Source organism: Topomyia yanbarensis, chromosome 3, assembly GCF_030247195.1.
Source record: "Topomyia yanbarensis strain Yona2022 chromosome 3, ASM3024719v1, whole genome shotgun sequence".
Taxonomy (NCBI): domain Eukaryota; kingdom Metazoa; phylum Arthropoda; class Insecta; order Diptera; family Culicidae; genus Topomyia; species Topomyia yanbarensis.
In genome coordinates this window covers 17850786-17912243 of record NC_080672.1, presented here as the reverse complement: position 1 = coordinate 17912243, position 61458 = coordinate 17850786, and the positions used below count along the sequence as shown (strand labels likewise).

The window sequence follows — 61458 nt, the reverse complement described above, 5'->3', positions numbered from 1 at the left end:
CGCTTGACTGTTTTTTTTAAATAAAACAAGTTGTGTTTCTCTTCTTTCAGCTATAGCGTCAATCCGGCGCTAACATTATCCGGCTCTAAGTTAGCGTAGGATTCTGATGAGACGAAGTCGAAAAGCAATTCCATAACTAATTTGACAATTATTAGATAACGTGTTTGGAATCTTCTGGTTACTATACAATATGTTTTGATGATGAAATGTGCATAGCGTAGTTGGCAATCGTGCCTTGTATGCAGCTCACCTGGGCTCTGTTCCTTACCCCACACATAGAGAGATTTTTTAAGAAGAGCTTTTTCCAACCCGAAAAAAGGCGAATGAACCTAAGGTTGAAACCTCTGTAGTCAAAATAAAAAAAGTGTACTACTCAGATCGACCATAGTTGTAGTTAGGATACAGTAATATTCAGTATAAACGAAAAGCGACTATGTTGGAAAGTTATTAAGTCTCCGGCGACATAACACATCCGCGTGGAATGCCTTGTGCTTTTATTCTTGTGTGTAGTGTTATCGACGCGTGTCTTATATTCGGTCTAACAACTTACGATATTTGTGCTATCACAGTCAATATGGCTGAACGTAGACATACAGTACGTCTATTCTTCGCCAATGTTCTATCATACTGTGGTAAAAACCTATTTCCACTCGTATTCGGCAGTTCTACAAATACTCATCAGATTATTCGAGACAGCTCAGATATCAATATGCAGGGCTCTGAATCGGTGGAATACTAAAGTTGCACGAATCTGCATATACATTTGCGTGATCAGGAAAAGAAGTTCTGTTTGATATAACACTCTGCTCTGATAGTATCACGCATGACACCGGCTCGTACCGGTCGAGGTCGATCTGTCAGTATATGATTATACATATCTTCTTTTGATCATTTAAACGCCTCGACGGAGCCGTAGCGTGGTCTTCTGACGCCCTTCACGGAGTCTCAGTTTGGCGCCCCTTTGGTGTTTAGTTTGGCTTTCTTTTTCAGTTCGACCTTCAAACAATAATTTGTGTACATCAAAATGCCACACCTATTCCCAACTTAATTCATTTTGACTGTCGTTCATTGCATGTAAATTTCAGCTACAAATCTTTTACTGTAGGGGAAAGTGTTCGGTTGCCGGCACTGCTCGGTTCTCGGTATCCCTATGTAACTTTTGACAGAAAGTAGACATGGTCAAAATGACAATTATTATTTGTGTGTTACATCAGCACGATATTTTTATACCAATTGCCGAAGCAGTTTTCAAAAAGGCTACTAAATTCGGTTGTCGGCACCCAAACGTGGTCAGTTGTCGGCACTGCTTTTTGTGGCAGATCCTGAATTCTCTATAACCTTATCAATATGGGTATTTTTGGAACGGGCTTGACGAGTGGATGCCAGAAATTGATTTTTGACACCATTTTGAAATCCAAGATGGCGACTTCCGGTTTAGCGGAATTCTCTATATCCCAATCAATATGAGTAGTTCCGACACGGTTTCTATGAGCCGATTCCAAAAATCGATGTGTGATGCCATTTTGAAATCCAAGAAGGCGACATCTCTATTCTAAAAGTACCCACATGGGAGGTTTTCAGATTTGTCTATAGTAAAAAACCATCATTATAAACATAGCTTCAAGATGTTGGATTTTTGTATGGTGGTGAATATCAGTTTTGGATATGTAGACAACCTACTATTACAACCTTTGCAAACCAAAAATATCCACATTGTGCGAAAAGATGGTCCTAAAACTTTGCAAAAACAGATTTTTTTTTCCTGGAAACCAGATCTAGACCCCATCGAATCATTCCTTCGTCGATTCCTATCCCCACCAGGATGTCTGCTCCAAATTTGAGCTACATCGGTCATGTCTAACTACCAGTCTGTTCACCGCTGGGTGGCACTGGATACACCAGATTGCCAGAATTTCAGTTTTTTTTTATTTGTGCCCATTTCATTTTTTTAGAAAATTGGTGGGGGGGGGTTACCCTCTAGTCTCTACCTCCACCCACTCTGACTACGTGCCTGCATGGACTTTTGTCCTATTTGTCTGAAGCTTTTGTCAAGAAAATGACCGCCTGAAACTCACTCAATTGTAATGAATAGGATCCGCCAGTGCGTTAGTGGTGCGTAATATGCGCACCAGCGTTTCACATACACACATTGTGCTTCTGATGAGGAAGAATGTTCAAAGTGCCTTTGCTAGTTGTTGAAATATCTAAATTTCATTTTCCTTTTGAATGTTGATGATTTTCATTCATATTTTGCTAGTTTTGCCAAATTTTCTTAGGGTGCCGACAACCGACCACTTTTTTCTAAATGGCAAAAAATAATCATTTTACTAAATTGTTAGTAGAATTTTTTTATAAAATAAGTTGACGGCGACGGAGGGAGCATCTTTTCAGTAGACTGTTTATTAGGATGCCAATGGCATGCAGGGGAAACATGTGACGATCAAATTTAATAACCGGACGCACCTCGAAAAAAGGCTCTTTGCAAAAGTTTAGCTCAATCGGACAAGATTGTTGCATGAAACGACCAAAGTGCAATAATTTTCAAGCGTAAGAAAACATAAAAGAAGAAGAAGATTCAAAGATTGAATTCGAATTTTCGATGCTAAATGGCTTACGATGTAATGAAACGTCGAGATCTACTGCTACTCTTATTTTTTTAAGATAGCGTTTATGGAACTTGGATAATTCTGCATTTGAGTTGATACTGGGTTGCTCTTAATTTATTTTCTATGTCAAATATTTTAGAAATGCATAAAACAACGGATCTTGTATCTTCGCGTAAAAAATTGTTTTGCAAAAGTTGCGTCCCTGGTATTTATAATTATTGAACTGAGATTTTCAAAAAAAAGTCAAACACATTTTATGGATTTCTAAAACAATTGGCATTTGGTTATTCCTTATCCTGCAGCAAGAAACGTGAGACTTGAAAATGAACCATCCTGATTCTAAATCATATGAAAGCCTTCAGTTCACGAAGTGGATTGTTTATTGAAAGACAAAACAGGTCTCTTCTGAAGCCAAATTATATCCAGTTTCATCACATCATGAACGTTCGATATGTTAAGAATAATTCTTTTGTAAGCCCTGTAGTTTAAAAAGCCCAATAAATTTTTTTTTATTGAGCCCAATGAGGAATTCCACAAAGATCCGTCCGAAAATAATTAAAATCCTAATCGACCATCTTGGATTCCTATGAAACTTTACACATTTCATCGGCATGGAAGACTAAACATTTTTTACAATCAATAAGATTATTTTGACTCAAGAGCAATTTTTTAAAAGGGCGTAAACATTTTTACGTGCATTCAGTTCAATTTTTTTTGTTCGATTACTGTATTTTATACAGCAAAACTTTCTGAGGACGAGTTTGAGAGAATGATTATTTATGTGCGAAAAAATATACACTGAAAAAAAATTTGTGTCATTTTTCACAAAAACAAAAATTTGTGTTAAAAATTTAAATTGTAAAAAAAAAACATTTTTCTATCTTTTTATATTTTGTCAATGAAAACTTCAAGAGAAAAGAAACATTTTGAATGTGATTGTTTGATGGAGAACTTATCGATAAAAAAGTTTTTCTAACAATAACTTTATACATGTTTTTAAATTTCATACTAATTCACATACAAAACTGTAATTTTATTACAGAATATAATTCTAACTATTATTTTAAATCAAAATATATTTAACAAAAATCTTCCAAAATGCGATAATTTTCGACATATTTGGAATTTTGTTCCAACAAAAACAGTTAATTCGTGTGATTATGCTCTTTTTAAAAGTTATTCGCGTTACCCAATTACTAAATATCAAAAATATAATCTTTATCGTTTTAAAAACATAAAAGAAATTTTTTCAGTATATTTGGATCATGGAAAAGCTTTCAATAAAAAAAATTTCCTAACAACTTTTGGCATATTTTTATAATTTTACTATTTGCAGTTAAAAATACAATTTTCTTTTTGAACGTGATTCTAAACGCTATTTTAAATCAAAATGCTTATAACAAATATTGTTTTAACAACATAATTCTTTTGTTTTACTACGACCTTTTCAGAACAAATCTATCTCTGGCAGTAAATATCAGGCACTCTCGAAACCGTGGCATTCACTGCCCAAGTCGTTTGCGATCGGATCATGTGGAATTAAAGCGATGTGCGAGCTGAATTTTCTAAAGTTTGCTAGGTTAAATTTGCTGGTCGTTAACTTATAGAAACCCTAAAAATCTGAAGATATGAACCAACAAAAATCAAAATAGATAAATATGAAAAGCTGTTGTATTTTGTCCGTATTTTATGTTTCAAAAAGTCTTATACTTCAGCGGTAGATTTCTAAATCAGTTCACGAAATTAAAAGCTTTTTTTCGCATCATTAAGCACAAAAAATTCTGTTGAACTATAGGGGCCCCTTCGTTCAATAGTGCTCAGGGGCCCCGAGTGGTGTAAAGATGGTCCTGGCCGGCACTGCATTTCGGTTATATTCTAGACTGCACCCACTCATCTTTATGCACAAGCAAATGAAACAAAAATGCTTTTATGATATATTGCTGATTATGTTTCATATTCTTCGTTCTAGTTTATAATAAAATAGGTTGCGATCAGCCATATATCATGTGAAGATAGATTACCACGTTAATCCTTTACCATCAAATTCAGATTGTTCTACAAATTATAGTTTGTAGAACAATCTATAATTTGTCCCGTGGTTTCTGTCTCTTCCTTCCTATTCTTCAGTTTTCACTTAGCATCTGGTTCAAGGTCCGTGCATAAATATACTCTTCTGAATTGGCCCAAAATGATTCTAAAATGGATGACGAACCAGATTCGCCACCAGAGACTCCGAGCTTCCATGTAAAATCAAACACATTGAACTGGGTTCGACCATATCCGATCTTCATTCGGAGCAAATATAATTCACGAAGTATTCCAATCATAATCATATTAAAATCATAAATACTGAAGTTTAGCAAAGTGTATTAAAAAGTCAGCTGCCTTACGTTACATGGTTGAATAAACGAATAAATATATAAATAAATAAATAATATTCCGTGAGACGCAGAAATATCACAGAAAACAGACATATAAGCTAGAACAAACTTTCCCGAAAAACCTGTGTAAACATTTAAATGAAAATACGTTGAAAATCACCATCGCATACAGGTTCGCATGCGTGAATCACCATTGTATCCAAGTTTGCACACAAGTCCCGTATCGCGATTGCTGGCCGATCGAAGCGCCGACCAGTGGCAAGTTGCTACTTGCTATTGTCATTTTAAAGCGACAGTTTTATTTCTTACACAAGTTGAAAACTTTACTTGTATGTCAGTTCTCAGTGGAAATATTTAGCTGTGCCAGATATCTCGAAAGTTCGACTAGATAAGCTCAGAATTGTGATATTTTGTACAAAGCTAACAATTGAAGTAATCGGCGACAAGACAGTCATGAAGAACTAACGCGTTTACATGTTCGCTCACAAAGTGGAGATCGATAGTGTAGTTATCGATTTGAACTTGGCATGCGTGAATCTACTGAAGGACCGGATTGGCTGTTTCAATAACCCCTTGCTCCAGTGAGCGAAGATTTTGAGTGACAATCGCACCAGGCGAGACTGCTTTGCATCTTCTTCGATAAGGATCGTCTGCATGATCGGATGTTTGTCCCACGCGTCATGCTTGCAGTATTGCATTAATTACAAGTATCAATATTTTTTCTCTTTTGAAAGGCCTCCAAATATACCAGCAATAGAACGCTCTGCCACAAATCCGAAGCAAACAGTACCTGGTCTTAGACAATTGAGAAGAAATAAAGAGTTTCCAATGCTTCCAGGAACAGCAAAAATCTCATATGACATGTCAACCACAGCTCCAACACATTCAACTTAGTGTAGGATTTGTTGGACTTAGGTTGGGAATCGACAACTTTGTAATATTGCGGAACTCCCGGCATCGAGGAGACTTCAATTCTCATGGTACGGCATTGGATTATCGTATCGATGATTATTGATCTAGCTTCCTCTACTATCTTTCCTACAGCTTTAAAAAGGTGGCCATGACCACATTTCCGTTCCCCTGGTTCCTACACTGAAAAAAATCCAAACGTTAATTCTATTTGCTTCAAACCGCTTAAAATACATATGAAGAAGAAATGCTATTGTTATCACGCGCACACATAGCTTCAATGTGTCAACTGTATAAACTATGTATGCACACACATAAGTTATATGTGCATATTGTTATAGAGTGGGGTTTTATGTGTCTAATAGTTATGAAATGTGAATGTAAGATTAATATTTCTTGTAAATACACACATTTGGTTTATGTGCCAGCAAATAGCGTCTATATGCCTCCGTTAATTGCAAAAATCTATGTGTTAAATCAATAGGCATAACGTTTACTTTTTTTTGAGTGTATGAAACTGAGAAAACGAGCGGAAAAAGTTTGCAATAATTTTCTCTATTTTTGTTGAAATTTGAACGCTTTGTTTTGTTTATTGTTTATTCTGGACCAACAGAATCATAGCGTAGTCTTCTGGTGCCTTTGATAGAGTCTCAGTTATGCGCCTTTTTGCTGTCTGCTTTGGCTTTCTTTTTCAGTACCGCTTTCAAACAGTACTTTTGTGTGAACCTGGGAATAATAGTCCTATCCTGACTTACTTTACGACTTAACCTCACATATTTTATAAAGCAGACCAAGATTTTAGCGCACCACCTAAGGTTGACGCCCTTGGCGGGGGCCAACTTGGCCTACCGCACGCTACGGCTCTGGACGTAAGTGCCTTTGCAAAATTGTTTACTGTTTTACACTTTCGACTAGACGATAGTATGGTTTTTATTGAGTTTTTTTTAATTCGTTCATTTGACACGGCTCAATGCGTTAGCTTAGAGGAGCCATCGGACTTTTATATATTCACAAATTGTAAAAAATAAAAATTGCAATAAATTTTCTCTCGCCAGCTTCAGGGTTATCCATGTCTCTCTCGTTACCCTTCACGTCCGTATTATCATCTTGATTACTGCCTTGATACTCACGATCAGATGTTCTTCCTGGCTTCTTACTCTTGCGGGTCACGAATGTGAACTCTCCATCCTTGGTTATAGCTTCTTCACTGATGGTATTAGTTGTTAAGTTTGAAGTATTCGACGTAGCTTTTACAGTTGTCATTATTGTCTTCACTGCAGCCACAAATTTGGCAACCGTTTGTGGTTCAGGTATAGATATTGGAGCATGAGAGTTGGAATTTTTTTGCAGCTGTGCTTTCCTCAGCAGTTTCTGGGCAGGGTTGTCCGTAGTGTGCCGTTTGTTCACAGAATTGGCACGTATTAATTTGTCCTTGATATGTATAGAGTTCGCGGTGTAATGGTATCACCTCTTTCTGGTTGTACTGCAGGGTAAGGTTGGAGGAAATGGGTTGGTCTACCCGCATTCTCACCACAAAGACACCATTTGAAATACATGGGAAGTAGTTTCCCCATATGTCCTCCGTAATAGATTCCACTGCTCCGAAATACGACATGAATCTTTTAATTGCCACTTAAAAGTGGAGATAAATCATGTAATTTAACTTCAATATTTCCATTATCCATGTATATAGAGATCTTGATTTCAGCGTTGTTACAAGCAATGCAAACAAGCACGTGTTTTAAGTTGTTCTGTGAAATTAATCTTTTCGCCTAGACGAATTTGTTGAAGATGCCTGGCGTGCATTTTCACCTTCAGCAGATGTTCCACATCACGAATTATAATCTCATTAGAATTATTGAACGCGTGACTAAACGCACCATACGTAACAGCGACGTGCTAGAATGATTATTAACCCATTATTGCCCAACTTATTTTTCACGCGCATCGCAAATTGTGTTTTCCGATCGAAGAAAAATGATGTGGTCATTCCAGTAAAATTATTTTTGTACTCAAAGTAGCTGATATTATAAGGAACAACCAGTGATAATTTAAGATTGATCGGTTAATCGGTTGCTGAGATATCGTGATCGCCGCGGATGAACTTTTCAACAAAACACAACTCCGAGATAATCGAGTTTTACTGTTGGTGCAGCGAGTCAACGGTCTAGCGTATCAAACACTACGTACCGCCTACAAGTGGTGAATGGGTAGCGGTCTATGAATAGCTGTAACTTAAGTTGTAGTATTCCGATCTTAATGAAACTTTGAGAAAATTTTCCTCAGCGTATGTAGTTTCAGAATATCTAATTTACAAAAATTCGATTTTTTTCAACCTAACAAAAATGTGTAACCCCTTAAGTAAAAATTGATTAAAAACAAAACATAAACACCGGTTTAACCACTCTAACTTCTCTAAACATATTCTGCAAGAGTATATGAACAATATTAACTCGTTGATAATGCCTGTTCTGCGTTATTAATTGTGTAATAGGAGTCATTCTTAGCACCTACTATATATAGTAGGTTGGGCAATAATGGGTTAAGTAATAAAATCTCGTTATAGGCTTGCACGCAATATCTTCTGGCACACAAGTCTCCCATGGAATTCGATGTTTTCTGTCAGACTGCATCAGCTGTTATCACAATCATCGCAGTTCCACCCAACCACCCAACAACACATGCCGCCTCCTTGTGAGCGTCAGCCCTTTTTATCAACTCACTCAGTAACATAATGCTGTCGTCTGGTCTGTCAAAGCAGTCGAGCTTTTTGCAACTTCGTTTTAGTTCAGTGATTAGTATAAAGAAACACCAAATAACAGGAAATATTCACAAACCATTTCGATCTGGCGGCCATAGACTCTTCTGTCGACAGTTCACAATGTCCGAAAACAAATCCCCGCTACTGGAGCGAGCTCGGAATGTAGTGCCTCGTCTGGAAACGGGACGACACAAAGGACAAGCAGGCCGAATCGGTATTGTCGGCGGATCGGTGGAATATACCGGGGCACCGTACTTTGCCGCTATCAGTGCTTTAAAGGTAGGAGCTGATCTGGTTCACGTTTTTTGTCCCCAGGCCGCCGCCCAGGTCATCAAATCATACAGTCCCGAGTTAATTGTGCATCCCTTGTTGGATAGTAGCAATGCCATTATGCAGATCGAACCGTGGCTGGAACGGTTGCATGTACTAGTGATTGGACCGGGACTGGGACGGGATCGCTTAGTTTTGCAGACTGTGTCGGAATTGATAAAAATATGTCGGCAGTTGCAGAAACCGTTGATCATTGATGCGGATGGATTGTACCTGATCACTCATGACATCAGTCTGGTGAAAGATTATTACGGAGTCATTCTAACTCCGAACGCTATCGAGTTTTGTCGTTTGTTTGGAGATGATCGTGGCAAAATTATGCAGATGATGGAGAAACTGGGACGAGGCGTGACTGTGATTGAAAAAGGCCTAAATGATCGAATTTATGATTCGCTAACATCGGAAAAGCACGAGTGCCCTCAGGGAGGTTCGGGAAGGCGATGTGGTGGTCAGGGTGATCTGCTTTCGGGTGCTCTCGCTGCCTTTTACTACTGGGCGTTGGAATCAAGGCAGGAGATCAGTCCAGCTGTGGTAGCCTGCTTCGCTGCAAGCTTTCTTACGAAGAACTGCAACAGCTACGCATTCAAGATCAAAGGTCGAAGCATGACCTGCAGCGATATGATTGAGCAGATCCATAGTGTGTTCGAGGATAATTTTGAGCTTAGGAAGGAATAGGTTTAGCTGAGGATTTTGGGGCTTTTTTAGGTATGGTAATTTTCAATAAGTTTATCTTCACTGTGTTGTCTTTTAGGTTGGCATATTGACGGCTTTCTTGAGCTAGTTCGATCGAATGTGTGCGACAAAACAGCCACTGTTGTTCTGGGTACTGGAACGATCTAGCTAGGGTTTGTTTTAGGTTTGCGACAAAGAAATGTGCAGAGTAAATTCAGATATGTGAGTGTTAAGAATCGATTGTGAGATATTTTAAAATAAATGAAAAAACAGCTAATTTTGATTTTTCAGTTAAATGTATCACACCGATGCTATTTCAGGTGGATGAAACTACGTGTTGCATAGCGTTGTCCTTCTACATGGTACAACACTGTGGTTTAAAAAGAGGTAAAAAGATTCGCCCAATAGCGTTTAGGTTTTTACCATGTGCTACACCAGTGTAGTAAAGTGTAAAAAAGAGATAGACTGATTACATTGGCTGTATGAGTGTAACAACGGCCAAACCGTAGTGTTTAGAAAAATATTTGGATAAAATATGCCATCTTCTGCAAAGTTACTAATCTAAGTTAATCTAAGAATGTCAAAAATGGTTATTATACTTTACTAATAATCATATATCAAGGATTTCGGGACAAAGAAGTTATCCCAAAATTTAATAGCTCGCTGCTAATTTAAACTGTCTGGTAATACATCTCCAGTGGAACGGGTGACTGACCGTCAGGTCAAAACCCCAAATAAACAATTACAATCTCCAGCGGATACGAATTCAAACAAAATCAATAGCTTCTATTGTGCGTATTTCATTTATAACTTAATACCTTAATGAAAGGTAATTATTCCCAGCCGGAAAATGAGCTAATGTGTCACTTGAGCCGAAATTCCATCGGCATAGCATCCGATATTTTAGCGGATGATATTTATAGCTACTTTCGCACAAAAAAAACTCGCTTAGGTTTCCGATAAAAATAACAAAGGGGTACTAATTCGAAGAATAAAAATTGTAAATGAATGTGGAAAAATAACATAATCCTTACATTGACCTTGATTCAAATAAAAGTTTTCATTTTATTTCATGCGTGAATTCGTATCGCCTAGATGAAAAAAAGCAAACACTGCGTAAATCAATGAATATCAATTTCCACCTCGTTGTTTTAATATTCAATGGCGTGCTTGCATTATTATTATTATTTTAAATATGAATTGCTCTATGATAATCCCCATTCAGCAGAAAAACGACAAAAAGCGAATGGATCCCACTCATCGACAGAACCGCTCGATATGATTACTGTATGTAAATGAATGCAAATAAAACTGCAATAGGGGTCTTTAAATTGAAAAATTCTTTAACTTTTTCATTTACACAGAAAAATCGTCGTTAAACCATACTAGTTTTAAATTTGTTATGGAATTTGCATTTCGACTTCGTCTCATCAGAATCCGACACTAACTTAGTAACAGAACTAAGCTAGCTCCAGAAAACGAAAACACTATTTGTGTTTCTGAGCAAACCTGCTTGTTTATCACTAGGACTAGGGCTTTGCTTAGAAACACAAAAAGTGTTTTCGCTTGTTGGAGCTAGCGTTAATCAGGCGCTAGCTTAGTCCTGTCACTAAGTTAGTGTCTGCATCTGAAGATACGAAGTCGAAACGCAAATAACTAATTTAGATGCAATCTTGCTAAGCAATATAGAAAATGGGTTCCTCAACTGCGACCTACTAAAACCTATTCTCAAAAGGAGCCAATCTGCACAAATCTAAACAAGACCTGAAATGCCCCACCTATACTACAGAGAACAGACATATAAGCACAGAGAACAGACATATAGGCTAAAACAAATTTTCCCGAAAAACCTGTGTAAACATTTAAATGAAAATACGTTGAAAATCACCATCGTATACAGCTTCGCATGCGTGAATCTCCATTGTATCCAAGTTTGCATACAAGTCCCGTATCGTGATTGCTGGTCGATCGAAGCGCCGACCAGAGGCAAGTTGCTACTTGCTGTTGTAATTTCAAAGCGACAGTTTTTTTTCTTACGCAAGTTGAAAACTTGACTTGTGTGTCAGTTCTCAGTGATATAAGCTAGAAGAAAATTTACTGAAAAACCTGTGTAAACATTTAAATGAAAATACGTTGAAGATCACCATCGCATACAGGTTCGCATGCATGAATCACTATTGTATCCAAGTTTACACGCATTCTCGTATAGCGTTTGCTGGCCGATAGTAGCGCCGACTAGTGGCAAGTTGCTACTTGCTGGTGGCATTTCAAAACGACAGTTTTATTTCTTACTTTACATTGAAAACTTTGCTTGTATGTCAGTTCTCAGAATCCTATACTTTAGCATGTTCCGGTGAGCAGAATTTCTACCAGACCTCGAATAGGAGAGTGGAGAGATTTCGTACGGATTATTATGAGCATGTGGATACACACACATTAGGTATATTAAGAAAACTAAAGGTGAATATGTGAATAATGAACGCTGGAGTTAAAACCTAAATAAATAACACGTAGAAGACCTGAGTCGTAGTTCCAGGGCCGTAGAGAGAAACGTACGGTCCCTCAAAATTGTATATTGCCCAAGTACCAAAAAGTTAAAGTTTGAAATCTATTGGAGTTCACTGATATTATGTATTACATACAGAAATTTTATAATTATGCACCAGTATTTTGCTCGAGTTGTTTGTAGTATTAATGACTTAATAAACGTAGGGCTGTTAATACATTGGAGTATTCTAAAAATTTCTTCGAAATATATGGTAACTTTGAAAGGAGTAATTCTTGTCAATGAATATCCAGGTTGGGCTTTTGCATGAGTTTATTCGGGACCTAATGCCATTGTTTTCTTCTTTTGGCCTGATCGGTCAAAGTGCTACATTACTCTAATCTATTGTCATTCTGTGAAATTAATACGTCTCATTTGTAACTTAGTCTAGCTGACTTTTTACTTATATAAAAATTGTAAAAGGTGTACAGAATGAAAATGAAATGGATTTAAAAATATAGAGAATATACATACAAAAGATGGTTTAAACAGAAATAGAGAAAAAAAAATAAACATTACAATGATAATCTGAAATAAACAAAATAAAAAAATAAAGAACCGAAATACGGAAATATGTTAGTAAAACTGGAGAAATAGAATGATAAAAATTGCAGTAATTTTAAAAATTAAAAATATCTAAACAAAGATCAAAGAAAAAATAACACGATGGGAAAACTGAATATTGAATGAATGTACAAAGAAACAATAATATCAAAATCAACCTAATAAACAAATCAAAGCCAATTGTCAAAAATATATAATCGAGAAAAACCAAAATAGAATCATCAAAAACAAATTAATAAAAGAAAACAGGAAACTAGACAAACTAATTGCAAAGATTGAAGAAGTCGAAAATTATTGAAAGAAATAATAAAAATTGGGTAAAAATAATAAAAATGAGAAAACTACTAAAAAGAATACAAAAATTGATGCAAAAATTACAAAAAACTAAAGAACTTGATGAATCGAATAATAAAATATATTTAACAATAAAATAAAGAAATATTTAAAGCAATAAAAACTAATAAAACGTTAAGAATGCACAAAATTAGAGAAATTGATATAAAAATTGAAAATAAAAGTAATATGGGAAATTTAAAAATTGCGCAAAGCGGAAAATTTTGAAAAATTTGATAAAAATGGCAAATTGGAATAATGAAAGGACGAAAAAAATAAAGAAATTTGGAAGGCATGGGTCGAACAAAAAAGGGAGCAAAAGGATAGAATGAAAAATAAAAAAAAATGTAGAAATATCAAAATGGAGAAAATAAAAGGAGGAAATTGGAAGAAATACAAAATGTATTAAATTATTTACATAATGGGGAAAAAGATAAATCAAATGTTTGTAGGAAAATTTTTAAAAAAGCAAAAAAAAGTAAACATATAGGAAAATGGTCAATAGAACAAGTACTTTCAAAATAGGTTAAACGAAAAAAAATGAAGAAATAACAATAATGAACAAAATAAAAGCTTAAGACAAATGTTTAAGAAGATAATAAAATGATATTAATTACCAAGAGAAAAAAAATAAAACTACTGAAAAATGTAATGCTTGAAAATGAACTTAAAAAGTAAATTTTTTTTTGTGGAAATGCAAAACAATGAAATATGGAGAAAAGAAGAAAATAGAAAAATGATAAGAATAAATGGAGCAAACAGACAAATTTTAAAAATTAGGAGAAATTACAAGAGGAATCAGATCAAAAAGGAAGGTGTTAAAATATCAAACAACAGAAAATATAAAGAATTTCTTCGAAAAATTACAAAAAAAAAATATAAAAAGAAATGACTGTAAATTAAAGTGAGTCGTTGTAATAATAATGAAAAATTGGCCTTTACAAGGAAGTTTAGGAGAAAAGCAGACGTGCTGTACTGTGGTACTCGAGAAATTCAGCGGGAAATCAGAACAGTTGCTGATGAGCGGGAACAGTTCTGGGTCTACCTCAGCCGCCTTGATCCGAGCTATACAGTGGATGGTATCGTCGCCATGACCCAAGAATGCCTGGGAATAAGCAATACACCCAAAGCAATTTGTTGGTTAAGAAGGATGCTGATCTGACAAAGCTCAATTTTGTTTCCTTCCGAGTGAACTGAAGGACGTGGCACTCAGAGCGTCTACTTGGCCAACTGGAGTGCTGGTTCGCGAATTTAACTTCGACCAGCAGAGACAGGATAGATTTTGTCAGTAGGTTACATCGGACTACGGGATGCACCGCCGCTTGTACTATGGAAGCCCTCGATCCCCCCGCCACAGTCCAGCCACTGCAGCCAGCGTTCACCAGTTGTCCCAGTCCTGTGTGCGGGAGTGGGAAAAGGGTCTTCCAAGCTTCATACTGCGGCAAGTATTCATCTATTCCGAAACCTTCTAGCACCGTAATGTTCTGGAATCGAAGTTCACCGTCAATTGCGCAAAGTTCCTATCGGTATCAGACGCCACTTTTCATGCCACCGACCCGCAGCCGTTCAGGAGTGGTATCTAGCCCAACTGCATCGAGTACAACCCTCGGTTTTCCGTTTTCCCGGTCACCGGGACGCACACTTGCCATCAGTCCTGAGGAAGCCCTTAGTCCCCCCATCACAGTCGAGCCCCTCCAGCCAGTGACCAGCAGCCGTCTCGGTCCTGTAGTGTAGTTGGGATGAGGGGTCTTCCGCAAACCTACAGCAGGCAAGTATGAAGCATCTGTGAGCTCTTTTTTGCCTCAAAACTTTTCGATTTTCAGCCTTGAACAACGACGAGACAAGCTGTTACTATACTACGATTCAACCGTTAAGGAATATCGTTTTGCAGTCTCCGATGACAGTTTTGATAGTATCGACTTCGTCGAAACGTGGTTAAACAATGACACGCTTTCCAGTCAGGTGTTCGGTACTGGATATGAGGTCTTTCGTTGCGGAACCATAGAAATAGCCGTAAATCTACTGAAGGTGGTGTACTAATAGCAGTTAATAGCAGCTTGAAGGCACGTCAGACTTGCTGGGACTGCCTCGAACAGGTCTGGACGATAATCGAGCTTGGCGACCGTAAGTTGTATTTGTGTGCGTTGTACGTCCCACCCGACCGAGTCCGTGACATCGAATATGTTGACGCACACTGCAGCTCAGTTTTTACCATCCTCGAAGACGCTAAATCGGTTGATGAGATTATCTTACTAGGAGATTTCTATCTCCCCAGCATTTCGTGGAGATCTTCTCGCATTGGATTTCTTTACCCGGATTTCAATCACTCAGTTCTTCACTCAGGGGGTTACTACAAATTAATTCTATTGCCAACGAGAATAACCGCCACCTCGATCTTTGTTTTATCAGCGATCAGTTTTCTGCTACATCAGTAGTGATGGCTCCCTCTTATCTAGTGAAACCAGTAGCACATCACCCACCATTGATCGATCGCACCATGGCGCACGATTACAATGTACCTCTGGTCCTCGTCTCATACGACTTCCACAAAGCTGATCATCGCAGTATCGTAGACCTCTTCTCCACTCTCGATTTGCTAAATATTCTGGACCCCGAAGATGTTGATACAACGTTTTGGGTTATGTTATTGACAGGCACATCCCGAAGATAGTTCATCATCAACAAATAGGCCCTCCTTGGTAAACGAGCACGATGCGACGGCTGAAGTCCATTAAGAGAGCTGCTCTGCGGTTTACCAAGTATCGCACAATTCCACTTCGAAACTATTACGTCAGTCTCAACCATGCATATAAACGAGCTAGCCAGGAATGTTTCTTTCGATATCAACAAAACATTCAGCGTAATCGCAAGTCGCACCCAAAACGTTTCTGGAAATATCTGAATGAGCAGCGCAAGGAATCCGGACTGCCGTCGTCTATGACTGTCAACGGCCGCACAGCTACCACATCCCATGATATGTGCAGACTTTTTTCGGAGAAATTCGGGAATGTGTTCAGTTCACAGATGAGGCCTTAACAGTAGATCAAATTGATGTCGCTGTTAGTCAAGTTCCGGTTGTGAGCCAATCTCTAAGCGCTATCGATGTCAATGAAACGATGATTACCAGAGCTTGTTCTCGGTTAAAATCGTCTTTCAATCCAGGACCCGATGGCTTCCCTTCAGTACTTTGAAAAAGGCACATCGACTCCATTTCTTCGCATCTATTGCCAGTGGCATCTTTCCAAACCGATGTTATCTATACAGACCTATCTGCCGCTTTTGACAAAGTGAACCATGACATAACATTCCCAAAAAATTGAGGGATTTGTTTGTTTCAATCCTACCTTTCAGGTCGAAAAATAATAGTTGTCATTGGAAATTGTCAGGCACCCACATTTACTTCTACGTCAGGAGTACCCCAGGGAAGTCACTTGGGACCGCTGATGTTTCTGCTTTACTTCAACGATGTTCATCTAGTTCTGAAGATTCCACGCCTGTCCTCCGCAGACGGTCTCAAGATGTTTCTTCTCATCCGCTCTACTGAAGATTGTAGATTACTCCAACGACAGTTTGACACCTTCGCTGACTGGTGTAACACAAACCGTATGTGTGTAAATCCAAAGAAGCGCTCGGTGATATCGTTCTCACTAAAAAAGACCCGGTTTGTTTTAACTACTGTCTACTGGATACTGAAATTGAATGCGTTAGTCAGGTGAAGGATCTAGGAGTGATACTAGACTCGCAACTTACGTTTAAACAGCACGTCTCCTATACAGTTAGCAAACCATCTCGAATGCTGGGATGCATCTTCAGGATAGCGAAAAATTTTACGGACATTTATTGTCTCAAAGCGCTGTACTGCTCTTTGTCAATTCTGGAGTACTGCTGCGAAGTTTGGAGTCCAAACTATAAAAACGGTGTTGAGAGAATTGAGTCCGCGCAACGACGTTTTTTTTTACGTTTTGCGCTTCGTAGGTTGCCGTGGAGAGGTCTCGTCCGTCTGCCAAGTTATGAAAGCCGGTGCCAGCTGATTAGTTTGGAACCTCTGCTTGTTCGAAGGAATTCGGCGAGGGTTTTGTTCGTTGCTGATACTTTGGGAGGTCATCTGGATCGTCCAGTCATGTTGGAGTAAATTAACATAAATGTCGCACCTCGAACAACGCGTAACAACCTCATGCTCCGATTGCCATTTCGACGCACTTATTATAGCATGCACGGGGCCATTACTGGCCTACAAAGGATCTTCAACCGAGTCACATCGGCTTTCGACATTAATTTGTCTCGCCCAACTCTTTCTACGATTTTACAGAACCTTCAACGGATCCGTTAATTTCGGCAGATTCCTTCATTGTTGTTTTATTCACTGCATATTTATTATTTCTATCAATTTTTTTTAACGATTTGACTGTTAGCAATAAGTTTAGCATTAAGACATCATTGGCGCTTTGAATTGCCTGTTGGTGTATATATGACAAATACTAATATCTGTGCTCGTGAAGTAGATCACAAAATCATGAAATATGGGTTCATGATTCCTAGTACATGATTGACGATATATTTTGCGTGCGTGTAATATTTAGAAGATATCTCTAATCATTTTCAATTTCATGCAACATAGTAATGAAACGTGAACTATTTCATAAAGTTTAGAGTATTAATCATGGAATCCATTCTTTTTCCATCCATTTTTTCCATGTATTTTTTCATGAAATGTCTAGCTGCTAGCGATCAGCAATAGGTACGAGCAGTAGATATAAGAGAACTATTAGGACCTCGAACATCGTTATTCATATGATAAAGGAATCAGTTACACTTTTGTGGTCCAGTTCATATTGTCATGTTATTCCGAGTAAAAAAATCGATGGCTATCAAAAATAACAAATCACCGGCAAAGAGAAATTACGAATACCATGATAAAACTGTCAATATCATGAACATGAGTCACATTATTCCACGTTTCAATCGAAGGAAAACTCTAAAACATCACGATAAAGTGTACATAAATTGTAAAACTCGTGACTAAAATCCTAAAATCATGAACACGAATCACACAACTTGTGACAAAAATATCAAAAATCGTTATTAGGAGCCTGAAATCATGAACATAAATAAACATAAATCTCTATTCGTGACTAAATTATCACGACAACGTGAATAGAAATTAGGAAAATCATGACAAAGTTCCTGAAATAATGAACATAAATCACATTATTCGTGATTAAAAATCGTGACTAAGATCTTGAAATAATGAACATTAATTGCCCTACTCATGACTAAAATATCACGATAACGTGAATGGAAATTCCAAAAATCGCGACTAAGGTCCTGAAATCACGTGACGGTAACGTGATGAGAAATCACGCAAATCTCGAATAAGTTCCAGAAATCATGAATGTCGTTTGGCTGTCGGCTGTGTATTCTCAAATCATGAACAAGAATCACAACCAAAACTAAACATGCCCAGGGATCAATAACCAAACATTCGAATGAAACGCTATGCATATTTTCGGAGCGGACTAGTTTTTTATAATCACAATTAGTTTCTTGAATAATAGGTTTATCATTTATAATTTCAGGAACATGGTCACGGTTTCGTAAATCGTTCAGTTCACCAAATCGTGATCTTTTTTTATGAATGCATTAACGGATTTTTTTTCCGTGTAGCTGTCGGCAAATACGTTATCTGCCAAATGGTCATGCGTCCGGTCAAAAAAAAATGCGGACGAACATGGTCAGGCGATTTAAACAGTTTGACGTTTGACTCAACTCGCCTGTGCTAATTGCCCCTAGGAACAAATGCAATTTGCGATTTAAAGGCAATTTCAACATTTAGACAAATTTTCTGGCGGCTGAAATGGACTTGGTTATTTTTTGCGTTTTTTAAACATGGCGGTTGATGTTTGGCTTAAGCTTAAAATTGTTTTTTTAAGCAATTGGCGTGTTCTCGCTTGTATTTTGTTTGTCTAGTGCACTTCATTTTGCCAACGAATGTGGGAAATTGTGAAATCGTGTGGAAGTATAGTGGAACAAGATCTGTGACCTAAAGTCTTAATATAAGTCAGATAGTGGTAAGTTCTGGTGTGCAATTTCACCATTGATTCTTCCTATAGTTTGGTGGTGATTACCTAGTATACTGATAAATTTATGTGAGTAGATAATGAATCCGAAAATAAGTATTATTTGTAATTTTCATATTGGGCACTTAAAGGCGATTAAATGGCGTGTTCACTGGACGATTTAAGGGCGGGTAGGGCGACGGCGGCAAACCGCCCAAATGTTGCATTTGAAATAGCCCCCTAATTGCCAGCAAATTGCTGGCAAATTGAAGAGCATTTAGCGCATCCGAGTTGGCAAATAGCCCCCCGTTAGCCAGCAACTTGCCCTTTTTGACTGGGCAGCTGTTAGCAATTTGACAAGTGATTTTATTCTTAAGCTACTAATTTCATGGGTCAACTACAAGGGTTTTCTTAAATATTCAAATGATTTTTCTTAATCAATTTCGTTTTTTTAAAATTGAGAATTCGAACTCGCAGTATCAATTCGCACCAGAAAATACATATCCCTAAAGAACCCTATTGAACGGGACACGACAAAGAATCATACACCCTCTGTGACTGTGTATGATTGATTACATTTCATACATGGGAATCGCCGATATCTTTTGAAGTAGCGGCATCCAATTCAGTTTAAATTTACCGGATTTTTATTTAATTAATTAATCAATTGAATGTTTCCACATTACGAATATTTTCTACCCGCAAATCACTTTGACTGGTTGGTTTACCACTTTATATGGTTTCAATGTACTTTTCGGGATTTTGGAGTTCAGTTGTTATTGAAAAAATTGATAACATATTTTTGAATGAAAATGCCAAAATTAAGTTGTACCATTCCTTTGGGTCGATGACAAATTACAGAACCTTGCTTCTGTGAGACTGACACTTGTTTCAACTCGCAGATAAAAATAAACTAAATGAAATAATTTCGCCGATCAGGAGTAATTCTGCAGTCAAATCCTCGCCACGGAATCAAGATTTCTAGAACCACAAATGCACTCAATGAAAAACTTGTGCTATTCTGCTCGTAGTCAGGACAGCTTCTCTACAATCATCGCAATTTTGTTAACGAAACCAGAACATGAAATCGAACACTAATTCACTGTGATTGTGAAGGATGGCGATCGCTTTATGACCGAGACTATTACCATCCAGCCATAATGAAAGAAGTTCTGCTTTATTGATAGACGTACCTTCGTTGGACCTAAAAACAAAAAAAAGTACACCCATTGACATTGCGCGACCGTACTATGGAGCGATTATAGACTGTCTTCAGCTAGAAAACATTGAAATATCTTTTGTTATGTTCAGAAAGTGATGTTACTGAAGCTAGTTGGCAAACCTGTTCTTATTCTTATTTAAAAAAAATTCTTCTTCCGGTCTATACACAATTCTACGGTGTATCACTAAACTGCCAACACGATATCAGTGCAAGAATACAGATATATCAGCCAACCAGAGCACCAGTCGTCAACTCTGTACGTAAGTTATAGCGCAGTTAGACGGATGGAATAAAAAAGCGCGCAATGGAGGAATTTGTCAATTTTTTGGTCAAAATAGCGTGGAATTAAGAACCTGATCATGTATGCACGAGTGGCAAAAAGTGATTAAATTTAACTTTTGAATAGTTCGTCAGCTTTGAAGATCATTTTAACAGTTTCAACGACTATAACCTTGTTTTGTTTATATATCTTAGTAAAATATCAATAACTTTTAAGTTGTAAAATATGCTTAAAATATCACATTTTCACATATCCATATGGCAACGCATGTTTGGTGAAGTCATATTCAAAGCATGCTTTCAAGATAATTTAAAACTAAAACGTGTTTTTATTTTGGCCACGATTTTCCTGTATTTCCTTTGTTCAGCGCCAGGACTGCTCGCTCGTATCGGAATCATTGGACTTTGAATGATGGTACAAGCTCGTCGCTCGCCTAACGAAGGTAATCCATCCGGCCAAGTGTCATTCTTTTTGCGTATATTTCTTTTTATAGTCTACTTTCACATCACATACATGCGCTAGAGGAGGCGAACTGCATGTTATTTCACGTACCAATAGAAAGTACGTAAAGCGCGTCAATAAGCGTCATAACTGATTAAATCTGTCGTTTGTATCCGACGACCTGAAACGAATGGACTGTTTGTGCCCGTTTCGAGGATTGTGCTTTCAATGATGGCATGGCATGTACAAAGGATAAAATACGCTTTGTGTGCAGAAATGAACATCCTTTAGCCGGATAATGGAAGCAATCAAGTCGGATGCCCATTTCTGGTTAGATAAATCAGTAAACAAACACGTGGGATTCATTCCAGGCGATGAAATCGAATACCTCATTACGGGTGGCTCTATTTTCTGCAGACAACAAGTCAGCATATTTTTTTTGTTGAAAAGGACGTTCAGAGAAAGCGAACAATGAATTTTCTGGTTTCGGTTTTACATATTGAAAAACAACTTTTTTTACGTGGATTTCATTAATCAGTGAACTAAACTCACTAGCGTTATCGTTCACGTCCATGTTTTGATCGGTACAGCTTGCATGATTTTCAAAGTCGGAAGTTCTTATTTGCTTCCTGTTTTATGAGTTGCTTTGGTACATAAGTCTTTATCGACATTTATTGTGCTGGTTGTTGGTTTGGAGATACTATATCAATCGTTGTTATTTCGTTGTTGGCACAAAAAATATTTTCGATATAGGTACTAATTGCATCAGTTATTGGTTGTTGTTTCCCGTAAAGCAAATTTAACCAGGGTAGGCGCACAGTGTTATTTGCCAAACGCATTTTAACAACACGGATGCCGTTGTGAATGCCATTGATTTTTTTCCCTCAAGTATCGTTTGTAACGGATTCCGCTTCTCCGTATTTTGACATAAATTTTTTAATGTGTTCTGGTCTACCCTAATAACAATTGAGGTTATATGATAATTTTAAAGCCACTCATAAAGCTTAAGATTGCACTTGTAGCGTTCTATAAAACTTCAATTGTTACTTGGGTAATGCCTGACCCTAGGTCATGTAGACGCATTTCAATTTTATTGTTAGCCATATTCAGGAACTTTGGGAATCAGGAATCAGAATATATTTGCTCAAAGGCCTTCCCCCGTAAGTAGTCGAGTATTTGTGGCTTGTGTTTTCTCATCATTTCCTGAGACGGTGGAAAGGAGAAGGAGAAGAGAGGATACAACTTATTGGAAGAGTGGGAAAAACGACAGCACAAAAACAAACACCCGGTAAGTTAAACTCACAAGTAGTTTATCTCGTTTGCGAATAAGCTAAAAGCTCTTTACCACATTGGGTGTCTCTGAGTTTCAGTCGGCCAAACACGGTGTCGTCTATGTAAGGAAGGCCGAACACTCGAAATCGTAATTGCGCTACTGCTAGGCAGTTGCATTTCAGTTGATATGAGGTTAGGTAGACGGATTCACATTGATCACACGTGAATGACTCAGCGCGCTGAATAGTTGCCATGTGATAATTGAGTTTGAAGTGGCCGGTTAAGGCCTTGGTTAGCATGCCACAATGGAGTTTCGAAGCATATAGAAGATGTTTCGAAATCACTGGCAATGGTTGTTCTAGAAACGCATTTGTTTGGCGACACGTTTTTGATTCCTCCAATAATTATGGTGCTCGAACGGAGCCCATGACCGTATTTTTTCTCTTATCAAACTAGTCGAAATTGGCAGGGCGGGCTCAGGACCAACGAAGTCAGTCGTTGCACCTGTCCTGACAAATTCGTCAGCCCATTCATGTCCAGTAATACCGGAATGTCCGGGCACCCAGACAAGCTAGATAGTGTTGACAATGCTTAACTCTTCGATTTGGGTTCGGCAGGCGATCAATAGTTTGGACCGTGATTTGTCTGAGCTAAGGGCCTTGATTGCAGGTTGACTACGACTCTGACGGAGCAAAAGTTTATAACTTTGTTGGACAAACTTTGTTGAAGCACCGATTATACCCCGAACATAATCGCGAATATTTCTGCTAGGAATACAGTACCGTATCTACGTAGCGAGTGAAATTGTTTCAATCTTATTTCACGTCAGAAGACACCAGCACCAGCACGTCCATCCATCAGAGAACCGTCAGTGTGATATAACCATTTGTGACTACAGTCGTGTACGGTTACTGTTCCAAAACCCAGTAACTTGGAGTCTGTATGCGTATGATAGTGGTTCTTGTTTGAGGTATATGTGTAATGGTTTGATATTTAGAAGGGCCTCAAGGGCAGCAGTCGGAGTTGTGGCGAAAGCACTAGTCAAGGCTAAGAGCGCCATTTTTTGCAGATGGTTTTGCTGAACTCAATTTGAGCAGACCAATTCAGTTTGAAATCCAACATAACTCTAACGTATTTGACATGATCTCCACGCAGCGGCTCAGAATCAAAAAACTGCAAGGGATGAACCCCGGTTGTTATTCGCTTCTTCGTGAAAAGAACCATTGAAGTTTTTTTTGATTAACTGGTAATTTAACTTGTCGACACCACTATACGACAGCTCTTAATGCTTGTTGGATTAATTTAAAGATTCTTCCGATGCGAAGGCCACTCATTAGTATTTGGTAATCGTCAGCAAACCCGTAGGTTGGAAATCCAAGCTTATTGAGTTTCTTCAACAAGCCATCGGGAACCAGGTTCCATAACAAAGGTGGCAGAACGTCACCCGGAGGTCAACTCAATTTCCTTATCTCTGCATGTCTCAGTGACAAGCAAAGAATTCGGTTGCTAAGCATTGCGTTTATTCCACCCGAGACATATGAAGACCTCATGACCGCGCGTTGCTTCCAGAATCGACTGGAAGGAGACATTGTCAAAAGCGTTTTTAATATCTAGGAACTCCCTCCCCCTAAGTTAGATTGCTTGAGCAAGAAGGCCTTCTCAATGTTGTAAACTACATCGTGAAGTAGAGTGATCGCCATGGAATGTGATCGTGGATTTCCCACACTGATATGCATTTTGTGCAGTGGATATTCAACTGAACTAACGTTCCTAATATGATGACCGATAATTCGTTCCAATGCTTTTAGAAGAAAAAAATTGCTGATGGGCCTAAAAATCTTGACTTATTCATAGCTTGAGCGCCCCCCCCCCCCCCCTGTGGGAATAAATCTTACAGTTATTTTTCGCCATGCTTTCGGGGTATACCCGGTAGCAAGACTGGAAAGCATGTCCCTTTTGAAGTAGCACGGGAAAAATTCCATCTTTTCCGAGCGATATTTGTGGAGCAAAACTGTCAACTACCCATTTGACCGATTCAGTGGTAACCAATGTGTGTGCTAACGCCCACGAGTCTTAATCACTAGAATGAGATCTATGACCATTGTTCAGCTCCGGGTCGCTACAACACCGTCTATCACATAAACACCATCTATGATTTCAAGGAATTCATCTGAAAATTATATGATTTTGAGATAATTTTATTTAACCTGCTAGCCTCGTTCAGACTAGAGACATTAGTGCAGTCTGTTCGCTATGCAGGTCTAAGACATTTCTCACATGCACTCCGAGCTGACCTGAAAGCCCTGGAGTCATCACGCTGACGCCGGTTCCAAGCTCTTCTCGTATCCTTTTTCATTCTTTCAAGCTCAACCCTTCACCAGTCCATTTAACAGTACGAAGTGGACAAGCTTCTTCGTAGTATGCTACTATGAATGAGTTTGTCGTATTCACGACGTCGCCAAGTTTCAGTTTGTAGATTTAGGATTACGATATGTTACCACATTGAAGGTGACATCTAAATTATCGAAAAGTATATATTTATGAACGGATAGAGACGGTTCGGTTTCACTTGGAACCTGCCAATTTCGCAGTTCATGCGTAATTCTTTCAGAGCAAATCGTTATGTCTAACACCTCCTCTCCGAGACCTCGCAAAAGTTGGTCGGTTTCCCACATTCAGAATATGGAGATTTGTACTACTTATATACTCCATCAGTTCAGAGCCTCTCAGATTGATTTCTGAGCTACCCCAAATGATGCTACAATATGATGCAACGCTTTTGAAATGATCAGAAGGAGATGATTCGTTATGCGGTAGAAATGCTGAACAACATATATACTTTTTTGTCTACGTTACCGACAGTCAGTGTAACTGTGATTACACAGATATTGCAAGTTGTGAGCACCGATATGAGACATGCGACAAGAATGCAAGCACGAGGCATTTCACGTAGGTTAGTCATACCTGTCTTGTTGTAAGCAATTAAGGTAGTGTTAAGACCCTTTCAAAAATAGAAGTTTCCCTCATGAAAATACGGTTCTTGAACCAATGCTATGGAAGCTCTACCTTCCTGCATGAGGTGAGATAAATTCATAGTTGCTGTACGTTTTTGCTGGAGATTGATTTGTGCTATTCTAACCATCGTTGATTAGAGAACTGTACATTTCATTTCCAACATAAATTGCACAACAACTAGACACCAAGCAAGTTGGGATATTAAGGCATATAGCGAGCCATATCTTGTTTAAATGGGACACGATCATTTGATTCCACGATTTGCGAAGATAATAATGGTCCACAGTGGCAGAGATTCGCATAACATAGTAAGGGCAAAACCCAAATTTGCTCCATGCGCGCCTGGCATATTTTGAACCCTCCAGGCATCAAGTCTTCGGCAAGGAACTACACCTTGACGTAGGAACTCCTGTTTTCAGTCGCCTCCTACGACATGGGAGCAGGAACCCAGTTGTTCAATTCTTGGTCTGGCACCATACGGCCTCTGGGCAGGTTCATCTGTTCATAACGAAATTTGATAATCGAAACCCAGCAGAACTTCATCGAACTACCATCAGCCGAGAGTAGTTCTAACCAACAAAAATTCGGCAAAATTATGCGGATCATCGGCGAAAAAAACCTCGGTGCGTAAAGCGAACTTTCCGCTGCGTGATGCAGCATACTGGGGAGTTCGCCCAGCTCTTCCCAGCCATTGAGAATATTTTAATCCTCCCTCAACAATTTTGCCCATAGTACAGGTCGCATGACACTATGAAATTGGGGTTCCCTGTTTGGTGGATTTTTACCACCGGAACAGGTAGTCTGTAGTGTAATTCTTAGCCAGTTGAAACAACCACCACCGATTCTACACGGCATATCTAGGCTGTTTGGCGAAAGAAGCTGACGTTGAAGGACAGCTTCTGTAGATGACCGAGCAGCCGAATGCAAAGGATTTATTTGTTTTTATTTACAAACCGTTATATTTATTACTCATTGAATGCTAATTTCATCCACAAATGCAAATCGGTAACACTCCGTCATATATCAACTAAACCTTTACTCGATATATGACTGGATTTGGAGCACATTTTTGCTTTATTATCTTCTGACTTGTCTTGCAATTTAATATATTTCCAGAAATTTCCATCTCCCTTTTTTCGTAGTGTTTAAGTTTTTATTTTAGGCCAGGCTCCAGGCACGTGCGTAAATAAACGCTCCTGAAAAGACCCCGCTGGTGGTAAATTGGATGTCAAACAAGATTCGTTATCAAAGACTGCAAGGACTACAATTGATCCTCCTTCGGTTTAATGATAATCCGCTCAGTATTCTAAATATTTTGAAAGAACTGATGCAGAAATCCTCCGCTGTAACTCAGATAAGCTCAGAATTGAGATATTCTGTCTAAGACAAACAAACGACGTTACTGGAAATACGTCTTTTTATGAAAGACTATCGCGTCCACATGCCCGCTCAAAAAGTTGAGATCGACGGTGTGATCACGGACTCGAGTTCGGCGTGCGTGGAATTGGCTGTTTCAAGAACCTCTTGCTCCAGTGAACAAAGAATGACAATCGCCCTGGACCGGACAAAATTGTGTATCCTTTCAAACTTGCATCGTGCTTTGCCTTTTTCGTACAACTGACTCCTTAGAAATTACCCTGGGTTGCTGCGGACCCCCACGGATAAACATCGAGTTTGTATGCTATCAATATGTTATTTTCAGTTTTTTAAGAAACAAGACTTGAAATTTCAATATGCACTTGGAAAATATATTTTTCTTCGCGAACCCTCAGCAACGACTTCATGCCCCAAGCTGAGAATCACTGCATTGCAGCATTGCTCTAAATACTAATGTAAATGGGCCAACGTAGCAATAAGGTTCAGTGTAACAATAGGGAGTTTTATGGGTATGCGAGTTATGGCATTTTCTGAAGCAGATTAATTTAATATCTCAATCCTTTTTTATTTCTAAGCCCGAAACTATTAAAAAAAACATTTTTTACTTTGTTTCCTTTTAGGACAATAACATATCCAAACCCATGAGACTAGTACAATTTTATAGGTTGCCTCATCAGATCTACTATAGTTGGCAGATGAAACGTGGGACTGCAAGCTGCTAGCGGATTACAAAATGACCAGATCATGCTGTATGGGGTTTATTGCGCTTCAGGATCACCAAAAATCTCAAGTTGCACAATGTTTCAACTAGTGATTCAATTCAGTACAGGACTATTTGGGTACTGGTAACTATGTGATATTGCGGAACTCCACCCGGCACCGATGACTCTAATTCTCACGGTACGGCACAAAGTTATCCTCTCTACGATAATCTAGTTTACTCCATGATATTTGTTACATATAAAGAAGATGGCCTGGTCTACTGGTGGACATAGGCAGCTCCAGCCTAATGATAAAGGATGGGCGCTCAGCGGAAGGCAAAGCGACTAAGGAGGCTGTAAAAAACTTGATGGTAGGAGTTAACCACAGGCCTGGCAACTCACATTCACTAAAATCCAAGCTTGAGTGAAATTTTTTTCGTTATTCAGTATGAATTAAACTTGCAACAGAGACCTGATTTGATTTTTTTTAATAACAAGTTTGACTGATTTACACACATTCTGCGTTGACCACTTTTTGTCGCAACACACTTTTATTGTTTTATGTTTCATTTTTTTCCCTTTAGAGTAGAGATTATCAACCTGGGATCTTCGGACCCCATGGGGGTCTGCGAAGAAAAATATATTTTCAGAGCGCATATTGAAATTTCAAGTCTTGTTTCCTAAAAAACTACAAATAACATATTGATAGCATACAAAATCGATGTTAATCCATGGGGGGCCGCAGCAACCTAGGGTAATTTCTAAGGGGTACGTTGTACGAAAAAGGTTGAGAACCGCTGTTTTAAAGCATTACTGTATTGACCAAAGTAGAAATAATCATAAAATCTAAATCTGAACTAAATTTGTTCGCAAAGTCACCCTTTGTAAAAGGCCAAAGTAGTTTCAATCCCCTAATATTACAAAAATGTTTTTCTTGCGATATCCAAGTCATTTGTATTTTTTTCATAATTTTGCTCACCAGCCTATTATTGAACTTGCCAGTATATGTCATTAGACAACATAAGCTAATCGTGTTTTGTTGGTATATCAAACAGAAACATTGATCAAATAAATCCTCTCGACCGGTACGCTAGTTAGATTTGTTTGAAGAACAAACAGACGGCCGGTGATTTAATAGGCCATGCAGATTTGTAACACAAACAATAATAATCGGTGTTCGGATCACAGATCGGCGGGAGTGGGTACTGGGCTTCCCGCCTTATTGCTCATATAATACTTTAATCTCAGCCACGAGAGGAATTTGTATCATATTTTGCGATCATGGCTTTGTTATGGCATGGCATAATTGTTGTGGATTATATGTTGTCCCAGTCATGTACAGATTAATTTCAACTATCGCAATTATGTTTAATTATTCATTTGTCACATTTGTTGGTTGAACTGGAACTTTAAATGTCGAAATTGAGTGTAAAGCTAGGACCAATTTAGGTCAAACATTCTTTATAACTATTAACAAAAATCATTAACATGAACATCCCGAAATGTACCAACATAAAGCACTATCAATATAGTGAAATTTAACTCATACCCAGTTTATTATTCATGATTTCGGTTTATTACCAACAATGACCCGTTCTATCTACATCCATCCACCCGGCAGCGTAGTACTAAATTGTACCTAAAGGGATAGCTTATGTCAGCTCCGGAACGACTGTACATTTGTGACTTGAAAGTCAGTTATCCTCGGGTAGGAGGAGAGCAAATAGGACTGCGGAGAGGAGTGAATATTTTTCGTTTATGTAGAATCCAAATATTTGCCGAAGCAGTGCTCAGAAGTGTATACCATACTGCGTGCGTTTCTGGCTCTTCTGTAAAGAGGGAAGCATATTTGCTCTGGTGAGTCGTTAGACATGACCATGATTTGAAATGGAATTGAAGAACACTTGTGCAATAGTAGCTGGATGTGTCACTTGAGTTTTCACGACCTACGATCTGGCTACATACACAGCTACAGTTGGCTGTAATAAAATTGTATGTTTATTACAGCGATCCTGTTTCAAAATTTCGGAAGAAATGTAGCGTTTGAGTTTGGACTCTAATAACTCCAGATGTACTGGAAGGAAATACTTATTCCTTATCCCTTTTTTGTTTAGACTAATATGTAGTCACATTTGCTTTTTTACTTTTTAACGACATTCAATTAGCTAGAGATTACTGAGTAGGGAAAGCTATGAAAATTTACAGCCATAGTACTCAAGTGAGACCAAGGATGTGAAATATACAGATCGGAAAACTAGAAGTAACAGGGTCATTAGAAACAGGCTCAAAATCTTACGAGCTAATCAGCTAGACTTCTGCTGGCATGAGTCGAGCTTAGGCAGCATAACTACGAATAACTCAAGTCGACAAACATATCTCCTGGCAAAAACAAATTAACCCGGATTTTTTTGTTTTAGCCTAATCTGATGTGTACTGTTGAAACATATCGGTGTGCTGTTGAACTATAGGCAAGAATGTGGTGCATCACTGCTTACACGAGTATATAATTATTTGCAATTAACGAGTTTTAAATTTTAAATACTAGCGAGTGTAAGCATTTATTTTTGTAAAATTATATAACAATTTCGAATATTCTAAAAAAAAATATACAATATGCAAAAGTCGTCGAAATTATTTTTCACTAACGAAAAACGGTTTTTGTCAATTAAAATCGGTATATTAGGCATTGTATGTTTGAACACTGTTTTACACACTCAAAATCGCACGATATGATTGATTAAATCAGCAATGAAATCGTCAAGAAATACAGATTCATCGTGGTTTTCTTCAAATCAAAAAGTCACATTTTCGTTTCTTTTTTATGAATCGTTAATAACCACTTGGACGTCTTTTCCATTCCAAAAACCCAAATATACTGCTTTTAGTACCTAACAACATGCCGCCAAGGAAAAAAATGGTCCGCTATTTGTAAATAAGTTATTCTACAACGAATGTCGCCGCGTATATATTTCGAACAACGGATTGGACGGACAGGCGTAAACAGCTTGCGTTGCTGCGAACCCGCAGAGACCAACATTGCTGTTGCAGCTTTTGTCGCATTGTGAGTGAGGGTGGTTTCAGAGGTGTGGGTCATGATGGGGAGGGGGGTGCTGGTGTAAGGGTAATAGAAGGGGGGGGGGCGATGCAACACCCAACTGGATCTTTCGTTTGATACTTCGTTTATGAAAAAAATTTGAAATCAAGTAAACTAAAAACTTTAAATGGTAATGTTTTTGTCAAATTTTTCATTCGCGTAATCCATCTGGATTTGATTCGCAGATGGCAAATACTACTTACAAATGAATCTCCTGTTGAAATTGTTGTTTTACTAATTTTGTGTGACCCGTTTGTTAACAGTGGTGTCCCATTTGAAGAACCTGAATCTTGGGAAACTATGAATATATTTCGATCGCAAATAATTTTTTTTTTCTGGCGGGGACGATTCTTGCAAAAAGGCTACTTTTTCTTCTGAAAAAATAAATATTTAAAAATTTGTAACATTTATATGAAAATATAGTGAATGTTCTTGAAAGTGTTTGCAAAAAGAATGTGTTAGAAAATTGTTGACTTTACTGATTTAAATCATGCATGCAGGGAAAAGGCTCAAATTGGGAATGAAAAACTAGTGTGCACGCTTACCTCATATGCGACGACTCCATTCACTCGTCGTCGTCATCAGCTAACCAAATCGCCCGACCTGTCGGTATCGCTTAAGTCGGTCGAATAGGGCAAACAGTCATCAGTCACGGACAAGACAATGCGTATTTTTACGCACATTAAATGCCTAGTGGATTAGTTTCCTAGTTGGTCAAATACACATTAAACAATCAAAGGCATTAATTTGCTCAGTACAAAGAAATGTTAGCTCAATTGGCAATCGGCGGATACATATTCCCTTACAATGCCATCAAATCAACGGACGTTTAAAATTATTTGCGACAAAATATGTGTAACTCTGAATGTAATAAAATGCAGACTGCTTAGTTACTTGCAATAAAATACGATCGGAATGAAATGAAAAAACCAAGGTGGTTCATTTTCAAAGATAGCAATACAAATAGGTGATAAGAGACGCGGACGAAAATAGCTGACCACCGTTGTCAGCACGCCATATATTTAAATTCTGACAAATACGTAATCGTCAGACGAGAGCGTACCTGGGTAATGAAGATCGTGTGAAAGGATTTCGTTGCCTAATTCGGTCCGAGCATAATGGTTGTTTTTGAGTATCAATAATTACATACCGCACCCAATGTGCGTGCAGTTTTCGCATGTAACGGAAAATGTCGAATATAGGTTCTGATGAAACCTATCAGCTATACCACGGAAGAAAAATTTTCGTCCTCTGGTCAGGAGAAAATCGATTGTATCAAATATTTCGGGATTCGTTATGATCAAATTCGAATTCTACCATTTCTCTTTTAATATATTCGATGTGGCAGAATAACTGAAAATTATCAAGCTGCTCCTCATTATTGTAGAATTTCCTCTTACATAATAATGGTTTATGTGGGCCTAGCATTCATTGGGGTCCATGATTTTAAAGTACACTGAGTATTAGAGTGACAGTTATTTTTGCGACGCTGGAATTTTGTTCATCGCCGGTCAAAAATTGAATCAAGGCATTCAAAAAAATTGTTTTTGGTAAAATTTTAGCGAGATTGGACCATTTCAATTCGTGTCCCAAAGTGATTGAATGTTTATATGGAGAATACATATTTTTTCATACGCTTTATATGAACATTCATAACTTTTTTCAAAGTAATTGAATTTTTTTGAAAATGGGTAGAGTTTGAGCACACTATGAAAGGTTTTAAATGGAAAGTTTTCGGATCCCCTAAAATTTTTTAAAAAGTATTGTTATACAAATTGTTATACAAATATGCTTAGATTTCGGGTTTCCTTGAAAAACAATTTCGATTATTCAGAAAAAAGTTATCAACTTTCCTATGCAACGTATGAAAAATACATGTATTTTCCATATTAAACTAAAATCGCTTTGGGGCAAATGTTAAAATAGTCCAATCTCGCCCAAACACTTTTTAGACATCTTGATTTATTGTTTGAAACGCAATGGACAAGATTCCAATATCGCACGGAGGAGTATCTAGAACAAATTCCTGGCCAATAACCAATGTTTTTTTCGATTTTTTTGTTTTGCTATTTTTTTACATACCTAAAAGCCGATTGAATAACATGGTTAAAATAGAAGTATGTCGAAAATTGTTAGTGAATTTTTGCATGGATGCAAAATGGTGATATTTTAATTTTTTTCATTTTCATTATATATTGTGAATTGACTGTATTAAATAAGACAATATTATTACAAACGCAGTTGAACACAACCATTTGTATAATTTAAGCCTAAAACTAACTGAAAATAGTAGTGTTGCCGTGCATTGTACCAACTTTAAAAAATACGATTTTTAAACATTTTATTCTAAACTTGAATGATAAAAAAGATATATTAAACGGTGAGATCTGGCAAAGTTGCTGAAGCAGTATTTCCAAACAAGATTCCCGCTATCCAAAAAACATTCGAACTCTTCCGATCTTGTCCGATCCACAAATTCCAAGCAGTTTGAAAATATTGAATTTTTTACTAATTTGAGGTACACCGAACTGCTGTAGGGCCAAATACTATGTTTGGAAAAATGTATCTCTATGAATACATGCACAGTAGACTGGTTCAATTTTTGACTTTTAACTCCACCAGGCTCTACTGATTCCTTTTATGATCCTTAGTAATTGTGCAAATTTTGGTATCGATCGGTTGCGTCTACGGAAATTTCAAAGTTTATATGGAAATTAGTATGTAAGATCGGTTAAAATTGAAAATAAACTCTTAAAAAATCACCCCATCAATCAATTCATGAGAACACTATATATTTCTAAAGGTATGCTTCTACTGAACACATTCGTGGAACATTGTAAGTTTGTGAAAATTCGCTGAGAAAAGTTATTAACTAAAAATGTAGCATGACTTCAAAACAAGTGGATTTTATTATTAATCATAGCAACCCTGTTTGAATAGCTCCATCGTTATACGAGTGTAAACTAGACTTGCCACCCACCGCTCGCGTATGGCTGATGAAGGTTTTCAAACATGATAGCTATGATTAAAAAGTAAAATTGAACCGGATGAACAGATCAGGTTATTCGTAATCTGGATTTTCCGGAGTAATGTTTCAGTCCTAGGGCATGATTTGTAAATTTTAATTATGTCCTAGCAATATGAGTATCAACATCTTAAAATTGTCTCGGAAGTCTGTTATTCGTTGATACGGGTCCATATGGAACCTGCTCCGGAATGTCCGTTCCGGGGTCAAATCAACAAATGGTTTCGAAACCACGATATATAGCCTACTGAAGCAATTCCAAGAATTGTGATACGCATACTGCCGTTATACGCGGAGATCGAAGTAAGCTACGGTAGTAGGCGCAAGGAAAAATATTCGATGCGTAATTTTTGTGTCAATCTTCCTTCTTCCTTGTGTTAGAATTTGCTCGCAATATTATTCGAAAGTGTCCGAACTTACAGTGTTGTGTGCTGTCCTGATAAATACTGTTTACTTTGAACAATTTACGGCAAGTGTTTCCGGTGAAGTTTTCCTGTCTCAACTGGAGTTACTGGAAGAGATTTTTCTCCCTGAAGCATCAAACTGTGTTACGTGGGAGTGGCCGAGCAACTATTGCACACAGCTCCAAGGAGTCGAAGGCGGAACTGGATGATGAGGGAGTATTCCAATTTTTTTTCTTATCGAGCATTGTTATCAGTCGTAGGGTAATTTTGGGAGAGATGCCGAGTAGGGGTGAGATGCCGCACACTCTTTATCTCGTATGTGGAGTCAGTTTTTTGAGGTAATGGAATATTGTGAGTTTGTCTTTCGAGGTGTTACATCACTGGATATGTAAAGTAATCCTTATTATTGGCTCATGAAAGTTGTATTAATGATTATGTGCGACCACTTGCTGATGTTCTAGAGCGAATCAGTCATGACCATGGAATTGGACTTAGCAATAAGCTGGCAGGAGTCTAAGGTTACATCCGAGAATTTCATTTTCAGCTCATAACTTCTATAACGTATAATCATCTTTTTGTTTCACTTGTTTCCTTTCTGTCAGTCATCCACTGAACGAAAATATTCATTCTGCCATGCTCCAATCTATTTATAGTTAAATACTAAAACTAGGAAATAATCACATTTTTTTCTCGAAATTGTCTCCTTAGAACAATGAAAGTTTAAAGCACAGGTGCATGCTAATGCTGATTTTATTGTGGATCGTAGTCTCTCTAGGTTCTCTTTGAACTGAGATTTTAATATGGCTTTTGTTAATATTAGAGTGAGCTTAGAGCGACTCGGATCTAGAACCGAAGTTAGCATTAGTTTGGAGGAGAGCGAGTAAAGGCGCTTTAACCTAGGCTTAATGAGCCTGGGCAAGGTGTAAATACCTCTATCCCATCCCAAAGGACCAAAGGAGTGACATTAACCTTCTTAGCAAAGTCACTCCCAACGTTTTATCATAACCCCCTATAAACTGAAACGGTCGGTACGGTTGTCCTCGTTTCTTCCTCATTCAAAACGATTCGTTGGTTGAATTGTTCATTAAATGAATAATTCAATTGCCGTATAATATTGAAACATCTTCAAACCCAACTCTGCACAGTAGGCCTGGCCGTATTAATATTTGCGACATATTTTAATTTGCTTCAAATATTAATGTTGACAAGAAAAACACTTAAAAATACCTGCAGTGTTTTCCAGGATGCTTTTCAATACTGGCTGTGTAAGGGTTAGAATAGAATAGAATACCCATACTGCCGTTATACGCATAATTGTCTCATGTATATAGGAAATCCCATAGAACATGGGACAAATATGCTTATAACGGCAGCATATTGCCAGTATTCCATTGAAATTCACAAATAGTATCCCTGCACTGGAACATGTTTCACGAAAACCGGATTCCCGGGAATCGAATGAAGTAACCCGATTCATTTTAATCAAGTCTAAAAGTGGATGAGTAATTGAATCCAAAACACACAAAAGTGTCGAAATCGGTTGGAAACTACCTTAGTTATTGGCATTTCAGTTTAGTGGGTACCCTCGTCGGCCTGTTAGGGAAGCCCGGGGCTAGTTGGCGGTTGGGGTAAGTCGGCGGAATCCCCTTTTCTCCATTTCTATTAGACATAAAGCGTTGTCTCTCGTTGTGAATTTAAAGTAATGTGAAACGCATTATCCAATGTAGTTTTGTTGCGAAACATTTTGTTTTGTAGAAGCGATATTGTGTTTTTGAGCGTATCAAATTTTCCTAATTTTAAAAATTTTGTGTTATTTAAGGTGGTTTTCAATCTATTTCCCGAATGATTATATTTTTCGATAGTGCGTGAAAAGAGCTTTCACTATCCGTATGGATATTACATCTATCCATATACAAAAGTAATTTTTCAAATCACTTTTTATAAAATATGCGGTTGGGGTAAGTTGGCGGTACTATTTACAGTTCAAAAATAGTCATCAAATATTTTCATTTCTGAAATTCACTCCAAAGTAAGAGAAACTTTTTCTTGTGTCTTTCGTCAATGCAGGGGACCATTATTTCGGCCAATCGCATGAAGAATTTTGAAAATTTTCTTTTGAATATGGAGTGCGCGTCGAAGCCAAAAAGCCGGGGTATTGAGACTGAAATATAATAAAAAATGTCGAATAATATACAGTTTTATTGAAAAGACAATCGACACATTCCATAAGGACCACTGATGTAATCGAATTTCCATTTGATTGCTTATTTTCTGGCATTCAGCCAACTTACCTCATACATACCGCCAACTAACCCCGGGCTGAGGTAAGTTGGCGGCTTTTCTGCGTCACTTATTTTTGTCTCTAGAAATGAAGACAACATATTAAACATTTTCATTAAATTCAGAGATGTTGCCAACAGTCTGCCCTTTCATGCAACGTGTTATTATTTGCGAGATCTACCAAAATCAAAGCGGTAAAAAATGAAATCTGAAAACACCGCCAACTAGCCCCGGTCTCCCCTACGTAGTAAAAAAAAACCAGGAACACCTTCTCACTCCTCCCTTGGCTCTATCAATGACAATGTATTAACCCAAAAGCTTGAATTAGTGAAGCTCTAAGATATCACAAAGTTTCAATTTCCAGCTATGGATAAAACATTGGAATTTCAATAATTGAAACCTGAAAAGCTACCCGGGTACCGCGTCGGACACATAACGGTTAAGAACGTTATCTTAAATTTTTATAGAGATCGGAGCAGTAGGCGCATAGTTATTGCGTTTTTCATCTTGCTTCCTTACGGAGGCGTGGCTTATACTTGAAACTTTAAACGCGATTATCATGAAATCACATTCTTCCAAAAACGACCATGATTGCCGAAAAAGTTTTCAAACCGATTTCAAAAGTTTTTTTAGCTTGTTCGAAATTTTACTGCCGTGTCCTTGAACGATTCCATTTTTCCGTCAAAATTTTCATATGAATGTTATTGACGGCGCCGGTGGTTGAGTGGTAAGCGTGACTACCACTCATTCCGGTTGTCCTGGGTTCAATTCCAGCCGAGGTCGTTGAGATTTTTCTGAGGTGAAAAAATCTGTGGTCACGTCTTCCTTCGGAAGGGAAGTAAAGCCGTTGGTCCCCGGTCCATGAGCTCATGGATCGATATCCAATCCAGATAGTGAAGTCACCTCTCTGGCGTCGGTAAAGAAGAGCTAGAATTCAACTTCTATACTTACTAACAAAATATCTTCTTCCCTTGATACTTGTGGAGAGCGCAGTAGTATATACGGCCTCCAGCAAAAGCAAGTATCGGACTAACCATTCCTTCCCTTTCCTTCCGCGATCTACGTTCGGGTCTGGCCAGCGCCGGTATTGATCAATAAACACTTTAGGATTACCAGGAGTTGCACATTGAAAGATGTTTTCGCTACTCCCAAGCACAATTATCTACTGATTCCCTGTGCAACTTCAGCTAGTCCAGATCGATAACGGAGTAGCAGCCAGGGGTGGTCGCACATGCTCAAGCTCAGGCTCAAGCTCAAGCTCAAAATTTTCATATTAATGTTATGAATTATTTAAAAAAAATTTCAGGTGAAAATAGTGTTTTTTGGGAAAATCGTCCCCGTTTCCATAAGGAAGAAATTTTTTTTAATCAATGCTCAAGGACACCACAGGAACATGTACCAATGATTTTTATTAGTTTTATGCTTTCAGTTGCGCTGTTGGACTGGAATCGTAGTCACGGCAAAACTCTTTGAAAAAACGCTTTTAATCCACCTAACAGTGTGATGAGACATTTCTTATAACTCTTATCACTCTCTTCGGATATTATATCGTTTGAGAACACTTAGAACATGATGCTTCGCGATGTTTTTGATAACACATACTACATGGGATAGTGGCAGGACTCAGAGAATCACTCAAATCAGCATAGGACAACATCAGTGCTAGAAATCTCAAACCAAATCAATGGGAAGGCGAAAAAATGGCCCATAAAATAGACATACAAACGAATTATTGCTAATGCTCTGTTAATAAAATATCTAAATTCCTCAATCAATGCATTGTGGTGGGAAAACTGATTTTTCTAAAGGGGTTATGTATATTGTACTGAGCCAAAAAAAATCGATTTTTTTTTAATCGATTTGAAGTTTATACTTTACTCAAATTTCCAACGCGACTGAGAATTAAGAAATCAACGCTTTTTCTTTAAAAAACCCACCATTCCACTATGGGTCACAAGGGCGGTTTTTCGGTACAAAAATCAATAACTTCCAAACCGTTCATTTTAGAGAAATTATGTCTGAGAGAATATTTTTGGAAATTAAATTTTCTTACTTTTAAAGCAAAATGTAGCTAGGGTGGTCCTCACAAACATTATTTTCGAAAAATTATGTTTAGAACTAAAGGTGTAGCAAGGTACTTACTTCAGCAAAGTTGTAGAAAAATGTTTTTCAAGTAACATTTTCAAATGCATCAAAGTTATAGCATTATAGCATTATCGGTTTTCATGTTATAATTATTTTTCTTCTTTATCTTAGGGTGTCATTTTAGTGTTTCTGAAAAAGTCAGTTTTTTAACTATAACTTTTTAAATAGTTAGTCTATCTTCATACTCTCTATGAAGCAATTTTAGTACTTTTCATTGCGCATATTTCAGCTGAAGAATGTGAATCGATATCATTTTTCGTTATCGAATTACGATCATTTTTTTAAATAAAAATGATAGTTTTCAATGACCTCTAACTCAGAAGGTTGCAAAAACTAGCAGCTAAATTTGTACTCTTTCGAAAGTGCATCAAAAATACTGTAAAATATCTCAAAATCAACTTTTGCTTTTTTGTCATTCAGCGAAAAATGTTGACATCAACATTATGATTAAATGACATCAGCATACGGCTGTTTTTAAGGGTCTGGTCATTGCCATTTAGAACCTGCTTTACTAGATCAAAAAGTCGAGTTGTTAAATGATTTTTTGAGCTTGTCAAATATATGTACACAAATATTGAAAACGTTAGGCTCAGACAGATATTTATTTTACTATTCTACGTAACTACTTTATTATCATCGTCATCCTCATAATTATTATAATCACAATCATCAACATCATCAGCATCGTCGTCGTTATAGTTATCTGAATCGTGTCTCTTTTCTCAAAGTGCTAACTCATTTAATATTGAACTTATTTCAGTGCGTTTACTGTATCGGGATCTTCTAACTGCAAGAACCGGATTAGACGAGTCCATTGCTCTAAAGAAAACATCTTCCATGTTCGCGACTCTTGAACAATTTCTACCGTGACTCAGTCGATCGTTCCGAGCCTCAGCTCCTTGTTCGCTCATGAAACTTGTTGGTAATGGAAGTGTTGACATAATATAAAATGTAGCGCATTTTGCCTTAAAAAGCAAATGAATTAAGAATTACCCTTCATTCTGTTCTAAGTAAGCGACGAATTTCTGTGAATGCTGGTTTGGGAGGAAGTGCAGTTTGAATCTTTTGTAGGAACTGTTAACGGCTTCTCAAAATATTTCGAATTTTTATCGAGCACTTTCGTCTCAATTCGATTACTGTCTTTCCAAAATTGATCAAACCTTTTACATGTTTTAATTGTTACAGCTTTTGCATTCTGAGTGAACTTATTTTTTTCATTTTGTCCCACATCAAATTATCTCATTATTTCCTCAAACACAACTTTTATTTTATTTTTATTTTCACCTTTGGCCACTTTCCAGAGATCGAACAACTTTATTTTATCCATTTTAACAGCACTAATAATACAAAGCACTACACGCGTTGATCAAAGCAGTCGTCGGCTACTGCGATTCGATTCATGAATGAGATTGATACCAATTAAACTGTCACGACTCGTGGTGTTGTTGTTTATATTTGACATCGAAGGGCAAAAATGCTGACTTTGATTTTGAAATATTTTATAGTATTTTTGATGCACTTTCAAAAGAGTACAAATTTAGCTGCTAGTTTTTGCAACCTTCTGAGTTAGAGGACATTGAAAACTATCATTTTTATTTAAAAAAAAATTATCGTAACTCGATAACGAAAAATGATATCGATTCACATTCTTCAGCAGAAATATGCGCAATGAAAAGTACTAAAATTGCTTCATAGAGAGTATGAAGATAGACTAACTATTTAAAAAGTTATAGTTAAAAAACTGACTTTTTCAGAAACACCCTAAGTTAAAGAATAAAAATAATTATAACATAAAAACCGATAGCGCTATAACTTTATTTCATTTGAAAATGTTAACTGAAAAACATTTTTCTACAACTTTGCTGAAGTAAGTACCTTGCTATACCATTTTTTTTTTCGAAAAATAATTTTTCGAAAAGAATGTTTGAGAGGACCACCCTAGCTACATTTTACTTTAAAAGAAAGCGAATTTAATCCCCAAAAATATTCTCTCAGACATAATTTCTCTAAAATGAACGGTTTGGGAGTTATTGATTTTTGTACCGAAAAATCGCCCTTGTGACTCATAGTGCATTCAAAGAAAATCAACAGTGCATATTTCCAGACTTGGTTTTATTTCCAATTTAGAACTATTGTGTTTTTTACATCCTAGATTGCATGATTCAGTGATCGAAACCCAAAACTTCATGAAGTATTTGAAATTATTAAATTAAAATTTGTGTTTGCTGTTGAAATTGACAAAATGATTGTATATATAGTATATAGTCCCTTTGGCGATTGTTTACTTTTTCGGTCCCACCTATCAGCATTGAAGTATCGCCCTTACGTTTTTTTACAATACCAATTTTACAATTGGTGGGGGTTTGGTGAAAATCGATCTTAATGTCTAAACGGCATAATTCCGAAACCGTAATTTTTGAAGTTTTAAAATTATGCAGAATTAATTTTTCAGAAAATAGTAACAGAGCAAATAAGTACCAAAGTCCAAAAAAATCAATTTTTGTCAAACTTTATTTTTTCGAGTTTACATCAAATCTCAATGTTTCATGCATTATAATGTCATTTGGCATCAAAAATACAAATTTGATTTTGAAAATTTTTCATTTCAGTTTATATGGGAATTTGTTGTGTGATTGCACTCTTCAACTCGTAACTCCGGAACCGGAAGTCCAATCAATAAAAAATTCAATAGCAGCCGATGGGAAGATTGTACCTTTCATTTGAGACTAACTTTGTGCAAATCGATCCAGCCATCTCTGATTAACAGAGGTCACATTTTTTCCACATACACACATACACACACATACACACACATACATACAGACATACATACACACAGACATTTTCCGATCTCGACGAACTGAGTCGATTAGCATATGACACTCGGTCCTCCCGGTCGGGATTAGATCGACGAATTTTAGAGTGAATGAGAAAGGCAAAAACATTTTAAGCAATTGTTGAAATTTATGCATTTTTTGTTGAGCAGTTCTATGTTTCATAGAATTAAATCAATTTTAACTTCTCTTCCTATTAAATAAAGACCCTTATTACAGTACATCTCTACAAAAACGAGATCAATTTGAAAATAAATCTGAGAACTATGATTGATTACAGAACTCTGGAATTTTCTATTGGAATGTTTTCAGACAGGAATTTGATATTGATGCTATTAGACAACTGTGAAATCAAGACCAAGAGATCAGTTACATATCAGGACCCCATTCCGACAATTTATCAAAAGTCCTCATGATGTTTACAACAACAGGTTATCAATCTACGGATCAGATAATTGTTATTGTAATATTGAATTAAATCAGTCTGCATCAATAAATTTTCAACTTCAATCCAATATTTTTTTGGGTGTGGTGGGGGGGGGGGGGTTGTATGGTGTTAAACCCCAAAACCTTCTCTTGGCTACGCCGTTGCTTGGAGTTATTTATTTCGCTTCTCATTTTCCGATATGTTTCAGATCGATCCGATGGTTATAAGTTAGCAAAATTGCAGTCAGAAAGTTCGCACAAATGAACATTTTTGTACTGATAAGTTATCAAGTTCCTTCCAGATAACTTGGAAGTGTTCGGTGATTATTTCTAGCGGTTGTAGATAGTAAAATGAAATACAAAATTCGTTTTATCGAAATAATGTTTAGCTTATTTCAATGGATTATTACTATATTGAACAATAAATAAGCGACAAAGAGTAATTAACAAACAACAAGCCATAACTTTTAAAGTATTCAAAATAGATATTTGAAGTCTTCAGTAACGTTATTCGCAAAAGTAAGAGCTACAAATTTGCTGAAGGCATCATTTCGATATAATCACTTCCAAAAAAATTTGTGAAAATATCTCACTCATATTAATTAATCAGCAATACCAAAAGAAAGGGCATATTGCCTCCATCAAATTCTCCGAGGATACTATTGACCTAAAATAAGCCGTTTTGGCGTTAATAATAGATTACATGTTTTTGGTCATATTTCTGGCTATGGGAAATGATAAAAATCTTTCGTCCGCATTTAATGTTAAATATCTCTTTTGATAATAGTACGATTTCAACAATCTATAGCTTGTTCGAAAGGTATTCGTTAAAGCTGTCTAAAAACATATAAATTGTTAATCTACATTGTCAATTTCGGCAAATAATTTAAAAAAACTGCAAAAAACGCCATTTTTGCGCATTCAAACATTCATATCTTGGAAACTAAACATCAGAATCAAAAACAAATTAATAGCGTTCATACTGTTTTTTAGTTCTTTCATTTAAAATTGGTTTGGATAAGATCGGTTCAGCCATTGCTGAGAAACACGAATGAGAATTTGTCCGTTACATACACACACACAGACACACACACACACACACAGACATTGTCCCAAATCGTCGAGCTGAGTCGATTGGTATATAAGACTCGGCCCTCCGGGCCTCGGAAAAAATCTTGAAAGTTTGAGCGAATTCTATACATTTCTTTTATAAGAAATGTAAAAACGTGTTTTGCGGAGATTATTTTTTTTTATATTCTGAAGTGGATTTTGAAAATCGTGCTACGCTAGACGTATAATAAGTATTTCATAAAAATATGGCTACATACCTCTACAAAAACTCAAACCTTTCCCTTTTTTGCCGCATCTCAACATATATAACCCCTTAAGACATGTGTTACAATTTAGGATATGGGGGCAAACGGGAGTCAATTTTGGGCAATTTTTGCGTGATGTATTTTATGAATGGTCCTCATTACTACAATGTTGATATCTGATTGGAATGGATGGAGCAAACATTTCTTTCAATTTCTCATCCACGTTAAGATACAGTTTTCATTCAACTTTGCCATCAAATCCATTCATTTCAACTTATATTCTGTGTGATTGATGAGAGAAGTTGATTTAGTGAATTTCGATATCGCAATTTTCGACTTTTCAGGTCTTATCGTATCGGCATCAAGTATTTTTTTCCCTTTCATTAAAGTGAAGTTTTGAAGCGGAATCAAATCAGCAGAGAAAATGGGTAAAAATAAATTTATTGAATTAAATGTTTGCCTTGACCGGGTGTTTGACTTCGTTTGAATGTATCCGAATAGATCTGCTCTGTTGGGAGAAACTCTCAAGACAACTGAGCCCCACGGTTACTTAGTGTGATTGAAAAATATTCTGTCTGAATTCTGTTCAACTTTTTCAAATGGGATTTCCATCGGGAATTTGGTCAGCAGATGTGAAAAGTAAATGCAAAGTAGGAACATTTTTCTCTCGAGGGAAACTGAAAAAAGAACGCAATATCCGAAGATGCCGATTCTTCGAAAAAGTTTCGTTTGATGACTAATATATTCTTTTGTTTTTGGATTCAGCTCACTTTTCTGCAAAAGTTTCGTCTTTGGACCCTGTTAACTAGTCTAAAGATTTGGCTTACTGAAGCTGAAAAGGGACCGATGGATGCTGTCGCTTCACTGAAGATGAATGAAGGTTGACTGGTTGGTGGGAAATTCGTATGTCGCCCCTGTCCCCGATGACGAGGGTCGTTGAAGTGGGAATAAGTATACACTTTAGCTGTGCAGAAGATGCGGGAAAGCTTTGCTAATCAATGGGATTATGGGGTACAAATAGGACAGACAGGTATCGCAGCCATTGAAGAAGTGTCCGAGTTAGATGAAAGAGTTAATGTGAGGCTGGCGAGTTAATCGTTGCTGACAGGAGGGTATTTATTGAAGCATCCGGTATTCTAAATCAAAACGCATGAAATTATTGAATTGGACAATGCTCGCTTTAATGTGTTTTAACTTTTTATGTGTTGTATTGTTCATCGGAGGATAATTTTTATTATTAAAAAAAGACTAACACTATAACTTTGTCTGCATCGAAGGTAATTTCAAATATTTGAGATGTGGTTCAGGAGATGCAATAATTCATGCTGGCCTAAATAACGTTTATTCATATTCATTGCAGTTTTCAATCTGTTCCTACTCAGATCAGCAATATGATTGAGTTATAAGTTCTTTATTATTCATAGCATTATTCATATTGATTGCCTATATCGAATCGTGCCAACAATTTTCTCATTGTATTTTGTGCCATCGATAGATTTAGCCGGATGCTACTTCCTGCTTCACTCGGTTCTCCTTTCGGCGATTCGTTGATACGACTTCCATACATATTTGGTGTGTGAATTGCAGCCATGATTTTTTTCTGTCACAAGCCTGCATCGAATTCGACAACATATTGAAAGCGGATGACGCTGGCGAGACGATTTTTTGCCAATAAGTTGATAATAGTTCCGATCCGTTGCTGAATCGACAATTGGTTCGTGGCTTTCGCGGTGCCTTTGGCGTTGGGTTTTATATCCAGACATGTTTCTTTATTGACGGCAACATTGGTGGTTTCTAGCAAACTGGTAAAGTTTCTAGTTTAGTATAGTTGGATGGTAAAATAATTGTTAATTCCACTCATCAACTCAAATATGCTATAATTGATTTAGTAACAAGAGCTTTCACACCAAACTGATATATGTAAGATTTTCACTGGCAGTTCATTGAAGGCTAAAGGTTCCAGTATCAATACGGCAAACACATACACATCACAAAATCCCACTCAAAGACAGCGGTAGTCAGAAGGGTTGAATAACTTTTCTTTGGAATTAGTCTTATCCTAGTTTCATAATCCTAGATTGAACCAAGCCACTGTAGCGACATTGACTGCCATCTACACACCATAGTGAAAAGTGAACAAACACACGTTGAATTCATCCTCCAGTTCGTCTCCGCCAGCAACGGTTTCTTCTTCGGTGTCAATTAAAACTTTAGTAATTCAATTTCCTCCTGTCGGTTGCTGAAACTGAGCGGAAGTTATTCTATTTTTCTTTGCTTGTAGCAATTTTTGCCTTCTTTCGAAACTGTGCTAGTAGGATATTGTTTACTGAATTGAGCGTCCTCTGTTGTTGACGATGGAGTATATCATAGGCTTTGAGGATATTGTAGAGCTAACTTATTTTTCTTTCATCACTTTTTGTGGTTTTTGGCGGATCTGTTTGTACTTCCTTTCGGCGTTAAATTTACATTACGAGGGTATGCATTTCGTGTGGTAGGTGAGTTTCCTCCACCCGATTCTATGCAATCGCTAACTAGATCAATGGTTCAACATGTTGCAAAATTGTTGCTGCTAGGTTGAAACTTAGAATTTACATGCACATTGATATGTAACATTGTGAAAAGAGTACATGATTAAATTATGCAAGAATAAGAAGGACAGCATATCTGATATATGTTGCTTTCTGTGCTTGGTCATGCACATTCGCTAAACATGTACCATAATTTCTCCACCTCCCTGCATGGAAATTGAATTGCCCCGGCAATGCTTTGCACTAACTTAAATTTTTAATCGATTATACCTCTAGTGTCATTTAACAAAGGTTCAAAACTCGAAAGCTCAAATAAAAAACCACGAGGTGTGCAATTTTGCAGAGGAACTCCTATTTATAGATTCGAGTACATTCGAACTGCAAATTCTTTTCTGGCTATTTTACTCAGTTTTAAGCAGAACGATAAGTATTAGTATTGAATATTGAATAGAATTGTTTCTATTTGTGAAAAATTGCATACTGTATACTAGAGATGGTCGGATTTCGGACCAGAGATCATATATATTAAAAAAAATCGGACTCAAACTACAGAATTTCAAAATTGAAAACCTTGGGTGTTTATAGAATCAATCAAACCTGAATCAAAACATTTTGTCTTGCGCACAAAATGCATGTGTCTGAAATTGAGATGCAAATTTCTTTTGGCTTACAATTTAAATTTGTTGAAAATATGGTATAATAATTAAGATTTATTTAAAATTTAAACTTATTTTTTTGTCATACTAATAGGAATATATTTAGACACATCTACATCGTAAAACAAGGAATTCAGATCGATATGCAGAAAATTTTTAGTGCATTTTTTATTCAGATTAAAGGAAGCAGTTAGAAATATTTTCAAAGACTAGATATGCAATGTTATTATTGTTTGATTAACAATTGAAACAAGGAGAAACACAATAAGGCTTATTAAAAGGAAGTCAAAAGATATACAGAAGAGGAACTGATTTCAACATCAGAGTAGCAGAGACCGTTTCAGGGAAAGTGAAGAGAGAGCGGACAACAATGTTAGGGAAAAGAAGAAAATAAACTTGAAGTTTTTTGTCAAACGGAAGAATACTACAGAACATCATGAACCCAATCACTGACTGCCCTCCTTGGATCCTCTGGGAACACATTTGTGGCTAGACTTCCAGGTTGATGTTAGCATATCAACCAAATGAGAAGAGATAACTAAATTTGGCTATCTATTGTGCTTGAATTTCTGTATATGTATATGTATATGTACTCGGACTGGAACAAGACCAAAGGGATTCGTTTAACGGAGATTTGGCGCTAGGACACTAGGTGCACGACCAGACAACATGTTTAATGTTGCGATAATCGTCACTATAAGCGCAGAGACAGCTCTCCACGACCCCACTACACTGGAGATGCTCATCCAACGTATAATGACCTGACATGACCCGAGAGATCATACGAATGAAGCCACGAGCTTTATCCATCCCCTTGAACCAAGGTTTGTTTGTGCCTTTGGGATTCCTGAACTTCCATTGTTCCGCGAAGTTTTCCGATTTTCGAGCGTCCTCTGATAAAAAATTCTGAAAGACTCGTTGAAGCTACGCGATTTTTCATGAATGTCACCTTCTAATGGCTAACTGTTCGCCTTTTCTCATTACCATTCTAATCTAAGTGTCCGCCTTCTCATTACCCGAAATGGAGCAATGCAAAACAATTCAATCTAAGGTAATCTGATATGATTTTTCAGCTAAAGAACTAAGGAACTCCCCCGTTTTCTCCAGAAAATGCAATGTGTGCTTTCCATACTCCATCGAATGGAGCGCGAGCATCTTTGCTATCAGATAAATTTGTGTTATTACTTCGTTTAAATAAAGTATTATCATTTCATCGCGAAACATCAATTGTTTGAATGTAGATCTATATGGAATACTGTTGTCGCCGAATAAGGATTCTTGGTTCCGTGTATTCCGAGCAACGGTTGAGTAGAATACACAACGTAGAACCTAGCCACCAGATAAAGCATTATTTTTCTTGTCAATTCGTCGACAAATCGGTGCCAATAACCGCGTTTTCAGCATTTATTAAGATTTTCATTTGCGTTTCAAACGTTGATTATATTCGGAAAAAATCGATCCGACATTCAAAAAGTCCTTATAGAACCTTATAGTGCTCTCTACCTACCGCGAAGTGGGAGACCGTCCACTGCTGTTTGCGCCGGATCTCGTTTCGTCTGACCTTTCAGGAATCAGGAATCAGTAGCGTCTGGCTCAAATGGCACGTTCCCCATGTTGATCGGAGATTTGTACCTTGCCAAGAATCGTCTTTTCATCATTTTCCTGATGGGAAGGATTGGGGAAGTGGTAAGGTTAGGGGTAAGGAAAACAACGACACATAACAATTAAAACAGAGCATTCTGCACCCCCGGAGTGATGCTGAACGATCTGCAGGTGCTACAACAGCAGGAATAAAACTTCCAACCCTCGGAGGGATTTAGAACCTCTACTCAAACAGTGAGCGGATATATCAACACCCTCGAGGGGATATTGAGATAACAGAACGACAACACCCCCGAAGAGATATTGTCATTCAAATACGGCTAAAAAAGTATAGCTCTTTACCACACTGGGTTAGGAACAAAAGCATATCCTTAAATTTCAGCTCTCTGTACATAGGTTCACCTATGCATGGAGAACCAAAAATCCGGATGCGCAATTGCATTAATACAGGGCAATTGCATATCAAATGATATGATGTTCCGTAATCGGATTCACAAAAGATCACATGAATAATACTCAGCGCGCTGAATAGTAGCCATGTGATAATTGAGTTTGCAATGTCCAGTCAGTGCCCTGACCAGAGTACTGCAGTTTGCAAGCTACGCCAATGGTTGGCATGTTCGAATGCAGCCCAAGAGCGAATCTTGTGCTTTATCCAACTTATTGACAGTGGTAGAACTGGTTCTGAACCAACGAAATCAGTCGCAGCGCCAGCTCTAGCCAATTCGTCCGCTCATTCATTTCCAGTAATACCGGAATGACCGGGTACTCATAGAAGGTAGATAGCATTTGAAATGCTAAGTTCTTCGATTTGAGTTCGACATGACACTAATTTCGATCTCGAATCTGCCGAACTAAGTGCTTTCAGGGCAGCCTGACTGTCAGAGCAAAAATAGATTCTTTTACCGCAAATTCCCTGTTGAAGTGCGGATTGTACGCCACACAGAATCGCAAAGATTTCTGCTTGGAATACGGTACAGTATCTACCAAGCGAATGAGATTGGTTTAATCTCATCTCATGACAATAGACACCAGCACCGGCTCGGCCCTCCAACAAAGAACCGTCCGTATAACAAACTACGTATTCTTCAAGTTGTCGCTCCATCCAGCCAGACAGCCATTCCTCACGAAGAGGAATTCTCACATTGAAAGTTTTAGTAGGAAAACTACATGTGAGTGTAAGGTCACTGGGAGCAAGTGTATATTCATCTCAAGTAACCATTTGGGGCCACAGTCTTGTGTGGCTAGTTACACGATCTATTGGGTTACTGTTCCAGAGCCCAGTAACCTTAAGACGGTATGCACAAGAAAGTGCTTCTTGTTTCAGAAACACATGTAGTGGTTTTATGTTCAAGAGTGCCTCGAGAGCAGCAGTAGGTGTTGTCGAGAACGCACCAGTCATCGCCATCAAGACCATCCTCTGAAGATGGTTTAACTTTGATTGGATTGTCATGACTCCTCCCTTCTGCCACCAAACAAGGCACCCGTATGGCAGTATTGGTCTAACAATTGTTGTGTAGATCCACTGAATGTACTTGGGTTTGAGTCCCCAGGATTTGCCGAAAGCCCGTCTACATTGGCCAAAGGCCATGCAAGCTTTCTTGATCCTGAAATCGATGTGAGCTGTCCAATTAAGTTTTGAGTCGAGAATTACCCCAACGAACTTAACTGATTGCTAAGCATTGCGTGTATCCAGTTCGTGATATATGAACTAAGGAACTCCCCCGTTTTCTCCAGAAAATGCAATGTGTGCTTTCCATACTCCATCGAATGGAGCGCGAGCATCTTTGCTATCAGATAAATTTGTGTTATTACTTCGTTTAAATAAAGTATTATCATTTCATCGCGAAACATCAATTGTTTGAATGTAGATCTATATGGAATACTGTTGTCGCCGAACAAGGATTCTTGGTTCCGTGTATTCCGAGCAACGGTTGAGTAGAATACACAACGTAGAACCTAGCCACCAGATGAAGCATTATTTTTCTTGTCAATACGTCGACAAATCGGTGCCAATAACCGCGTTTTCAGCATTTATTAAGATTTTCATTTGCGTTTCAAACGTTGATTATATTCGGAAAAAATCGGGCGATCCGACATTCAAAAAGTCCTTATAGGACCTTATAGTGCTCTCTACCTACCGCGAAGTGGGAGACCGTCCACTGCTGTTTGCGCCGGATCTCGTTTCGTCTGACCTTTAATCGCAGTGTCGATAATCAAGCCAGTTTAAACCTTGTGTGCTTCCACCGGTGGAATTTCTTCTTTTGATTCGGTTGTTTCGGATACATATAGTGGACGCGTAGCTGTTACAATTAATAGGCCCACCAATTGAGATCGAGTACAATGATAAATCCAACAAGCTTGGCCGCATGATCATATTGAAATTGTCGCGAATATCATGCCGTAAGATAGATGGGTTATCAACGTGAAGACAACCCTATGGCATACCGTAGGAGTTGAAGTCTTCTTGAACCAGCTGAGGTGCGATATATAGGGGAACAATGTCTGCCTTTGATTCGGACTTGACAACCGACCACTTCAATATCTGGTACCGAGGACTAACTCGGCCCTGGCGAATAATGTTTAAACTGTGGAAGATCTACGTCGGAAGTTAACCAAATACTTCTTGTTTAAACCAAGGAAAATCATGGGAGTGAAATATAAGGACACTTTTGATTTTTGATGTCCCACGACCATGAGAAAATTCTTGTTAGTTTCCGAGACGATGAGTTTCGGTTTTGTAATAGTACCCATCAAAAGACACTCTCAGGTCTTTACGAGGCAGCTTAGGAGAGGAAATGATTTTCTTTTTTCGGAAATTCATAGGCTCATTAGAACATGTTCCCTCAGTGGAATTGTCAGAATCTCGCTCTTTAGTAGACAAGGGAGCGTAGAAATTAGTCGTGGTTTTTACGTTTCTACATTGGGTAGCTGTATGGCCCAATTATTCGCAATGAGGAGATGCCCTGAGGCACAAAAAGGCGACCAGGTAGACGAGACACGCTCAAAAGAACAAAGTTTGGAAGAGAGGAAAGCCGCTGAAAGACGGAAAGCCACGAGACTGATTGAAAATATACTCCTCGATTTATGCTGAACGCATTTGCTTGCAAACCTGAATTTTCACTGACTGAAGCAAAGGGTTTCTGGAAGGAGCCAACCCCATATTTCGCAATTAAAGCCCCTGTTGGAGACTACACCATCAATCTATACTTCCCAGGCGGGTACGTAGGCCGAGTGTTACTCTGCTGCCCAAATTTTTGCTTTGCTTAAAAAAGCTATTGTAGATTGTTTTTGTAATGAGATAGCCGAAAAATATGTTGGCAGCTCACGAAAGCTACGGTTTATCATTTAACCCTCGAAACGTCCAACACAGCCATTTATGAATCAAGATTTCATTGCTAATAACTTTCATTTTCGCATCATTCACAACATAATTTCACAGCTACAGAGAAGTACTACAAGCTAGCGATTTAAATTTTTTTTTCTCCAAAAATTTAAAATACGATAAATATTATTTAACTATATTACACTGCCATACACAAAAAAAAATTCTCGCTTTCCTCAAATTTTCAACTTTCAACGTTGACTGTATTCAACATAGTGATTTCAAAATTCAAACAATGTATTTTTATGATGAATGGGAATGTTGTGAAGAAGTTTTCATAGTGATGACAACATGCAACCGTGTTTTGAATATTCTGTAGCGATTTCCCCGTAACTCGCCATAAGGCGGGGTTGGGTAGCAGGGGGTTAAATGGGTTATATTCGGTTGCGAAGTAGACCTTTCAGGGGCCTGTTTTATTAGATGAATATAATTTATATCTAAAAGAAGATTTATCGGCATTATTTTGCCATCGGATAAATAATCAAATCGACCTCCATTGAGCTAGAGGGGCTGTCTGTTGTCGAAGATACCTTCCCATTAGTCAACACTGTCATGCGGACTTCAGTACCCACGCAAAGAAGGCTGTATCGGAGGAAACAGAAAATTAAAACTACGAAATTCAAAACAATAGAGGAATTGGTACTTAGCTGTGGAGCATTTTAAGTATCGGTAGTCAATAAACACATTTTCGCTGAGCCGTCGGGTAAACAGCCCGTTAACAAAGGGTATTTCCAAAAAGCCACCAGGTATACGGAAATTTTTACTTTCATAATATTTTTCACCATGTCTGAACTTTCATCACCACGAGTAGAAATCACTCCGAATCTTACTACCCACTCTGGAAAAATGTGTTTCGCCGGCCCTGGGCTCGTACTCAAGTAAATTTCGTAGACGGGGCCGGTAGTTGAGTGGTAAGCGTGCCAGCCACTCGCCCCAGTAGGTGTGGGTTCAATTCCAGCCGAGGTCGTTGTGATTTTCTGAGGTAAAAAATCAGTGGTCACGTCTTCCTTCGGAAGAGAAGTAAAGCTGCCGATATCTAGGGTTCAGATGGTGGAGTCACCTTTCTAACGTCGATGATTGGCACTCAGTGCGGACAGAGGCCGAACCAAACTCATCTAGTTAACAGTGAGATAAGTCATTTCTTTACCACTCATGCGAAGTAGGCACCCAACTAGACGTGAGATGAACATAGTTGATAAATTGAAAAATCAACAAAATAAATGAAACAAAAAAATAATGCAGTAAAAAATGAAAAAAGTTGTCAAATTAATCAAATTAGAAGAATGATTATTATAAAACAAATAACTGAAATTAGATAATATTGAAAAAGGAATAAAATAATGGAATAAATTAAATTGGTTGAAATAGATAAAGGAATGATCGAACGGAATTAATAAAATTATGGGGTTACACCACTGTAGAACACGAAAAAGTAAGCATATTTCGGGATTTTTCTAGACACAATAGGTAATCTTGTAAAATGGAATACTATAATACTAGTTGTGAAGCACAAAAAATATTTTTTTTCGAGTGAAAGGATCCATGGCCGAAAACCTATTTCCCGAAATTTTCAACCTTGAGCTTAAAACTAAAGTTTTTGCGATTTATTATAACAATAGTGAGCGATGTACGTAGGATTATTTTGATATTTGTGCGCTTGGAGTATACATAGGAGGCGTTGCGGCAGAATTGAAAATTTAAACATTTAGCAATTATTGTCGCCTGCGATTTTCTGTTATATCATTTTCAAGACCTTTACGCACATTTTGGACCAATAGAAAAATACGATTTTTTAAAAATGCTACTGTGGTGTATCCTTTTAATAAAGAAGAAGCTGAGTAAAATATTTGACCGGGAAAATGCGTAAAATGAAAAATATTAATAAAATATATAAATCTATTCATTGAATGAAATTAATAAAATTGATAAAATAAACGATAAATGAAATGAATTAAATAAATAAAACAAATGAAATAAATAAAGCAAAGAAAATAAATAACACGTATAACATTAACAAAATTTATAAAATGAATAGAATGAATAGAATAAACAAAATGAATATAATTGACGAATAAAAAGGAAAAAAAACAGAATGAAATAAATTATATGATCGGAAGGAAAAAATAAATGATACTAAAACTAGTAGTTATAAAATTAATTGAATAAATTAAATTGTGTCAAATTAATAATTTGGATGAAATCAATAATTTGATTGACTGAAAAAGTTTGTCAGATTATTAAAACGAAGAAATTGAATAAATGTACGTGCTGGTAAAAATGAATAAAATGCATAAAATGAAAACAGTGGACAATATAAGTTAAATGAGAGATATGAATAAAATGAATGATAGGGATTAATCTAAAGAATGAAATGAACAAAATAGATAAAATAAAGAAAATGAAAAGAAAGTATGCGGAATGAAATAAACGATTTCAATAAAATTATTATGAAGTACTCAAAACGAATAAAATGAACAAAACGCATAAAAGCCTTGGATTCAGTCGATTACAAGGCAGCCTTTTTCCAGTCATCCTTATAGCTAACGAATTGTTTCATTCTAAAGAAAGAAAATGGTTTAAGCTATTAGAATAAGTATTTGAGTTCTTGAAAAATCAAGTGGCAATTGAAAATCTCTCGGAAACCTTTGATATAAGTCAGATAAAACATTCTACTTGCATCGAGCGTTCAGGAGGTCTTTGGTCGACTTTTTTTTTTCTAATTTGGAGATTTTTTTGAACTTGTATCCGCTATTTGCCATACAAATTCATACCAATACAATGAAGCATTTTCAATAAAAACTTTACGTATAATGACATATTTCAATCAAAATTCAATAGTTTAATAACGCATGCGTAATTTTTATCTTCAAACATCCATATTACCAAGTTTAATCAATTATTTTTCTGAGATGCCCCCCCATAATTATGGTGTATATAAACGCGCAGTATAGAATTGAATTAAATTGGAGTTGATGTAGCGGTTTGGCTTCCCCATAGTGCAACGTTTCGAAGAAATATACTTTCAACTTCAGAGGAAAGCAGGGTTGGAAAATAAATTATAGTTTCCTTATAATACATTTTTTTGCAAATTTTCAAGGACTATAAATGTAATTCTTTGCCAAGTAGAATGTAATATTAGATTTGTTTCCGGGAGAGGCTCTGCACTACATTAAAATTCAAAAAAATATTTATAGGAAAACAGCAGACACAAATTGTATTGTCTTACAAATCCTTGCACATTAGCAAATATTTAAGATTAGTAGTAGATTGGGTTAACAGGCGTGCTGTTCTACTACCCTTTTCGGCTGCGATACAAGTTATGGGCCGATTCCTCCACATTCAAGAAATGGTGGAACGTTTATACGAAGGATCGCCAAAATCAACGGCGTCTTCGTGCGCAGCTGTTACGCTGGTGGTCAGTGGAGCAGTTCAGCCTAATGCTGCAGCAGTTAATCGAGCAGTTGATCGGTCTAAAACCGGTAGTCATTGGTGGTGACTTCAACGACTGGGTTGTGGAGTGGGGCAGTAGAGTAGCCAATAAAGAGTTACATAACACATTGATGGCGAAAATGGGTTGGAGAGTATGCGAAACGTATACACATAGCGACCACCCGGTGATTTGCTACCGTATCGATCAACGGAACCCTGCTGCAGAACGGAGCAGGATGACTGGCGGGTGAAAGTGGAAGACGAAGGCTTTCAACAAAAAAAATTTCGTTTAGACATTTCTGCCGGAGCGGGATCGAGAACGTGGATGCGGCTGATCTAACATGTCTTAATGGCGAAAATGAAGAGCCCGTCGACGCCAGTCGAAGGTGAGATAATTTCATCATCTTAAAATGAGCTCCTTTTCTTGCGGGACATCACGCTTGACTAGGAGTTTGCTCAGGAACACAAATTGAGTCTCTCCGTCATTCCGGTGTTAGTTTAGTCCTGTCGCTAACTTAGTATCGGATTCTGATGAGACGAAGTCGAAACGCAAATTCCATAACTAATGAAGATAATCGATAAGTGTCTCTTCCCAAAGCACGATCCAACAGATAGGCCACTGACATCGTACGGCGAAGGAGAAGGAGCAAACACGGACGATCGGCAAGTGATTAACGAAGAGATCGCAGAAGCCCAAAGAAAACCACCAGTCCGGATGTAGTACCAAACGTGGTGCTGAAAGCTGCGATCCTGGCATACCGGACATGTTCAGGATGGAGTTGTAGAAGTGTCTAGATGAAGGCATCCTTACCGAAATTTGGAAGGTATAGAAGCTGGTGTTGCTGCCAAAGCCAGGGAAGCCACTGGGCAATCCGACCTCGTATAGACCTAAATGTTTGGTAGATCTACTCAGAAAACTCCTGGAAGGCATCATTATTCAGGCTGACGAAATGCACGGAGGTTGATCTCGGACTGTCAATTCGGATTCCGCTAAGAGACATGGACAGTGGATACAATTCGGACAGTACTCGAGAGTGCGGCATCTAAACGAAAGCAAAGAGGAGTTCGATTCTGCGCTGTGGTCACGATAGATGTGAATAATGCATTCAACAGTGCCAGCTGGGGAGTCTTCGCCGCAGCGCTGCACAGAATGAGGGTCCCCGACTATCTATGCCAAATCTGGAAGAGCTACTTCCAGAGCAGTGTAATTCTGTGCGAGACGAACGAGGGCAGAGGTCAATGCAGGTCACAGCGGGCGTCCCTTTGGGTACCATTCTTGGTCCAACTCTTTGGAACGGAATGTATATTTCGGTTGCCCTGGAAAGTGAAAATCGTGGGTTTCGTGGACAACGTGCCACTAACGGTGATGGGCCAGACACTAGAAGAAGTGGAGGTGGCGATAATGGAAACAATGGATGCGATCGAGAACTGGATGAACGGGGTTAAGCAGTAAATAGCTCACCACAAGAAGAAGATGTTGTTGGTCTGCCATTGCAAAGCGGTTCAGCGGATGAAAATCGACGTCAGAGGGCACGTGATTGCATTGAAGCAATTAGGAGTGATAATTGACGACCGGTTGATCTTCAACTATCACGTCGACTACGCCTGTAAAAAGCAGGCGAAGTCGACGAATGCAATAGTGAGAATCATGCCAAACATCATCGGACCGAAAAACAGCACGACACGTTTGCTATTTAGTGTTTCTTAATCATTGCTGTGATATGGGGTTCCTGCCTAGAATGCGACGCTGAAAACCAAGCGGAACCGCGAAAAGCTGAACAGGACGTTTCGGCTGATGGCCGAGCGCGTACAGAACAATATCGTCGGAGGCAGTATGCGTTGTCGCCGGGATGATCCTCATATGCATCATGGCGAAGGACATCGAGCACTACAATCGAAGAAACACCAGGAACGTGGGGAAGATGGTGAAAATCGATTCGATGGCGACTTGGTCGCAGGAATGGGACAATACGAAGAAAGGAAGGTGGATCTACCGGCTCATCCCAAACCTGTCGACGTGGGTCAATAGAAAACACGGAGAGGTGAACTTCTATCTGCACAACTCTTGTCGGGCCACGAATGCTTTAGGATGTATCTTCATCAGTTCGAGCACGCAATATTACTATCGTGCCAAGATTGTAAGAACGTTGAGGAGACACTGGAGCAATGTGGTCTTTCAATGTCCGAGGTTCGAAGTGAGACGTAGAGAGACGAGAAGACCGGACATAAACCCGGATGTCATCTACAGAATGATAAGCGACGTAAGCACGTGGAATGCGGTCAACAGAGTAGTGATGCAGATCTTGACCGCCGGAAAACTCTCTGCCGGAGTAGGCTAGATTTACCGCCGGGGACTACTAGAATAGACTGCGACAGAGCACCAGCGAACCGAACGCCACGCTCCATCCGGAATCGCCGGACCGACCACGGCACCTTACCGGTTGGTCCGATAGAAATATAGCGAAAACCAAAGAAGAATCGGTATCGAGAGAACTTCTTTCGCCGGTGAACTCCCCGTCGGCGTCAGCTAGATTCACTGCCGAGGACTAGATTGAATGATCCGCGACGAGACGTCACCTGTCGCTGATCGTCGTGGCTTCAGCGAACCGGACACCCTGCTCTACCGGAACCACCGAACTCATCTCGGCATCTGGCAGGTTAGCTCGGTTTCGGGAGAGCTTCTTTTACCGCGGAATTCTCTGTCGGAGTAGGCAATGCCCATCGTTGGGGACTAGACCGAGTAGTTCGCGAACAAGTAGGGAACTCAACGAGGAAGTGGCGCTAAATGGTACAAGGAAGCCGAAGCGCTCAGTAAATTAGACAATCTGAAATTTACCGCTTAAGTCGTCGTTGTAGGGGAAGAGCACTAATTCTCCAACAACAGCTAGCTTTCCTACTGCCATACAGAAATTGGCACGTTGGTCGAAAACTGGTAGTGTGTCAAGAAGGGGTGCTATCTTCCTACTGAAGAACTAAATACTAAGTAGTTGGATTGGAGTGTGTGGTGTGCTCATAAAGAAGGTAGTGCCGTGGAGGAATCATGTTCTGTCTAAGAGTAGTTGTTTTAGGGGGTCGGGTGGCTGCCCAAAGCACTTCCCTGAGTTGTTGGTTTTTGAACATTTTTTCTGCTCTCTAAAAACATAGTAAAGATAGACGGGAATCCATCAGCGACGCCATTGTGTAGTCCATCGTTGATGGATAACGTGAATCGGCGAGTTAGTTGGTCGGTGGGATTCGCCGTGCTGCCTGCCTAAAAGCCGGAAGATGCGTTCACAGCAAGATCTGAGGCAGTCAGAGAAGAGTGTAAGGGGCCATCCGAGCGGCTTGACCCGCTTTTTAACGCGAGATACTGCTTAGTAAAGTAAGTCAACCTGCTACAAGGATCTGTGTAAAGAAGAAGACGTTAACCCCCAGGGCTAACCCAACGCTTTCCATGTCGTGATAGTTAAGATCAAAAGTCCAGCACCGCCAGCTGAAATGTGTGCTGAGAAAATGAAGATTATCGTGGAGGGTCCTTTCCCGAAGCACGACCCAACCGCATGGCCGCGTACACCATTCGTTGACGCAGACACCACAAGTTGACGCAGACGGTAGAAATGTTGGTTGCAATCGAATCTCCAATGACGAGCTGCTTATAGTGGCAAAAGGGTGGGAAGTAAAGAAAGTTTCCGGTCCAGACGGTATTCCCAACGTGCCCTTACCTTACCTTGATTCTGGCGTGTCCGTGCATGCTCAGGATAGATTTGAAGAAATGCCTGGCCGAATGCCACTTCTCGGAGAGATCGAAGGCCCAGAAGCTGGTGTTGCTGCCAAAGCCAGGAAAGCTAGTATCGTATTGCAGGTTTGCTGAATACTCTTGGTAATCTTTTGGAAAGGGCCATCCTCAACAAGCTGAGCTGATGAACTACGCTGAAAGTGAGAAAGGTTTATCGCAGAGGGTTCCGGAAATGGATCTCGATTCGCATAGTCATCGCAGGAAGATTCTCATTTGCGTTACTCTCGCTGAGGACGTGGAATGCTACCAGCGAAGGAATACAGAGCGGACTCGTTGGCTAAGTGGCAGCGAGAGTAGAATAACGCGGAGAAAGAAAGGTGGACCCACCGACTTATCCCAAATGTCGGACTGACTTCGACACCCTACTGGGTAGCTCGTGAGTAAGCTAGATCCATAGCTGGGGATTAGTTTGAGTAGGTCGCGTCGAACAGCCAGCAGCATGTTTAGTAGGCCAGGTCCACCGATGTGGACTAGTTCGAGTAGATCGGGACGTAGCAAGAGCTAAAACAAGCATCGGTATCGGGATAAAGCCACCGCCGGGGAATCCACAGTAAAGTAGATTCTAATTGGCTGGGAGCTGATTGGCTCACGAAACTTCGCCGCTGGTGAACTCTTAGACGCAGTAGGGTTATTTCACCGTCTGGGACTCTCCGAGTGGATTGTGGTAAGGCTGGGAGCTGCATAACTTACGGAAACAGTAGGAAATCAGCCTAATAGATGGAGACGAAAAGCATTAAAAGCAAGAGCAGAGTTGATAGCTGAATCGCTCAAAGATGGAGGAATTTTTTAGATCAAGTGAGAATCAAAAACTATTCACTTTAGCAAAATGAAAATATCAAATTGTAAGATTAAAGAAGTTCTCATATTGTTCACCTTAGTTTTAAGCAGGTACTCCATAAACCATTCCATAGTTTTAAAGAAATCGAAACGCACATTCTTCAGAACATCAGACTTACGCACGTGCCGCGTCAAATAAATTATCTGAACTAGAAGTCGCCATCTCGGATTTCAAAATAGCTGCAAACATCGATTTCCGTCATCTACTTGTCAAGCCCATTCCCTGAATACCCATATTGTTAGAGTTATACAGTTAGAATCGCGATCTTGTATATTGGAGTAAATAATTGGATTATGAATAAATAAACAAACCAACGAATAAACAAATTTTCCAATAGTAAAAATAAATAAAAGAATAGTATACCATCACTTGGTCAAGTCTCTTCGGCATGGATAATATTTACAGGATTATAAACTTTTATTGCTGTTCATGCAAGTTTAATCGAAAACCTAGGCTGGTTTCTTTGTTATCAAATAATCATGAAAACATTGAAGTTGAAAATACAAGCACTTTTTATTTGATTTTTTTTTCCGGCACGGTACGAAACGTGCTCCCTAGGGTGCCGCCTGTGCTCACTTCTGATAATTTTATAACCATAAAAACACAGACATAAACAGTGCAGAAATTTTAAGGTTTTCAGTAAAAAAATGCGCTACACTCGGCACTTCTGTTGGATCTGCTACTCTGCGGAATTCGTTTAGAGTTTTTTACGAGCTACCAATTCGTTGTCTTCGGTATAATATACATGCATGTGCTTTGTCTGTTACTCTGTGATACGATCCATAAAGAAACATCAAGCAATCGGATAATCATGTTACATTAAGGACCGACTCTGAAAAATTCACCCGGGCAATACCGGTACGAAAAGTTACGAAGATAAATAAGTTGGGAAGCCATATTCATTTCACGAGATGATCCGTCGGAATGTTTTGTAAATTTACCGGCCCTTCTGGGTATTTTCTGTTCTCTTCCTTGTCTGCTCTTTTTTTTTCAATCGAAACGTTAACGGATCGAGAAGTCCTGCAATGCTGCTACTACTACTACATGTCAGGTTCGTCTGCCGCAGTAATATTTTCCGACCCTCTGGGAATCACGTTGTCTGCATGGGCACGGTACGGCGGGAGTTCAATTTATGTTTCAATCAAGCTACATTTAATCTTGTGATGTAATTTCGTTTTCGAGAGGGACTTGAGCGAAAATAAAACAATAACAACAACAATATCAAATTTACGTGGATGTTTCTTTTTAGGTTTGATGCTGCTGAAAATGATTAAATTTCTGCTAGACCTAGATTAAAATGTTAAATAATTTTGTCCAAGCATTCTCTCGATGAAGATATTTTGAGAGCAGAGCTAGGCCTTTAATACCTGTTGGGCATCATTGTGACATACTCGCGACCTTTTCCGTTTTTCATTTAAAACGGAGTGACTCTAGAGAATATAAATATGATGTTCTTTTATGATTTCCCGCGTTCATTTTCTTTCGATTTGCTAGTAAATGAATAGGTTCTCGTTGGATCTTATTGGTCTCTTGGGGGTAGAAAGAAATGTGGCACCGTGGATAGGGGAGATAAAGTAGCATCCACATAATCTGTGTAGTTTGACAATTGGAATGAGACTTTACTGTACGGTGCCGGTGGTTGAGCAGTATGCTAGCCGCATCAACATAAAAATATAAAAAGAATTGTTACCGAACGTTAGATAATACAACACTCTCCCCTACAATGTTTCGCTAGAATAATCATTTTCCTACCTTCAGGTGACGAAATTGCCTTCGGTGAAGTTTATTGAAAGTACTCGAGATTGGAGAGGATTTTGTTTTGTGAATGGTAAGAAATCCTTTTTTTCTCGCAGAAAAAAAGATTTCCAGAGGTTATATCTGTAGATGTAACGAATCCATTCATATCAATCACCGCTCACAATTGAGCCTCTTTGCTTGGCTGTCTAGTTACAGCACAGCGGGTGGTAGTAATCAATCACATTCGTACTGAATACGTCTGGCAGTGGGTGCTCAAAAGAGCTGATCTGTCAGAACTGCCATTAGAGCCATAAATCTACGCGAAGAACAGATATCCTCGCTCGCACACAACACTAATATCTTTCCCGAGAATGACTCAATTGTAGAGCAGAGATAACCTCATTTTGCCCAGTTCATGAAACGATTATGCATTACGTGAGCTGCTTACCATAGTCGTTGCCAGTTCATCTTAGATCACATCCTGGGTGATGGGCTGTGGACGTATGGATCACCCACTTG

At 38.2% G+C, this 61458-nt stretch overlaps 1 protein-coding gene across 1 annotated transcript; it reads left to right on the top strand.

Moving 5' to 3' along the window:
- Nucleotides 1-8544: 8544 nt before the first annotated feature.
- LOC131692334 (ATP-dependent (S)-NAD(P)H-hydrate dehydratase) lies at nt 8545-9936 on the top strand. The gene has a single exon (XM_058979316.1). The coding sequence runs from the start codon at nt 8631-8633 to the stop codon at nt 9660-9662; it is 1032 nt and encodes a 343-aa protein (XP_058835299.1). The 5' UTR covers nt 8545-8630; the 3' UTR covers nt 9663-9936.
- The last annotated feature ends 51522 nt before the right edge of the window (nt 9937-61458 follow it).

What these genes read in the sequence shown, in the direction of transcription:
- LOC131692334 (XM_058979316.1), top strand. Translation starts at nt 8,631, where the DNA reads ATGCTGTCGTCTGGTCTGTCAAAGCAGTCGAGCTTTTTGCAACTTCGT.